The sequence below is a fragment of the Rhinoraja longicauda genome, chromosome 1 (assembly GCF_053455715.1).
Source record: "Rhinoraja longicauda isolate Sanriku21f chromosome 1, sRhiLon1.1, whole genome shotgun sequence".
NCBI lineage: Eukaryota > Metazoa > Chordata > Chondrichthyes > Rajiformes > Arhynchobatidae > Rhinoraja > Rhinoraja longicauda.
In genome coordinates, this window is record NC_135953.1 from 141,827,544 (window position 1) to 141,898,746 (window position 71,203).

General features: G+C 52.4%; 2 protein-coding genes across 4 annotated transcripts in view; one reads left to right on the forward strand and one right to left on the reverse strand.

Annotated features, from left to right (window-relative positions):
• LOC144593964 (RUN and FYVE domain-containing protein 2-like) overlaps window positions 1-11,529 on the forward strand; it is an 87,073-nt gene extending 75,544 nt beyond the window's left edge. The window contains exons 11-16 of the mRNA XM_078400138.1: window positions 864-1,027; window positions 2,697-2,799; window positions 4,172-4,257; window positions 4,844-4,871; window positions 6,415-6,498; window positions 8,925-11,529. Of these exons, the coding sequence (XP_078256264.1) occupies window positions 864-1,027; window positions 2,697-2,799; window positions 4,172-4,257; window positions 4,844-4,871; window positions 6,415-6,498; window positions 8,925-9,065 (606 nt within the window). The 3' untranslated portion in view covers window positions 9,066-11,529. The remainder of the gene's footprint in view (window positions 1-863; window positions 1,028-2,696; window positions 2,800-4,171; window positions 4,258-4,843; window positions 4,872-6,414; window positions 6,499-8,924) is intronic.
• A 10,170-nt stretch (window positions 11,530-21,699) lies between these two features.
• LOC144601070 (G-rich sequence factor 1-like) lies at window positions 21,700-55,594 on the reverse strand. 3 transcript variants are annotated; one of them, XM_078413004.1, is made up of 10 exons: window positions 55,344-55,594; window positions 45,713-45,863; window positions 42,759-42,914; window positions 40,279-40,422; window positions 36,399-36,537; window positions 33,520-33,692; window positions 32,792-32,904; window positions 29,777-29,912; window positions 26,001-26,084; window positions 21,700-21,978 (listed from the first exon to the last, which is right to left on the reverse strand). In XM_078413004.1, exons 1-10 carry the CDS (start codon window positions 55,545-55,547, stop codon window positions 21,962-21,964), a joined length of 1,317 nt encoding a protein of 438 aa, XP_078269130.1. In that variant the 5' UTR covers window positions 55,548-55,594; the 3' UTR covers window positions 21,700-21,961. The 3 variants fall into 3 exon arrangements, with proteins under 3 accessions (XP_078269130.1, XP_078269136.1, XP_078269131.1); XM_078413010.1 differs by lacking the exon at window positions 55,344-55,594 and adding an exon at window positions 54,484-54,508; XM_078413005.1 differs by lacking the exon at window positions 40,279-40,422.
• Window positions 55,595-71,203: the final 15,609 nt, after the last annotated feature.

Consider the following 71,203-nt stretch of genomic DNA (forward strand, 5'->3'; position numbering starts at 1 on the left):
CCTCTGGCTTCCCACTAATCGTTGCAATGCTATGTGCCTTCTCTTGTAGTTTTACACTGTCCTTGATTTTTCCTGTCAGCCACGGTCGCCTCTTTCTCCCCCTAGAATCTTTCTTCCTCTTTGGAATGAAAAGATCCTGCATCTTCCAGATTATTCCCAGAAATCCCTGCCATTGCTGTTCCAGTTTCAGCGCTGGTTCCCTCCCGTGACCCTGTGTTTGCCAGTCCCCCCGTGACCCCCTGTTTGTCATTCCCCCCCCCCGTGACCCCATGTTTGTCCCCCCCATGACCCCCTGTTTGTCAGCCCCCCCGTGACCCTATGTTTGCCCCCCGTGAGCCCGTTTATGCTGGTGACCATGTGTTTGGCCCTCCTGTTACCCCTGTGTTTGCCCCCCCCCCGTGACCCCGTGTTTGCCCCTCCTGTGACCCCCTTGTTTGACCCTTGACCCGGTGTTTGCCCCCATGACACGGTTTGCCCCGTGACCCCGTGTTTGCCCCCATGACCCGGTGTTAGCCGGTTCCCCCGTGACCCCGTGTTTGTCCTGTGACCCCGTGTTTGCCACCATGACCCGCTGTTTTCCTGTGACCCCGTGTTCCCCCCGTGACCCCGTGTTTGCCCCCTCGTGACCCCTTGTGTGCGGGTTCCCTGTGTGTGCCCCGTGTTTGCCCCCCCCGTGACCCCGTGTGTGCCCCGTGACCCGGTGTTTGCCACCATGACCCGCTGTTTTCCTGTGACCCCGTGTTCCTCCCGTGACCCCGTGTATGCCCCGTGACCCCGTGTGTGCCCCCCCCGTGACCCCGTGTGTGCCCCGTGACCCCGTGTTTGCCCCCCCCCCCCCGTGACCCGCTGTTCCCCCCGTGACCCGGTGTGTGCGGGTTTCACCCCCCCGTCTGACCCCCACCCTCAGGCTGCGCCGGGAGCTGGAGGGCCGGCGTTTGGCCGAGGTGGACAACAGGCTCCTCAAGCACGACTTTGGGGAGAAGATCATCGGCCTGGAGCACGAGGTGGACCTCCTGACAAGGCAGCGGTGGGTCAGGCCGGGGAGGGGGGGCAGGTGGTGGGGTGTGGGGCAGATGGGTGGGGGGGGCGGCGCGGGTGGGTGAGAGGGATGGTGGGTGGGTTACAGGGGGGTGGGGGGGGGAGGGGTAGGGGGGCAGGTGGGTGGGGGGGGAGTTTGGTGTGGAGGGGAGCGCAGGCTCAGACCCCAGGAACAGCTCACTCCTCTCTGCTACACATATCTCAACAGTCCTTTCACTAGAGTCGTAGAGTGATACAGTGTGGAAACAGGCCCTTCAGCCCAACTTGCCCACATGTCCCAGCTACACTAGAGTCATAGAGTGATACAGTGTGGAAACAGGCCCTTCAGCCCAACTTGCCCACACCGGCCAACATGTCCCAGCTACACTAGTCCCACTTGCCTGCGCTTGGTCCATATCCCTCCAAACCTGTCCTATCCATGTACCTGTCTACCTGTTTCTTAAACGATGGGATGATGGTGTGGCAAATTGGATTAGTAAATATGCAGATGATACTAAGATAGGTGGAGTAGTTAATAATGAAGTAGAGTTTCAAAGTCTACAGAGAGACTTGGGCCTTTTGGAAGGGTGGCTGAAAGATGGCAGATGGAGTTTAATGCTGATAAGTGTGAGGTGCTGCATTTTGGTAGGACAAATCAAAATAGGACGTACAGGGTAAATGGTAGGGAATTGAGGAATGCTGTGGAACAGAGGGATCTGGGAATAACTGTGCATTGTTCCCTGAAGGTGGAATCTCATGTGGATAGGGTGGTGAAGAAGGCGTTTGGTATGCTTGCCTTTATAAATCAGAGCATCGAATATAGAAGTTGGGATGTAATGTTAAAATTGTACAGGGCATTGGTGAGGCCGAATCTGGAGTATGGTGTGCAGTTCTGGTCGCCAAATTATAGGAAGGATGTCGACAAAATGGAGAGGGTACAGAGGAGATTTACTAGAATGTTGCCTGGGTTTCAGCACTTAAGCTACAGAGAGAGGTTGAACAGGTTGGGTCTTTATTCTTTGGAGCGTAGAAGGTTGAGGGGGGACTTGATAGAGGTTTTTAAAATTTTAAGAGGGACGGACAGAGTTGACGTGGGTAAGCTTTTCCCTTTGAGAGTGGGGAAGATTCCAACAAGGGGACATAGCTTCAGAATTGAGGGACAATAGTTTAGGGGTAACATGAGGGGGAACTTCTTTACTCAGAGGGTGGTGGCTGTATGGAATGGGCTTCCGGTGGAAGTGGTGGAGGCAGGCTCGATTTTATTATTTAAGAGTAAATTGGATAGGTATATGGATAAGAGGGGATTGGAGGGTTATGGTCTGAGAGCAGGTAGATGAGACTAGGTCAGAGAAAGTGGTCGGCGTGGACTGGTAGGGCCGAACGGGCCTGTTTCCGTGCTGTAGTTGTTATATGGTTATATGGGATAGTCCCAGCCTCGACTACCCCCTCTGGCAGCTTGTTCCATACACCCACCACCCTCTGTGTGAAAAAGTTACCCCTGGGATTCCTATTAAATCTTTTCCCCTTCACCTTGAACCTATGTCCTCTGGTTCTCGATTCCCCTACTCTGGGTCCACGGTGCTCTGTTCCTCTCATGGTGTTTTGCACGCGTGCTGCGTGTGGGTGGGTAGCGTGTGCGTGCGTGGGCTGGGTCTGACCCTCTCTCCCTCTCTCCCCAGTGCCGTGTTGCAGACGTGTTTAAAGGAGCAGAGTGTGGCTGGGCAGCTAGGCTCAGAGACAGGAGTGGGGGGCAGGCTGCCGGAGACCACCGACATCCGGAGGGTGAGTCTGGCCGGGGAACCGGGGAACCTCGAGGTTTACTCGGCAAGAGTCAGGAGAGTTTTATTGTCGTGTGTCCCAGATAGAACAGTGAGATTCTTACTTGCAGCAGCACAACACAACATGTAAACGTAGTGCACTGGAAACACTATGATAAACGAGAGAGAAAGCTCAGATTATATATATATATATATATATATATATATATTCACCGGAGTTTAGAAGGATGAGAGGGGATCTTATAGAAACGTATAAAATTATAAAAGGACTAGACAAGCTAGATGCAGGAAAAACATTCCCAATGTTGTGGGAGTCCAGAACCAGGGGCCACAGTCTAAGAATAAAGGGGAGGCCATTTAAAACTGAGGTGAGAAAAAAACATTTTCACCTGGAGAGTTGTGAATTTGTGGAATTCTCTGCCACAGAAGGCAGTGGAGGCCAATTCTCTGGATGAAATTAAAAGAGAGTTAGATAGAGCTCTAGGGGCTAGTGGAATCAAGGGGTATGGGGAGAAGGCAGGCACGGGTTACTGATTGTGGATGATCAGCCATGATCACAATGAATGGCGGTGCTGGCTCGAAGGGCCAAACAGCCTCCTCCTGCACCTATTTTCAATGTTTCTATGTCTATGTTTCTATATATATATATATATATATATACACACACACACACACACATACACATAAAAAACAAACAATAATAGTGCATTAATAGTCTATTGTAGTTCAGAGCTTATTGATGTTCAAGAGCCTGATGGTTGCTGGGAAGAAGCTGTTCCTGAACCTGGAGGTCACGGTTTTCAGGCTCCTGGACCTTCTTCCCCATGGTAGCAGCGAGATGGGAGCGTGGCCAGGGTGGTGTGGGTCAGTGAGAGTGTGGGTCAGTGTGTGGGTCAGTGAGAGTGTGGCCAGGGTGGTGTGGGTCAGTGAGAGTGTGGCCAGGGTGGTGTGGGTCAGTGAGAATGTGGCCAGGGTGGTGTGGGTCAGTGAGAGTGTGGCCAGGGTGGTGTGGGTCAGTGAGAGTGTGGCCAGGGTGGTGTGGGTCAGTGAGAGTGTGGCCAGGGTGGTGTGGGTCTCTGATGATGCTGGCTGCCTTTTTGAGGCAGTGACTCCAGTAGATCCCTTCGATGGTGGGGAGGTCAGTCCATGATGGGCCTTCGATGGTGGGGAGGTCAGTCCATGATGGGCCTTCGATGGTGGGGGGGGGGTCAGTGTGTGATGGGCCTTTGATGGTGGAGGGGTCAGTGTGTGATGGGCCTTTGATGGTGGGGGGGGTCAGTACAGTGATGGAGCAGGCAGTGTCCACCACACTCTGCAGTCTCCTTCGCTCCTGGGCGTTCGAGTTGCTGACCGGAGACTTTGTGATAACGTTACAGGAACTGGAGGAGCTTCGGAAAGAGAACCAGCAGCTCTGGCAGGCCAAGGAGGGCCGAGTTGCCAATGGCTCCCATGTCGTGCGCAGGTAGGCTAGTCTTCATCCCCAACTCTCAGATTGATGAGCAAAACCACGAGCTAATCTGAGGAAGGACATCCTTGCTATTGAGGCAGTGCAGCGGAGGTTCACCAGGTTAATCCCCAGGATGGTGGGACTGTCATATGAGGAAAGATTGGAAAGACTGGGCTTGTATTCACTGGAGTTTAGAAGGATGAGAGGGGATCTTATAGAGACGTATAAAATTATAAAAGGACTGGACAAGCTAGATGCAGGAAAAATGTTCCCAATGTTGGGGGAGTCCAGAACCAGGGGCCACAGTCTAAGAATAAATGGGAGGCTGTTTAAAATTAGGTGAAAAGAAACTTTTTCACCCAGAGAGTTGTGAATTTGTGGAATTCTCTGCCACAGAGGGCAGTGGAGGCCAATTCATTGGATGAATTTAAGAGAGAGTTAGATAGAGCTCTAGGGGCTAGTGGAATCAAGGGATATGGGGAGAAGGCAGGCACAGGTTACTGATTGTGGATGATCAGCCATGATCACAATGAATGGCTCGTAGGGCCAAATGGCCTCCTCCTGCACCTGTTTAAAGTATTTCCTTTTTGCATATTCTCAGGTCAAATTCAGGAACAGAGGCAGAAACTGTAAGTAGATTATATGATACTTTCAATAATCTCACACACACAGGAGGGGTATCAAGAGGACATAGGTTTAAGGTGAGGGGGCAAAAGATTTACTAGGAGCCGGAGGGGCAACTTTTTCCACACAGAGGGTGGTGGGTGTATGGAACGAGCTGCCGGAGGAGGAGGAGGTGGTTGAGGCTGGGACTGCCACAGCAGTTAAAAGACATTTAGACAGGTACATGGACAGGGCTTTGGAGGGACATGGGCCAAGCGCAGGCAGGTGGGAGCATTGGATTGGTCGGCACCCTTCTTCAGACCGGCTCTGAGGTGAAACGTCACCTGTCCACTCCCTCCACAGATGCTGCCTGTCCCGCTGAGCTCCTCCAACACATCTAAAAGATACTTACACGACCTGTGGACCCAGAGTCCAAACCTCTCCTGCACTGATAAACTTCTGAACACAATGTTATTTACCCCCAAAAGTGCTCAGCAAGATCCGAGGGTCGAGGGTCGAGGGTCACCGCCGCCAGGCTCGGCAACGCCCCCCCCCCAAAACAGCACACGCACACACAGTTACTGGGCCCCGCAACCCTCCCCCCCAACAGCACACGCACATGGATACCGGGCCCCGCACCCCTCCCCCAACTGCACACGCACACATGGATACCAGGCCCCGCAAACCCCCCCCCCTCCCCTAACTGCACACACACACGGATACAGGGCCCCGCAACCCTCCCCCAACTGCACACGCACACACACGGATACCGGGCACGGCAACCATCCCCCAACTGATGATCCGTGGACCTGTTCCCAGATGGGGAGGTATCCCCTGGGGCTGGAGGCGGGCGAAGGGGGACAGGAAAGGGGAGAGGGAGCCTCTCACCCCGGGCCCCAGGCAGCCATCGCGGCGACCAGCAGCAGGAGAGCGGACGCAAGGCGCCGTCGCATGTTCGTCCTGCCGGCGGCCATCTTCTTTGACCTTCTCCCTGACGCCGCGCTGCACCATGGGAGGAAGGTCCGCGCTGCACCATGGGAGGAAGGTCAGGCGCGGGGCATGCTGGGACGTGCGCCGGTCCTCCCCGGCAACGCTCGCACAACCGCGCACACGCGGATCCGGCGGAGATGTTTACTTTATGAGGGATGTGTCCAAAATACAGCCAAAACCGTACACGACAGCGCACCAATTTGAACGACACTTGAAACTGCACACCGCAGGCGAATGGGGAGTAAGGTGGGCCTGAAATTGTTGTGCTATCGTGCACCGTTTTGGCTGTATTTCGGGTACATACATACAAGATGAGACTTTTAGTTATATAGATAGATTTGTACAGATACTTGGATAGGAATGGCACAGAGGGATTTGGGCCAAATGCAGGCAGGTTGGACTGGCGTAGATGGGGCAGTTGGGTTGGCATGTGTGAGTTGGGCTGAAGGGCCTGTTTCCACACCGTGTGGCTACAGCACTGCCTGACTTGGTTGACGGGGAGTTGGGCTGACCATGATTGTGCTGTCTGGCTCTCTGACCATGAGCTGGAGGGTCTAACACTTGCACTGCTTCTCACAGGAGTCTGGCGACTTGGTGCGGCCGAGGGAAGAGAACGTGATTTGCAAACTGTGTCAGGAGGCAGCCTCGCTAACCAAACCCAAGGTACCGCAGTGATCTGCCGGGAGCTCACTTTGTGTTGTTTATCTTGGCGGCACGGTGGCGCAGCGGTAGAGTTGCTGCCTTACGGCGAATGCAGCGCCGGAGACCCGGGTTCCATCCCGACTACGGGCGCCGTCTGTACGGAGTTTGTACGTTCTCCCCGTGACCTGCGTGGGTTTTCTCTGGGTGCTTCGGTTTCCTCCCACACTCCAAAGACGTGCAGGTTTGTAGGTTAATTGGTTTGCGTAAATGGCCCCGAGTGTCCAGGACAGTGCTGGTGTATGCGGGGATCGCTGGTCAGTGTGGAATCAGTGGGCCGAAGGGCCTGTTACCGCACTGTATCTCTAAACTAAACTAAACTGTGACCACTGTCCTCACTGGCCCTGTCCACAATCTGCTGAGGAAGGGGTTATTTTAATAAAAACTTGTCTTTGGAAGTCGTGTGGCAGCGTGTTAGCCTGGGGAACGGTCCCAACCCGAAATGTCTCCTATTCATGCTCCTGACCGGATTATTTACTCCAGCACTTTGCGTGTTTTCACATTGTAGACCAGCATCTGCAGTTCCTTTTTTCTGCAGCTGTTTAGGACTGTGGTCGGGCTGCATGTGGAGTACTGCGTGCAGTTCCAGTCGCCCCCATTACAGGAATGTGTGGGGGCTTTGGAGAGGGGGCAGAGGGGGTTTACCTGGATTAGAGGGTTCCAGCTACAGGGAGAGGGTGGACTGACTGGGAATGTTTTCTCTGGAACACGGGAGATAGTGGAACCTGAATGAGGTTCATAAAAATGTATATCAGCCAAAACATTATGACCTGATGAGCCAAAACATTACAACCACCTGCCTGATATGACCTCCCAACTGAGTGTACTGTCGAACATCTGTTTGCCATCACTCCTTGAGTGCGTTTGGTTACAGTGGCAGTGAGCAACGGTAATCACCAAACTCAACTCCCGAGCATGTTTTTTTCCACGATGTAAACCCTTTTAGAGATACAGCGCGGAAACAGGCCCTTCGGCCCACCAGGTCCGCGCCGCCCAGCGATCCCCGCACATTAACACTATCCTACACCCACTAGGGACAATTTTTACATTTACCCAGCCAATTAATCTACAAACCTACACGTCTTTGGAGTGTGGGAGGAAACCGAAGATCTCGGAGAAAACCCACACAGGTCACGGGGAGAACGTACAAACTCCGTACAGACAGCACCCGTAGTCAGGATGGAACCCGGGTCTCCGGCGCTGCATTCGCTGTAAGGCCGCAACTCTACCGCTGCACCACCGTGACCGCCCTGATGGGATGGGACATGTTGGTTGGTGTGGGCAAGTTCACAAGTGATGGGAGCAGAATTAGGCCAATTAGTAATTGAGGCATGTACTATAACAACATTCAAAAGGCATTTGGACAGGTACATGGATAAGAAAGTTGTAGAGGGATAAGGGCCAAACATGGACAGGTGGGACTGGTATAGATGGGACATGTTAGTTGGCACGGGCAAGTTGGGCCGAAGGGCCTATTTCCGTGCTGTGTGACTGACTATTTAATAGGAACTTGAGGGGCAACTTTTTCACACAGAGGGTGGTGGGTGTATGGAACGATCTGCCAGAGGAGGTAGTTGAGGCTGGGACTACAACAACATTTAAGAGAAACTTGGGCAGGGACATGGATAGGAAAGGATAATAATTAATTGTTAAAGGGATTGGACACGTTAGAGGCAGGAAACATGTTCCCAATGTTGGGGGAGTCCAGAACCAGGGGCTACAGTTTAAGAATAAGGGGTAGGCCACTTAGAACGGAGAAGAGGAAAAAATCTTTTCACTCAGAGTTGTGAATCTGTGGAATTCTGCCGCAGAAGGCAGTGGAGGCCAATTCTCTGAATGCATTCAAGAGAGAGTTAGCTCTTAAGGATAGCGGAGTCAGGGGGTATGGGGAGAAGGCAGGAACGGGGTACTGATTGTGAATGATCAGCCATGATCACAGTGAATGGCGGTGCTGGCTCGAAGGGCCACCTCCTGCACCTATTGTTTGGAGAGATATGGGTCAGACGTGGGCAGGTGGGACAGGTGTAGATGTGTACGGGTTAGACGTGGGCAGGTGGGACTGGTGTACTGGGGCGTGGGTCAAACGTGGGCAGGTGGGACAGGTGTATATGTGTACGGGTCAGACGTGGGCAGGTGGGACTGGTGTACTGGGGCGTGGGTCAAACGTGGGCAGGTGGGACAGGTGTATATGTGTACGGGTCAGACGTGGGCAGGTGGGACTGATGTACTGGGGCGTGGGTCAAACGTGGGCAGGTGGGACAGGTGTATGTGTACGGGTCAGACGTGGGCAGGTGGGACTGATGTACTGGGGCGTGTTGGTGGGTGGGTGTGGGTGAGTTGATTCTGTGCTGTGTGGCAGTGAGTATAAACTGTTGTCCTTTCCATTGCAGAAGCTGTGCAGCAACTGTGGGGGCATGTTCTGTGGCGGGTGTGCTGCCAACACGCTACCCCTGCCCTCCTCCCTGCAGCCCGTGTGCGTGTGCGACACCTGCCATGCGGCACTGCTGGCACAGTACGCACCACCACCCTGAGGGTGCCCGCCCGTGCCCGCTGACAACCGCTGCTACCTCCGCAGTGCCGGGCAGCCAGGGCCTGCTGCTCACTCCCACCTCTTCTCACAACCTCTCCTGGAAACATGGTTGGGAGGCGTGCACCCTCGTTCATCGTCTCCGTGACTCTTCAGGACCACCGTCCGTCCACTGGGACATCCGTCGTTCGGGACGTTCATCGTCCAGCCCAGTCCACGTCAGATCTGGGGGGCTGGAGACCACCTCTGTGTGGTCGGTCAAAGTCCGACACCCTGTCTTTGAACTCTGGCAACGCGGTTTAAACCAGTGCCAGACGAGACAGGATTTCCCAATGGGGTTGTATGGTGAGTGACCGAGCCAACCTCCAAAATGATACCCACACAGAGAGTGCTGGAGTCACTCAGCGGGTCAAGCAGCTTCTCTGGAGGACATGCGCAGGTGACGTTACGGGTTGAGTCTGAAGAAGGGTCTCGCTCGCCCCGACTTGTCGCCCATCCTTGCTCTCCAGAATCACAGATGCTGCCTGTCCCGCTGAGTTACCCCAGCAACTTGTGTGTGCATCTGCTGTTCGATGTTCCTGCATCTCAGCGGATACAATAGGTTCTCCAGCCCACCCACATCCCTCCCTCCCTCCCCCCGCCCTCAGAGGGCCACGGAGAGACCAGCATTCATCTTGCACAGTCCTGATCCTGGTCCCTGGTTCTTTGCCCGAATGTGATTGTTTGATTGTGCAGACTGTATGTAACAACCTAGACTGTAACAGGCTGGACTGAGCCCCAAGACGGCTGGATCGCTCACCGTTCCATCCCATTATCTTGCTCTCGTGTCAGTGAATACTTTCTTCTGTGCAAACTTTGTAAACCAGCGTGCTTTTGAAAAGGGAACAGGCAGCATTGCTGGTGAGGTGATGAGCTGCCTGTCTGGAGGATTTCCACACTCTTGGCTTCTGGCTTTCAGCGTCGAATGTTTTTCAGCAAGAGTACTGATCAGACAGGACCCCTCTTGTGGGCACTGTGATGTACACCGACCGACCGCTGCATTCACAACTGGTGTCACCATGTCAACGCAGTTTAAATTAAATCAAGGACAGGTATTTTCTTAACAAGCTCCTCTCTTTAATGGGACTTGAATGATTAAATGTGTGCAAATCATTGATTAATGACCAAATATATCTTGTTAATTGTTATTAGGAGAAAAACGGCAGATGCTGGTCTAAATCGAAGGTAGACACAAAATGCTGGAGTAACTCAGCGGGTCAGGCAGCATCTCTGGAGAACATGGACACAGAGTGCTGGAGTAACTCAGCGGGTCAGGCAGCATCTCTGGAGAACATGGACACAGAGTGCTGGAGTAACTCAGTGGGTCAGGCAGCATCTCTGGAGAACATGGACACAGAGTGCTGGAGTAACTCAGCGGGTCAGGCAGCATCTCTGGAGAACATGGACACAGAGTGCTGGAGTAACTCAGTGGGTCAGGCAGCATCTCTGGAGGACATGGACACAGAGTGCTGGAGTAACTCAGTGGGTCAGGCAGCATCTCTGGAGAACATGGACACAGAGTGCTGGAGTAACTCAGTGGGTCAGGCAGCATCTCTGGAGGACATGGACACAGAGTGCTGGAGTGACTCAGTGGGTCAGGCAGCATCTCTGGAGAGAGGGAGACAAAGGGCCTCGCTCGACCCGCTGAGTCACGCATTCCTTCTCTCCTGAGAATTTGCCTGACCCGCTGAGTCGCTCACTCCAGCATTTTGTGTCCACCTTCTTTGATATTGTTCGAGTTGGCTGTTTTTCTTGAGTGTACTAAACATCAATATTGGTATTTGTCGACTCATGCCCTCTACATAAAACTGGACAACTGTTCTGAGGAATTTTGCACTGCATTTGGGGATGAGAACTAGAATATCGTTGTGTGGAGGAGTATTATATGTTGCTTGTCCTCCAACTCTCTGGGTTCAACTGGAAGTCTTGATGTTTGCTGTTTGTTGAATGAATAAACGTCCGCTTTGTGCATTGAACTGCTGAGAGCTGTGGTTTCTGTCCGGGTCATTCAGCACGGAGACAGGCCCTTCGGCCCGACTCAGCCATGCCCCACCTACACTAGCCCCGTTTGGCCCATAACTCTTTCCTGTCCATGTACCTCTCCAAATGTGTTTTATATGTTGTGTTAGAACCTGCCTCAACTTCCTCCTTTAGATTTGGCTTTAGAGGCACAGCCTGGAAACGGGCCCTTCCATGAGTGCGTGCCAACTCCAGACAAAATTACAAGAGCGCACTTGAAATCCCCCGTGGAAGTCCGCCTGGAAATACGGTGCCTGGACCGGGTCAGGCGGCCGATCACCACCTCATTGGGACTTCCGCGCCGACTGGCGGGGCGAGTAGCGCCCTCTGCGGGCGGGGCTCTGGAACCCCGGCCCGGCAGATCCGTGTCCGAGGCCGACTTTGTGGGCCGGTATCTCGGCCCCTCCCTCGGTGGCCGAGGCGGAACGTTCCGGTACGGTCGGACTGCTCTCGCAGGCCGCAGCCTCTTGGCCCGACAACACGGATAATCCGGCGAGGCTCTGGAACCACTGGTGCCGGAAAATCAGCCGTGAACCCGGGGTGGGACAAGATTCGGAATTCCATTGCCACCATTGTGGGGGTTGGGGCTGGGCACAGCAGAGATGTGTTGGGTGGTGACTCCAGTGGATTGTCACCTTGTGGTGGTGGAGAAGCTCGTGTGGTCCTGAGAGCGATGCCGTCTGGAGCCACGCTCCTGGTAGGGTCACCCATGGCAGTAAGGTTGAGGGGGAGGTCCCTGACAAAGAGCAATCCAACCAAGACCTCAACGGTGGAACAGGCGGAGGGAGGAGGATGGCGGCTGACTTTAGTGGAGCGTCACAACGGCTGGGAAGGCGGATGGATGAAGGCTGCGGCAGAAAAGGGTCCCCGGTCGTCTTGGACCACGCCACTGGATCCTGACCCAGATCTGTCAAGGACCGTGTGGTGGCTGTCTGTGCACCAGTCTCCCCACGTTAAACAAAGTCACGCACAGGCGTCCGACCCTATGGAGAGGACAGTCACACTCGCTTCCAGTGACTGCCGATGGTGATGACTCCAGACATTGATCAATGCCCTTGGGAATCACATTACTCTGTGCTACAGTTTGCAAAAACAGAATGAGTTATTAAATGGAGCAAGAAAGTCTCTGTGCTGGTCCCAATATAACTGCACTGCCTTTTAAGTGTTTTCCACCCATAAATCTATTATTGGGAACTGTCTACACTGCACAACAATATTCATTCTTTCCCTTGGCTTTATTCAATGATACTTTATCAGGATGTGTCAGAAGGAACTGCAGATGCTGGTTTACACCGAAGATAGACACAAAATGCTGGAGTAACTCAGCGGGACAGGCAGCATCTCTGGAGAAAAGGAATGGGTGACATTTCAGGTGGAGACCCGAAACTTCAGACTGAAGAAGCATCTCGACCCAAAACGTCACCCGTTCCTTCTCTCCAGAGATGCTGCCTGAGCCGCTGAGTTACTCCAGCACTCTGTGTCCATGTTCTCCAGAGATGCTGCCTGACCCGCTGAGTTACTCCAGCACTCTGTGTCCATGTTCTCCAGAGATGCTGCCTGACCCGCTGAGTTACTCCAGCACTCTGTGTCCATGTTCTCCAGAGATGCTGCCTGACCCGCTGAGTTACTCCAGCACTCTGTGTCTCTACATTATTGTCACATATACCGAGGTACAGTGAAATGCTTTGTTTTGCACACAACCTAGTAAAATCATACAGCACACCTCATTTAGACAGTACACAAGAGTATCCACATGTTTAGTTTAGAGATACAGCGCTGAAACAGGCCCTTCGGCCCACCGGGTCCGCGCCAACCAGCGATCCCCGTACATTAACACTATCCTACACCCACTAGGGACAATGTTTACATTTACCAAGCCAATTAACCTACAAACCTGCACGTCTTTGGAGTGTGGGAGGAAACCGAAGATCTCGGAGAAAACCCACGCAGGTCACGGGGAGAACGTACAAACTCCGTACAGACAGCGCCCGTAGTCGGGATGGAACCCGGGTCTCTGGCGCTGCATTCGCTGTAAGGCAGCAACTCTACCGCTGCGGCACCGTGTCTGGTGCTGACTAAGTTACAAGTCTGCCTATTGTAGTCAAGTCAAGTCAAGTCAAATTTATTTGTCACATACACATACTCGATGTGCAGTGAAATGAAAGTGGCAATGCCTGCGGGTTGTGCACAAAAAGAATTACAGTTACAGCATATAAATAAAGTTAATAAGTTACTAAACATAGCACAAAAAGTGTCGACAAAAATTTAGTCTCTGGGGTTATAATAGTTAACAGTCCTGATGGCCTGTGGGAAGAAGCTCCGTCTCATCCTCTCCGTTTTCACAGCGTGACAGCGGAGGCGTTTGCCTGATCGTAGCATCTGGAACAGTCCGTTACTGGGGTGGCAGGGGTCCCTCATGATCTTGTTTGCTCTGGATCTGCACCTCCTGATGTATAGGTCCTGCAGGGGGGCGAGTGTAGTTCCCATGGTGCGTTCTGCCGAACGCACTACTCTCTGCAGGGCCATCCTGTCCTGGGCAGAGCTGTTCCCAAACCAGACTGTAATGTTGCCGGACAGGATGCTCTCTACAGCCCCAGAGTAGAAGCAATGAAGGATCCTCAGAGACACTCTGAATTTCCTCAGTTGTCAGGTGGTAAAGGCGCTGCTTTGCCTTACCCACCAGTGCGGCAATGTGCGTTGCCCACGTCAGATCCTCTGCGATGCGGACTCCCAAGTATTTGAAACTGCTCACCCTATCCACAATAGACCCATTTATCTCCAGTGGCGTGTACGTCCTTGGATGTTTAGCCCTTCTGAAGTCCACAATCAGCTCCTTCGTTTTAGTGACATTCAAGAGGAGGCTATTGTCCTGACACCAGAGTGCCAGATCAGCCACCTCTTCCCGGTAGGCCTTCTCATCGTTGTTGGAGATCCGGCCCACCACCACAGTGTCATCAGCAAACTTGATGATGGAGTTTGAGCTGAACCTGGCCCCACAGTCATGTGTGTACAGGGAGTACAGTAGGGGGCTAAGGACGCAGCCCTGGGGGGATCCTATGTTCAGGGTGAGGGAGCTAGATGTGTGTTCCCCCATCCTGACCACTTGGGGCCTGGCAGTGAGAAAGTCCAGGACCCAGACACACAGAGGGGTGCTAAGCCCCAGTTCCAGCAGCTTCTCAAACAGTCTGCTGGGGACTATTGTGTTGAATGCTAAACTAAAGTCAATGAACAGCATCCTCACATAGCCCCCCTGGCTGTCCAGATGAGAGAGCAGTGTGTAGAACCTGGGAGACCGCATCATCCATGGATCTGTTCGGACGGTATGCGAACTGTAGTGGGTCCATGTTGCGAGGAAGGAGGGCACAGATGTGCTTCTTGATTAGCCTCTCAAAGTATTTCATGACAACCGAGGTGAGGGCCACCGGTCAGTAGTCATTTAAACACGCTGGAGAGGCATTCTTTGGCACCGGTACAATGATGGATCTTTTGAAGCATGCAGGGACCACGGACTTGGTCAAGGAGAGGTTGAATATTGTGGTGAGCACTGGAGCAAGCTGAGTAGCACAAGACTTTAGTACTCGCCCAGATATACCATCTGGGCCTCCAGCTTTCCTCGTGTTCACACGCGTCAGAGCCCACCTCACCTCATGCTCGGACACCGAGAATGTGTGCACATCCCCGGCGGTGGATCCCCCTCCAGCCTCGCTAGCCAGCGCCCCTTCGGTGCTGTTTTTAGACGGCGAGCTGGTGGTGTTACCCGTCTCAAACCGTGCGTAAAAAGAATTCAGGTCATCAGCTAAGGAGGAGCCGGCACTTCCGGTTGAGGGGGTGCTGGACCTGTAGCTAGTTATAGTCCGTAGCCCCTGCCAAAGGCGCCTGGTGTCCTGCTGCTCCATCTGTGACTCCATCTTGTCCCGGTACCTCTTTTTTGCATCCTTCACTGCCCTTCGCAGTCGGTAGGACTCTCCCTTGTAGTCGTTCATGTTGCCGGGTGCCAGGCCGGAGTTGTAAGCAGCGGTGCGAGCATTCAAGGCCACGCGAATAGACCTGTCCACCCAGGGTTTCTGGTTAGGGAAGATACTGACCCTTACCGTGAGGACGATGTTATCGGCTATTGTGGCAATGAAGTCCATAACCACTTCCGCAAACTCACTGACGTCTCTGGAACTTGCTTGGAACATATTCCAGTCGACTTCGCTCAGTGCATCCTGCAGCATGGCCTCTGAATGGTCAGACCACCGCTTTACGTCCCTCGTCACTGTCGCTTCCCGTACTATCCGTTGTTTATACTCCGGCAGCAGGAAAATGGCAGCGTGGTCAGATTTCCCAAAAGGAGGGAGAGAAACGGCCTTGTAGCCTTTCCTGAACGGCGTGTAGCAGTGGTCCAAAGTTCTTTCCCCCCTGGTGACACACGTGATGTGTTGATAGAAGTTGGGCATGACCTTTTTGAGATTTCCCCTATTGAAATCTCCAGCCACCAGCACAGCTGCATCAGGGTTCTTGTTTTGGTGTTGACACAACACATCGTGTAGGGTCGACAGTGCCACGTCGGTGTCCACATGCGGTGGGATATAGACGGCTGTGATGATCACCGAGCTGAACTCCCGGGGTACTTTAGTTTGACTTGATTGTATTGAAGTATTTGATTTGATAGTATGCAAAAAAAACTTTTCACAGTGGCACAGCAGGCAGAACTGCCGCCTCACAGCCCCCGACCCAGGTTAGATCCTGACTTTACCTGCTGTCTGTTTGGAGTTTGCAAACGGCCCCCTGTGACCGCGTGGGTTTCCTCCACACTCCCAAGAAGTATGGGTTTGCAGGTTAACTGTAAATCGCCCCTCGTGGATGAGAAAGTGGGACAACATTGAACTGCAGGTGCTCCTTGACTCTCCATGGGGCTACGTTCCGACAAGTCCATCGTAAATCCAAAATATTGTAAGTCGAAAATGCATATCGCTAGCCCGGTGAAAAGAGCAAAATTCAAGTACAGTTCCTACTGAACGTGTATTGTTTTTGCATCATTGTAAAGTCAAAATATCGTAGGTCAAAGCATCGAAGGTCGAGGATCATCTGTGGTGTGAATGGGTGATCGCTGAGCGTGGACTCAGTGGGCCGAAGGGCCTGTCCCTATGCTGGATCTATCTAAAGCTTAGTTTATTGTCACATGCACCAGAGTACAGTGCAAAGCTGTTTTATTGTGTGCTGTCAGCTGCCCACAGTGTACAGATACAGGACAAATGGAGATTAAGGAGAGCTTAGTTAGAGTGAGAAACGCTGCTGTTGGTGTGGAGGTTTAAAAGAGTGGAGCGCTGGTAATGAGTGATGACAGATCCTCTCCTGGGTTGGGCGCACTTAGGGGTTACCAACTATCTCACTCCCAAATACGGGACAAGGTGACGTCATCGCCCCACGTGACCTTGCCCAGGCCGTTAGGCGGCCTCCGGAGTTACACTGTCCGGGCCTACACTATCCAGAGCTACACTGTCCGGGCCTACACTGTCCGGAGCTACACTGTCCGGGCCTACACTGTCCAGAGCTACACTGTCCGGGCCTACACTGTCCGGGCCTACACTATCCAGAGCTACACTGTCCGGGCCTACACTGTCCGGAGCTCCACTGTCCGGGCCTACACTATCCAGAGCTACACTGTCTGGGCCTACACTGTCCGGAGCTACACTGTCCGGGCCTACACTGTCCGGGCCTACACTGTCCGGAGCTATACTGTCCGGAGCTACACTGTCCGGGCCTACACTATCCAGAGCTACACTGTCCGGGCCTACACTGTCCGGAGCTACACTGTCCGGGCCTACACTGTCCGGAGCTATACTGTCCGGAGCTACACTGTCCGGGCCTACACTGTCCAGAGCTACACTGTCCAGAGCTACACTATCCAGAGCTACACTGTCCGGGCCTACACTGTCCGGAGCTACACTGTCCGGAACCGGCCTATAGACTGTCCGGGCCTACACTGTCCAGAGCTAAAATGTCAGAAACCTAGAGTCTCAGGACCTTCAGCTTCCGGGCCTACAAGCACAGCACCCCCAACACCCCCCCCCCCCCCAGGCCTAATACGGGACAAGGGTGGTCCAGTACGGGACAAACCAATTTAGCCCAAAATACAGGAAGTCCCGGCTAATACGGGCCAGTTGGCAAACCAAGGCGCACTAGCCTGTAACATTCCAGTGCAAGTGCTTTTTGTTAGGTTTGGTTTTATAAAATTTGAGTTGCTATAAGATGTCCTGAGGATTTTATATTGGCTGCAGAGATCTGAGGAGCCGGGGTTGATAGGAAGCTGCATGAACAGCACATGAAACAGGCCCTTCAGACCACAATGCCCACACCAGCCACAGCATTCATCCAAACATCTCCTCTGCCTGAACATCTCCTGTGTCTATCTCAGAGACCCTTGAATGCCACTGTCTTGTCTGCCTCCACCACCACCCCTGGCAGCACGTTCCAGGCACACACCACCCTGCGTTTAGAAGAAACTTGTCCCGCACGTCTGCTTGAAAGTTTGCCCCTCTCACCTATTCACAGACTACAGCTCTGCCTTCAACACCATTATACCATCCATGCTCATCACCAAATCCAGCTTCTGGGCGATGCACTGCAGACCAGGGGATGCACAGAAGAGAGGAAGCTTCTGCGGGATTTCAAACGCTGAGGTAGCAAAGGGTGGTCTTTCATCCTCTGAGGCGTTCTTTTTGACTGGCTACAACTCCTCTGATTCCAGGGGGTGCAATGCCAGAGAGTAGGTAGATGTTGTCAGTCTGGGTAGGTTTCATGCATCCACCGATGTAGCGACAGCTTGTGTTTAGCACAGGATCAATCTTCCTTGCATGAGCTGAGCGCTCCCACACTGTGCAGGCATAGTCGGCAGTGGAGAAGCAAAGAGCCAGAGCTGTTGATCGAGCGGCAAGAGAGACTAGAGAAATCTCTGGAGGACACTCGCATGCCAATCGACCCCTCTGAGAAACTCCTGCCAGCTTCTGACCAACCGTGGATAACCTGGCGCCGTCTCAACAGACTGCATGACAGGCATGACAATAGACAATAGGTGCAGGAGTAGGCCATTCGGCCCTTCGAGCCAGCACCGCCATTCAATGTGTAAGAAAATAACTGCAGATGCTGGTACAAATGGAGGTATTTATTCACAGAATGGTGGAGTAACTCAGCAGGTCAGGCAGCATCTCAGGAGAGAAGGAATGGGTGACGTTTTGGGTCGAAACCCTTCTTCAGTCTGAAGAAACGTCACCCATTCCTTCTCTCCTGAGACGCTGCCTGACCTGCTGAGTTACTCCAGCATTTTGTGAATAAATACCTCCATTCAATATGATCATGGCTGATCATTCTCAATCAGTACCCCGTTCCTGCCTTCTCCCCATACCCCCTGACTCCGCTATCCTTAAGAGCTCTATCTAGCTCTCTCTTGAATGCATTCAGAGAATTGGCCTCCACTGCCTTCTGACGTAGAGAATTCCAGATTCACAACTCTGTTGGGGAGGAGCAAATGGAACGTGCTGAAGTGGGGATGTACTGAAGATGTGGCAGACTGCGAGTCCAGACTGTGGAACACCTCCTGAGCTGTGACATGCTGCAGGACGCATGCACTGTAAAGGATCTTGCAGAGAGAGGCCAACGATGTGGCACTAAAATCTGCTCGCTATTGACAAACAGCTGTGTGATGTCACGAATTAAAAAAACCCCACGGGACTTGGTGTCAGCACTCACCTCTGCAACTGGATCCTTGACTTCCTGACCAACAGACCCCTACCAGTGAGGATTGGTGACAAATCATTCTCCAGGATAATCCTCATCACTGGTGTGCCACAACGATGCGTTCTCAGCCACCTTTGCCCCTTGTCCACCCACGACTGTGCAGCAACGTACAAATCCAATTCAATTTACAAACCCGCAGCCGACACCACCATTGTGGGCCGGACATCAAACAACGATGAGACACAGCACAGGAGATGGAGAACCTCGTGTCCTGGTTTCGACACAACAAACTTTCTCTCAATGTCAGGACAAATCAAAATTTTGGTAGGACAAATCAAAATAGGACGTACAGGGTAAATGGTAGGGAATTGAGGAATGCAGTGGAACAGAGGGATCTGGGAATAACTGTGCATTGTTCCCTGAAGGTGGAATCTCATGTGGATAGGGTGGTGAAGAAGGCGTTTGGTATGCTTGCCTTTATAAATCAGAGCATCGAGTATAGAAGTTGGGATGTAATGTTGAAATTGTACAGGGCATTGGTGAGGCCGAATCTGGAGTATGGTGTGCAGTTCTGGTCGCCAAATTATAGGAAGGATGTCGACAAAATGGAGAGGGTACAGAGGAGATTTACTAGAATGTTGCCTGGGTTTCAGCACGTAGGCTACAGAGAGAGGTTGAATAGGTTGGGTCTTTATTCTTTGGAGCGTAGAAGGTTGAGGGGGGACTTGATAGAGGTTTTTAAAATTTTGAGAGGGACGGACAGAGTTGACGTGGGTAGGCTTTTCCCTTTGAGAGTGGGGAAGATTCCAACAAGGGGACATAGCTTCAGAATTGAGGGACAAAGGTTTAGGGGTAACATGAGGGGGAACTTCTTTACTCAGAGGGTTGTGGCTGTATGGAATGGGCTTCCGGTGGAAGTGGTGGAGGCTGGCTCGATTTTATTATTTAAGAGTAAATTGGATAGGTATATGGATAAGAGGGGATTGGAGGGTTATGGTCTGAGTGCAGGTAGATGAGACTAGGTCAGGGAGAATGGTCGGCGTGGACTGGTAGGGCCGGACAGGCCTGTTTCCATGCTGTAGTTGTTATATGTTATATATGTTATATGTCAGCAAGACAAAGGAGATAGTGATGGACTTCAGGAAGTGAAGCAGTACACATTCCCCAGTTTACATTGACGGCAACAAAGTAAGATGGTTGAAAACTTCAAATTCTGGGGAATAAATATCACCAACAACTTCTCCTGGACCACCCATATTGAAGCAACGACCAAGATAGCACACCAACGCCTCTACTTCCTTAGAAGGCGTCAGAGGTTCGGCATGTCCCCTACATCTCTCACCAACCTCTACAGATGCACCATTGAGAGCATTTTATCAGGATGCACCACAGCCTGGTTTGGGAACAGCTCCATCCAAGGCCGCAAGAAATTGCAGAGTTGTGGACGCAGCCCAGACCATCACACAAACCAACCTCCCTTCCATTGACTCCATCTACACCTCACGCTGCCTCGGCAAGGCCAGCAGCACAATCAAGGACCAGTCTCACCCCGGCCACTCCCTCTTCTCCCCTCTCCCATCGGGCAAGAGGTACAGAAGTGTGGAAACGCACACCTCCAGATTCAGGGACAGTTTCTTCCAAGCTGATATCAGGCAACTGAACCGTCCTATCACCAACTAGAGAGCAGTGCTGAACTACTATCTACCTCATTGGAGACCCTCGGACTTCACTGGCTTTATCTTGCACTAAACATTATTCATGTTTATCATGCATCGGTGGATGGCTCGATTGTCATCATATGATTGGTTAGCACACAAAAGCTTTTCAATGTACCTCGGTACACATGACAATAAACTAAAATGAACTGAACTGAACACACGACCAAAAGCTATATGCCCCGTAGTCTTTGACATGGAGAAAGGGCAGGAGAATGGGGCTGAGAGGGAACGATAGATCAGCCATGATTTAATGGTGGAGTGGACTCAATGGACTAATCCTGCTCCTATGACACAAAACGCTGGAGTAACTCACTGTGTCAGGCAGCAGCTCTGGAGAAAAAGCCTATGGGAACCTTAAAGGTTCCGACTTGAAACATCAGCTATTTTTCTCCAGAGATGCTGCCTGACCTGCTGAGTTACTCCGGCACTTTTAGTTTAGTTTAGTTTAGAGATACAGCGCGGAAACAGGCCCTTTCGGCCCACGCCGACCAGTGATCCCCGCACATTAACACCATCCTACACCCACTAGGGACAATTTTTACATTTACCAAGCCAATTAACCTACAAACCTGCACGTCTTTGGAGTGTGGGAGGAAACCGAAGATCTCGGAGAAAACCCATGCAGGTCACGGGGAGAACGTACAAACTCCGCACAGACAGCGCCCCTAGTCAGGATGGAACCCGGGTCTCCGGCGCTGCATTCGCTGTAAGGCAGCAACTCTACCGCTGCGCCACCGTGCTGCCCTGTCTACAGTATAGACCAGGACCTGTAGTTCCTCCCCACTCATTCCCTTCAGAATGCCCAGGCTTTGATTGTTCCTGTAGATTATTTCCCTGAGGGGTTTTAGCAAAGTAATACACAAAATCCATTATTATTATTGTCTGTGTTTAGTGCTGTGATCCTTTGGTCAATAGACAATAGGTGCAGGTGGCTAGTCGACCCTGCGAGCCAGCCATTCAATGTGATCATGGCTGATCATGGTCGTTGACATGTCTATCCTGGGGGAAGAAGATTCTGACTGTCTACCCTATCTATGCCTCATCAATTTATAAACTTCTATCAGTACATGTAGTAGGTTTGCAGTGATATGTAGAGCAGAGTTTTAAAACATTGCCACGTAATGTAAACTTGTTAAAAGGCCTAGGTTTATTTTATCAAGTAGTGTAACATTAAAACGTGTTACAAGAGGCATAATTCACAGTACAGGCTGCTTGGAATAGCAAAAAAACCCTCATCAATCTCTCCTCCATTGATGATATCACCCCGTGTTTCACAGTTGATCCAACAGGTCGCACCCATCTTCAAGCACCTGTAGTATTGGTTGCTTTGGCCAGTGTTTAGGTATTCTGCACAAACAGACATCTTCACTTCCAAAGCCAGAGTAGTCTCCAAATGAGTTACTGTTTACCTCTCGTCAGAACCTGAAAGAGAAGAAACAATCAGGCAGTGAATCAGGTGGTGCAGCGGTAGAGTTGCTGCCTCACAGCAACATCACAGCACAGCAACAGAGACCCGGGTTCCATCCTGACCGCGGGTGCTGTCTGCACGAGGCTGGTACGTTCTCCCTGTTACCGTGTGGGTTGTCCGGGTGCTCCGGATTCCTCCCACACGTGGGCAGCGGTAGAGTTGCTGCCTCACAGCAACAGAGACCCGGGTTCCATCCTGACCGCGGGTGCTGTCTGCACGAGGCTGCTACGTTCTCCCTGTTACCGTGTGGGGTTTCTCCGGGTGCTCCGGATTCCTCCCACACGTGGACAGTGGTAGAGTTGCTGCCTCACAGCGCCGGAGACCCGGGTTCCATCCTGACCGCGGGTGCTGTCTGCACGAGGCTGGTACGTTCTCCCTGTTACCGTGTGGGTTGTCTCCGGGTGCCCCGGATTCCTCCCACACTCTAAAGACGTGTAATAAAAGGATGTCCCTTTAGAAAGGAGATGAGGAGGAATTTCTTTAGCCAGAGGGTGGTGAATCTGTGGGATTCATTGCCACAGATGGCTGTGGAGGCCAAGTCATTGGGTATTTTTAAAACGGAGATTGATAGATTTTTGATTAGTACTTGATTTGTAAGGGAGTCACGGGTTATGAGGAGAAGGCAGGAGAAGCGGGTTGAGTGGGGAAAAATAGATCAGCCGTGACTGAATGGCAGAGCAGACTCGATGGGCTGAACGGCCTAATTCTGCTCCGATGTCTTCATGGGTCTGTAGGTTAAATTGGCCTGTGTAAATTGCCCTTAGTGTGTAGGGAGTGGATGAGAAAGCGGGATAGCATAGAACCAGTGTGAGCGGGTGATTGCTGGTCGGCGTGGACAGTGGGCCGAAGGGCCTATTTCCACGCTGCATCTCTATACAACAGGCACACACAGAAACAGTCAAGACTGCAGTGCTGGATTAAATAACCACTACTACTGAAAGGTTCTGGCTCTGTGCACTTCAAACAATGGCAAACCAAATGCCATTCAGTGGGTCCAGGCTGGTCGTTCACCCAGCATCATATTCCTGCAAAATACAAGCAACAGCAGATGCCCGAACCTTGCTTAGAGCACATAGTGCTGGAGTAACCCAGCAGGTCAGGCAGCAGCTTTCAGTCCGGAAACAGGCCCTTCGGCCCACCGGGTCCACACCGACCAGCAATCACCCCGTACATTAACACTATCCTACACACACGAGGGACAGTTTACAATTTACAAAAGCCAATTAACCTACAAACCTGCACGTCTGTGGGATGTAGGAGGGAACTGGAGCACCCAGAGAAAGTCCAGCCTCTGGTGGAGAACTGCAGGTCATGCTTTTCAAAAAACACACAAATGTGCTGGAGTGACTCAGGATCTCTGGAGAACAGGGATAGGTGATGTTTCTCCAGAGATGCTGCCTGAGCCGCTGAGTTACTCCAGCACTCTGTGTCCATGTTCTCCAGAGATGCTGCCTGACCCGCTGAGTTACTCCAGCACTCTGTGTCCATGTTCTCCAGAGATGCTGCCTGACCCGCTGAGTTACTCTAGCATCTTTTGGTATCATGTTCCTGCGCTCAAACCGTATCCTTTCATGTGTAGGGGAAAAAAACTGTAGATGCTGGTCCAAATTTTGGTCTTAGCAGGGTCTCGACACGAAATGTCACCCATTCAATAGACAATAGGTGCAGGAGGAGGCCATTTGGCCCTTCGAGCCAGCACCGCCATTCAATGTGATCATGGCTGATCATTCTCAATCAGTACCCCGTTCCTGCCTTCTCCCCATACCCCCTGACTCCGCTATCCTTAAGAGCTCTATCTAGCTCTCTCTTGAATGCATTCAGAGAATTGGCCTCCACTGCCCTCTGAGGCAAAGAATTCCACAGATTCACAACTCTGAGTGAAATAGTTTTTCCTCATCTCCGTTCTAAATGGCCTACCCCTTATTCTTAAACTGTGGCCCCTGGTTCTGGACTCCACCAACATTGGGAACATGTTTCCTGCCTCCAGCGTGTCCAATCCCTTAATAATCTTATATGTTTCAAGAAGATTCCCTCTCATCCTTCCAAATCCCAGTGTATACAAGCCCAGTCGCTCCAGTCTTTCAACATATGACAGACCCACCATTCCGGGAATTAACCTCGTGAACCTACGCTGCACGCCCTCAATAGCAAGAATGTCCTTCCTCAAATTTGGAGACCAAAACTGCACACAGTACTCCAGGTGTGGTCTCACCAGGGCCCTGCACAACTGCAGAAGGACCTCTTTGCTCCTATACTCAACTCCTCTTGTCATAAAGGCCAACATGCCATTGGCTTTCCTCATTGCCTGCTGTACCTGCATGCTAACTTTAAGTGACTGATGAACAAGGACACCCAGATCTCTTTGTACTTCCCCTTTTCCTAACTTGACACCATTCAGATAATAATCTGCCTTCCTGTTCTTACCACCAAAGTGGATAACCTCACACTTATCCACATTAAACTGCATCTGCCCACTCACACAACCTGTCCAAGTCACCCTGCATCCTCATAGCATCTTCCTCACAGTTCACACTGCCACCTAGCTTTGTGTCATTGTTCCTTCTCTTCTGCTGAGTTACTCCAGCATTTTGTGTCTACCTCCGTATCCATTGATACTTTCTTTGTTGGATATTAAATCAATCTGTGACTGAGAGCGAAGCTTAAATAATTTACAAACCAACTGTGCAGAAATGCTGCTGGTACATCTGGCTGACCAAGTAACGTTTGATGCACTCTGTATAAAAATACCGGATTCACTTGGAACTTACAACAGCTAAAAAAGTCAATTAAAACCGGAGCATTTGTGTCATTTTTTAATCTAGATTCTTACGATACGATAAACATTATACATGCTCGGAGGGAAATTGGTCTGCCGACAGTCACAACACACGACAAGGTACACGAAGACTTGAAATTAAAAGTGAAACCAAACATGAGAGAAAGCAAGGAAAGAGACAAGCGACTGTTGGCTGGCTGCCGTGTGCACAGCGCCTTAACCAGAACGAAGAACAAACAACACAGGCTTCTCCCCCTGGCACAGCATTCTAAACTAGAGTGCCCCCCCCCCCCCCACACCCACACCGGCTCCCTCTTTGTTTCTCCCCACACCCGGTCCCCTTTACTCCCTCACACTCACTGACCGCTGATCACGGGCTGAGGCCTCACCACCACCCCACAGGGAGAACGTACAAACTCCGCACAGACAGCGCCCGTAGTCAGGATTGACAGCGGGAGGCAGCAACTCACCTTCTACTAATTTTACTGAGGCTTAGGAAGTTCGGCATGCACCCAACAACCCTCACCAACTTCTACAGATGCACACTTGACAGCATTTTATTGGAATGCATGGTTTGGTAAACAGCTCCATCCAAGCCAACGAGATATTGCAGAGAATTGTGATCGTTACCCAGACCAACCTCCCTTCCACTGACTCCATCTACACCTCACACTGCCTCGGCAAGGCCAGCAGCTTCATCAAGGACCAGTCTCACCCCGGTCACTCCCTCTTCTCCCCTCTCCCATCAGGCAAGAGGTACAGAAGTGTGGAAACGCAGTTTAATGCTGATTATTTGCCTTGATTTCATTACCCCTAATACCCTTACTCACCCGAGTAGAAAATCACAGGTAGGAAAATGTGGACTTGTTTTTTTAAAAAAAACATACACATTTTGGGTGACAAAGTGGCGCAGGGGTAGATTTGCCGCCCAACAGCGCCGGAGACCCGGGTTTGATCCTGACTTCGGGTGCTGCCTGTGTGGAGTTTGTACGTTCTCCCTGTGACTGCGTGGGTTTTCTCCGGGCGCTCCTGTTTCCTCCCACATCCCAAAGACGTGCAGGTCTGTAGGTTCATTGGCGTCTGTAAATTGCCAATGTAGGAGTGTAAGGGGCGATCGCTGGTTCGCACGGACTCAGCCGGCCCCAGGCTTTGTTTCCGCGCGGTATCGCTAAAGTACAAAGTAAGAAAGTAATTCCTTACCTTTCTCCTGATTTCCTGGACCGTTGTGTGTGGCAGTGATTCCTGAGCACAGTGAATTCAGGTAGAGCTCTATGTAGCGATGTTCTGTATTAGAGAAAATGAGAGGTCAGCCGATGTGGCTCATGACCCTATAGTGACTGAGCCTTGTGCATGGCCCACAATCATAGCAACATAGACAACAAGTGCAGGAGGAGGCCATTCGGCCCTTCCAGCCAGCGCCACCATTCACTGTGGTCATAGCTGATCATTCACAATCAGTAACCCGTGCCTGCCTTCTCCCCATATCCCCTTGATTCCGCTAGCCCCTAGAGCTCTATCTAACTATCTTTTAAATTCATCCAGTAAATTGGCCTCCACTGCCCTCTGTGGCAGAGAATTCCACAAATTCACAACTCTCTGGGTGAAAGAGTTTCTTCTCACCAGTTTTAAATGACCTCCCCTTTATTCTTAGACTGTGGCCCCTGGTTCTGGACTCCCCCAACACTGGGAACATTTTTTCCTGCATCTTACTAGTCCAGTCCTTTCATAATGCTATATGTCTCTATAAGATCCCCTCTCATCCTTCTAAACTCCAGTGAATACAAGCCCAGTCGTTCCAATCTTTCCTCATGACAGTCCCGCCATCCTGGGGATTAACTTCGTGAACCTACGCTGCACTGCCTTAATAGCAAGGGTGTCTTCCTCAAATTAGGAGACCAAAACTGCACACAGGTGCAGTCTCACCAGGGCCCTGCACAACTGCAGAAGGACCTCTTTACTCCTATACTCAAATCCTCTCATTATCATATCATATCATATATATACAGCCGGAAACAGGCCTTTTTGGCCCACCATGTCCGTGCCGCCCAACGATCCCCGTACATTAACACTATCCTACACCCACTAGGGACAATTTTTACATTTACCCAGCCAATTAACCTACATACCTGAAGGCCAACATGCCATTATGAATCAACATGACTCATGTATGAAATCTGCTTCTTGCCTCTAATATTACCCGGAACTCTTGACAGAACACTCCCTCTCTCGCCAACCCTTACTCCCATCACTCACAAATATAAACCCAACACAGCAGAAACAAATCTATGACTCTTTCAGCCACCACAATGCTAAATAGAGAAAATAATCATTAAAGATATTTTGATTCAAAGATACAGCATGGACACTTGCCCTTCAGCCCACACCAACCATCCATCACCCGTTCACACTAGGTCTATGTTATCCCACTTTGTCAACCACTCCCTGCACACTAGGGGCAATTTACCTATAGACCTGCACGTCTTTGAGATGTGGGAGGAAACCGGAGCACCCGGAGGAAACCCACACGGTCACAGGGAGAACGTGCAAACTCCGCACACAGACAGCACCCGAGGTCAGTATCGAACCCGGGTGTCTGGCGCTGTGAGGCAGCTGCACCACTGTGCCGTGCCGTGTATTAACTTGCTAAAACCCCCAAGAGGGACAGGGACAATTCAAGCCTCGCCACCCGACGGGAAGTTTAGAAGCTCTTGTAATATGTAAAACTACTATACAGCAACAGATGGCGCAGCGGTAGACTTGCCGCCTTACAGCGAATGCAGCTCCGGAGACCCGGGTTCCATCCCGACTACGGGTGCTGTCTGTACGGAGTTTGTACGTTCTCCCCGTGACCTGCATGGGTTTTCTCCGAGATCTTCGGTTTCCTCCCACACTCCAAAGACGTGCAGGTTTGTAGGTTAATTGGCTTGGTAAATGTAAACATTGTCCCTAGTGGGTGTAGGATAGTTTTAATATGCGGGGATCGCTGGGCGATCGCTGGTGGGCCGAAAGTGCTTGTTTCCGCACTATATCTCTGAACAAAAAATAACTAAAGACTAGAGGACATGGCTTTAAGGTGCGAGGGTCAAATGTTAAAGGAGATGTGCGGGGAGAAAATAGTTGGAAAAGTCTCTTAAACACCATTAATGTATGCCTTCAAAACCAGCCCTGGCAGCATGTTCCAGGCCTCACCACTGTGTAAAATAAACATGCCCAGCAAATCTCATCTGAGCTTTCCCTCTCTGACCTTACAGCTGTGCGCTAGAGACATTGACTTCCCACCCTGGGACAGAGCTTCGCAATATCTACCACATTTATGCCTCTCACAGGGTGGTGGCACAGCGCCAGACACCCGGGTTCCATCCCGACTACGGGTGCTGTCTGCACAGAGTTTGTATGTTCTGCCTGTGACCACGTGGGTTTTCTCTGGGTGCTCCGGTTTCCTCCCACATTCCAAAGACGTGCAGGATTGTAGGCTAATTGGCTTGGTAGAGTTGTAAATTGTCCCTGCCCAGGGTTATGAGAGACGCCAAGTCAGGTGACATTTTTAAACGACAGATGAAAACATCTATACACTAAAACTCTCGTTTGTTTGTTTGTTTGTTCCTGAACTACAGCCAAAACGGTACAGGATAGCACAACAATTCTAGGCCCACCTTACTCACCGTCGTCCCATTGGTGCTAATGGAAGAAGTTTCATTGAAATCGGTGTTATATTTATAAAGTTATTCACACTTTAAAGTTTAAATTTATCTCCTAGGGAGGGAGGGGGGAAGGACGGAGGGGGTGGAGGGAGGGGGAGGAGGGAGGATAAGGGGGATGGAGTGGGGGAGGGGAACGGGGTAAGGGGGAGGGATGGGAGGGGGTAGGGGGGAGGAGAGGGTGCTGCACCAATACAGGAGAGGTTTGGGCCCACTTGGTCTAGTATCTTTCAAATCTAGCTTTTAACTGATTTTACTGTGTGTCGTTTTACACTCTCAATTTTATATTTAAAATTTTTATGTAAATCTGTGCTTTGTATGCTATTAACAGCCTATGTCGTTACTGTTTTAAATTGTATCTTTGTTTAGACATGTGTTTGTTTTTATGGAAAGCACTGGGCTGCATTCATTGCATGAAAAGTGCAAGATAAATAAAGTTATTATTATTATTATTATTATAGTGTTAGTGTGCGGGGATCGCTGGTCGGCATGGACTCGGTGGGCCGAAGGGCCTGTTTCCGCACTGCTTCTCGAAACGAAACTAATTTGATAGACTTCCATCAGGGCTCCCCACAACCTCCGACGCTCCAGAATAACCAATCTAAGTTTGCCTCACCTCACTTAATAGCTAATCTCTGGTCTTTGACATTCCAGCAACGCGCTGCCAGCATGGACGGTCAAAGTAGATTCAACATTAACTTCTGAAGTAGTCATATTCTTGCTGTGTAAATATCACCTTTAGGATTATTATTGTCACGTTTAGAGATACAGCGCGGAAACAGGCCTTTCGGCCCACCGGGTCCGCGCCGACCAGCGATCCCCGCACACTAACACTATCCTACACCAACTAGGGACAATTTTTACATTTACCAAGCCAATTAACCTACGAACCTGCACGTCTTTGGAGTGTGGGAGGAAACCGAAGATCTCGGAGAAAACCCACTCAGGTCACGGGCAGAACGTGCAAACTCCATACAGACAGCACCCGTAGTCGGGATGGAACCCGGGTTTCCGGCGTTGCATTCGCTGCGCTCAAACCTAGCAAACCTAGGCATTGATGGCAAGGCAAGGCATTAAAGACAAGGTATTGGAGGCAAGGCGAGGAAAGGCAAGGCATTAAAGGCAAGTCAAAGCAAGGCATTGGCATTGAGGGCAAGTAAACGCAAGTCAAGAGTAGTGTTAGTGTGTGGGGATCGCTGGTCGGCGCGGACTCGGTGGGCCAAAGGGCCTGTTTCCGCGCTGTATCTCTAAACTAAACTAGACTATAAGAGTGCTTACGCATGTGTGATTTATCCTTGGTCATGGCAGCAACAGCATCTTCGTGTGTGGCAAAATGCACGTCAGCCTCTCCAGTGGCCTTCCCGTCAGGCCCGTACTCCACTATAATCCTCACTGTCTTCAGGGGCTGAAAAAACTGCAGCAGACACACGTCAATCACAGCAACTCCTCCCCACAGGGCCTGTCAGTATCAGGCCTCACACACACAAACGCCAACTTTCAGATTATCATGCACATTATGCAGCACACAGAACTTTGACACAGCTGTGACCTGCATGGGGACACCAAGTCAGCAGCTGCTGCCCAGTGTTTCTGACCTGATATGGTACATTGTACGCGGTCTTATTGTGGAGTCATACGGCACAGAAACAGGCCCTTCGGCCCAACCTGTCCATGCCCACCAAGATCCCCATCTTTGCTGGTCCCATTTGCCTGCTTTTGCCCCGAATCCCTCTCAACCTTACAAGAGTCAAGAGTATTTTAGTTGGCATATGTCCCAGACTGTCATATGAGGAAAGATTGGAAAGAGTGGGCTTGTATTCACTGGAGTTTAGAAGGATGAGAGGGGATCTTATGGAGTCGTATAAAATTATAAAAGGACAGATGCAGATGCAGAAAAAATGTTCCCAATGTTGGGGGAGTCCAGAACCAGGGGCCACAGTCTAAGAATAAAGGGGAGGCCATTTAAAACTGAGGTGAGATTAAACTTTTTCACCCAGAGAGTTGTGAATTTGTGGAATTCTCTGCCACAGAAGGCAGTGGAGGCCAATTCACTGGATGGATTTAAAAGAGAGTTAGAGCTCTAGGGGCTAGTGGAATCAAGGGATATGGGGAGAAGGCAGGCACGGGTTACTGATTGTGGATGATCAGCCATGATCACAATGAATGGCGGTGCTGGCTCGAAGGGCCGAATGGCCTCCTCCTGCACCTATTTTCTATTTCTATAGAACAATGACATTTTTACTTGCAGCAGCACAACAGAATATGTAAACAATATAATAAACGAGAGAGAGAGAGAGAGAGAGAGAGAGAGAAAAAACCCTTATCCGTCCACATGTCCAAATGTCTTTTAAATGTTATTATTGTACGGGCGTCACGGTGGCACAGCGGTAGAGCTGCTGCCTCACAGCGCCAGACTCGGGTTTGATCCTGACTACAGGTGCTGCCTGTATGGTGTTTGTCCGTTCTCCCCGTGACCTGCGTGGGTTTTCTCTGGGCGCTCCGGTTTCCTCCCGCACTCCAAAGGCGTGCAGGCTAATTGGCTTCTATAAATTTGTAAACTGTCCCTAGTGTGTGTAGGATAGTGCTAGTGTACGGGGTGATCGCTGGTCGGTCCACATTCTGTGGACCGAAGGGCCTGTTTCCACACTGTGTCACTGTTGTCTTTCAGCGAAAAGATGGTCATGATTACAATGGAGCCATCACCAACCAGAGAGCGGTCCTGAACTCCCAGCTACCTCATTGGAGACCCTCGCACTATCTCTAATTGGACTTTATCATGCACTACTAAACGTTATTCCCTTCATTCTGTATCTGTACCCAGTAGACGCCTTGATTGTAATCATGTATTGTATTTCCACTGACTGGATAGCACGCAACAAAAAAGCTTGACTTAAACAGCCAAGGCAGACGCATGAAGCAGCAGCAGCAGCAGCAGCCTGGGATAAATGTGGATCATACAAAGACTGGATCATCGCATGAGTCGTTTCCTACGTTAATCAGACATAACCGTCTGTCGCCTGAACCCAAACGCACACTGCTGAAGAGAAGATTGACAAGGATGTTGCCAGGACACGAGGGCCTGAGCTATAGGGAGAGGTTGAGCAGGCCGGGACTCTATTCCTAGCAGTGCAGGAGGATGAGTGAGGGGTGATCTTGTAGAGGTGTGCAAAATCATGAGGGGTTTAGATTGGGTAGATGCACAGAGTTTGTTACCCAGAGTAGAGGAATCAAGAACCAGAGGACATAGGTTTAAGGTGAGGGGTTCAGTCACATGTACCAAGGTACATGGAATTCTATTTTTTATAATTCAGTGCAAGTATTATTATACATAAGCACTCCAAAGACGTGCAGGTTTGTAGATTAATTGGCTTGGTAAATGTAAACAGTGTCCCCAGTGGGTGTGGGATAGTGTTAATGTGCGGGGATTGCTGGTCGGCGCGGACCCGGTGGGCTGAAGGGCCTGTTTCCGCGCTGTATTTCTAAACTAAACTAGATAAATCTTAGATAAGCATCTCAGATACAGTACATGAGTATAGTAGTAGCATACAGACACACAAGGTTAAGGTGGGGGGGGGGGGGGATTTAATAGGAACCTAAGGGGTAACTCTTTTACAGAGGGTGATGGGTGTATGGAACGAGCTGCCGGAGGAGTTAGTTGAGGGAGGTACTATCAATAGACAACAGACAATAGGTGCAGGAGGAGGCCATTCGGCCCTTCGAGCCAGCACCACCATTCAATGTGATCATGGCTGATCATTCACAATCAGTACCCCGTTCCTGCCTTCTCCCCATACCCCCTGACTCCGCTATCCTTAAGAGCTCTATCTAGCTCTCTCTTGAAAGCATCCAGAGAATTGGCCTCCACTGCCATCTGAGGCAGAGAATTCCACAGATTCACAACTCTCTGACTGAAAAAGTTTTTCCTCATCTCCGTTATAAATGGCCTACCCCTTATTCTTAAACTGTGGCCCCCGGTTCTGGACTCCCCCAACATTGGAACATGTTTCCTGCCGCTAACCTGTCCAATCCCTTAATAATCTTATACGTTTCAATTGTTATCACATTGTTAGTGAAACATTTGGACAGGTACATGGATAGGACATGTTTCGGGAGGATATGGGGCAAACTCAAGCAGGTGGGACCAGTGTAGCTGGGGCATGTTGGCCGGTGTGAGCAAGTTGGGCCGAGGGGCCTGTTGCTGTGCTGTTCGGCTCTGTGACTCCCTGTCAAATCAAACAGCAGCGATGGGGCGAGTGTCACAGTTAATCAAGCAGAGAACACGCAGACACTTACTTTAACAACGTCCTGTCCATTAACTCGAAATGGGAGCCCCCTCATATGGACGTTATGCACATCCGACCGCTGAATGCAGTGATTAGATTCCACATCGTCTTTAGACAGCTGCACTGTTGACAAAACACAAAACACAAAACTTTGAGAGCAAACAGTACAAGTTGGTGCAAGCCTTTTTTTTAAAAAACAAGCACCTGCTGCTCCTTGTGACTAGGAAAAAACGCAGATGCTGGTTAAAATCCAAGATATGCTAGAGTAACTCAGCGGCTCAGGCAGCATCTCGGGAGAGGAGGAGTGGGTGACATTTCGGGAGAGGAGGAGTGGGTGACATTTCGGGTCGAGACCCTTCTTCAAACTGTGCGGAAACAGGCCCTTTCGGCCCCCTTTGAGCCGACCAGCGATCCCCGCACATTAACACTATCCTACACCCACTAGGGACAATTTCTACATTTACCAAGCCAATTAACCCACAAACCTGCACGTCTTTGGAGTGTGGGAGGAAACCGAAGATCTTGGAGAAAACCCACGCAGGTCACGGGGAGAACGTACAAACTCCGTACAGACAGCGCCCGTAGTGGGGATGGAACCCGGGTCTCTGGCGCTGCATTCGTTGCAAGGCGGCAACTCTACCGCTGCGCCACCGTGACCGGCCTTTGCCATCTGTGCGCCAGCGGCTCTACCCCCCCCCCCCTAATCGTTCATTCACCGTAGTCCGTAACATGTCTTACCGCTCTGGACGTCTCCATTGCTCTCCATCATGTGGCCATTGTCACTGTTTGCCATGTTGCAGCTTTCGTTGTCTGTGACCGCATCCTGAGAGGTGACTGAACGAGACATTTTCTTCGAGGGGCCGGCGTACGGACGAAGATCGCTCTTGGTGCTCCGAAATATTTCAATGTATCTAACCAGAGAAAAACAAACACACTTAAGACCCATCCTTTTTCTCCAGAGATGCTGCCTGGCCCGCCGAGTATCTCCAGCACTTTGTTTAGAGATACAGCGCGGAAACAGGCCCTTCGGCCCACACCGACCAGCGATCCCTGCACATTAACACTATCCTACACCCATTAGGGACAATTTTTACATTTACCAAGCCAATTAACCTACAAACCTGCACGTCTTTGGAGTGTGGAAGAAAACTGAAGATCTCAGAGAAAACCCAAGCAGGTCACGGGGAGAACGTACTAACTCCGTACAGACAGCGCCCGTAATCGGGATGGAACCCGGGTCTCCGGCGCTGCATTCGCTGAAAGGCAGCAACTCTACCGTTGCGCCACCGTGCCACCCTATGCTCTGCATTCATATGTTCTTACTCTCTCTCCGCAACCTACCATTTCTTTTTATGTCCTCCTGAAATGTTGAGCAAGTTAGTCTTCACCATCTCCTGTATTAAAGTGTTCTACAGCTTGTAATCCTGAAGCATAGTCGTACAGCACAGAAACAGGCCCTTCAGTCCAACTCGTCCATGATGCCCCATGTAAGCTAGACCCCTTTGCCTGTCCTTGGCCCAAATCCTTCCAAACCTTTCCTATCTAAGATCCAAAATCCTTGAAAGCTACAGAGGGTGGTTGGACAGACTTGGATTGTTTTCTCTGAAACGCCAGAGGTTGAGGGGAGACCTGATAGACGTGTGTAAAATTATAAGAGGCGGTAGACAGTCAGAACATTTTCCCCCGGAGTGTTAACGTCAAATACCAGAGGGCATAAGATGAGAGGGGCAATGTTTGAAAGAAATATGTGGAGCAAGTTTTTTTATTTACACAGAGGGTGGTGAGTGCCGTATTGATCACCTTGTGTCCTTTTGCCAAAACCTGATCCTCTCATATAATCCACTCATTGATCCATGCATGCCCCGACAATTCAGAAACAGATCCATCCAAGACTGTAGCAAATTGCAGAGAGTTGTGGACGCAGCCCAGACCATCACACACACAAACCAACCTCCCTCCACTGACTACATCTACACCTCACGCTGCCTCAGCCAGGCCAGTAGCATAATCAAGAACCAGTCTCACCCCCGGTCACGCCCACTTCTCCCCTCTCCCATCAGGCAAGAGGTACAAAGGTTTGAAAACACACACCTCCAGATTCAGGGACAGTTTCTTCCCGGCTGTTATCAGGCAACCGAACCATCCTACCACCAACTAGAGAGCGGTCCTGACCTCCCATCTACCTCATTGGAGACCCTTGGACTATCTTTAATCGGACTTTACTGGACTAAACGCTATTTTCACTATCCTGTGTCTATACATTGTGGACGGCTTAATTGTAATCACGTATAGTCTTTCCACCGACTGGATCATAAGTGGGAGGGGATCTTATAGAGACGTATAAAATTATAAAAGGACTGGACAAACTAGATGCAGGAAAAATGTTCCTAATGTTGGGGGAGTCCAGAACCAGGGGCCACAGTCTAAGAATAAAGGGGAGGCCATTTAAAACTGAGGTGAGAAGGAACTTTTTCACCCAGAGACTTGTGAATTTGTGGAATTCTCTGCCACAGAAGGCGGTGGAGGCCAATTCACTGGATGAATTTAAAAGAGTTAGATAGAGCTCTAGGGGCTAGTGGAATCAAGGGATATGGGGAGAAGGCAGGCACGGGTTACTGATTGTGGATGATCAGCCGTGATCACAATGAATGGCAGTGCTGGCTGGAAGGGCCAAATGGCCTTCTCCTGCACCTATTTTCTATGTTTCTATGTTAAGTCATAGGTCATAAGTAATAGGAGCAGAATTAGGTCATTTGGCCCATCTAGTCTACTCTGCCATTCAATCATGGCTGATCTTTCCCTCTCAACCCCATTCTCATATTTATATTTTATTTCATATTTCAGATACAGCGTGGAAACAGGCCTTTTCGGCCCACCAAGTCCGCGCCGCCCAGCGATCCCCGCACACTAACACTATCCTACACACACTAGGGACAATTTTTTACATTTACCCAGTCAATTAACCTACATACCTGTACGTCTTTGGAGTGTGGGAGGAAACCGAAGATCTCGGAGAAAACCCACGCAGGTCACGGGGAGAACGTACAAACTCCTTACAGACGGCGCCCGTAGTCGGGATGGAACCCGGGTCTCCGGCGCTGCATTCGCTGTAAGGCAGCAACTCTACCGCTGCGCCACCGTGCCTTCTTCCCATAACCCCTGACATTCTAAGAACTTTTTCAGTCAGAGAGTTGTGAATCTGTGGAATTCACTGCCTCAGAAGGCAGTGGAGGCCAATTCTCTGAATGCATTCAAGAGAGAGCTGGATGGAGCTCTTAAGGATAGCGGAGTCAGGGGGTATGGGGAGAAGGCAGGAATGGGGTACTGATTGAGAATGATAAGCCATGATCACATTGAATGGCGGTGCTGGCTCGAAGGGCCGAATGGCCTCCTCCTGCACCTATTGTCTATTGTCTACTCATACTAATTAAGAATCTATCTTTCTCTGCCTTAAAAATATCAATTGACTTGGCCTGTACAGCCTTCTGCGGCCATGAATTGCACGCAATAGCACCTCCAATAACGGACAATAACAGACGAAGCTCATCAGAGTACTTGCCCCCATGTGCCGCTTCCTGAGCCGACCTTAGCACTCGTATTGTTGATCCGTTACGTACCTGGATCCGATTATCTCTCGGTCCTTTGCCAGGGCTCGCTCTGCCATCTCCGGAGATGTAAACTGAACGATGGCATCGCCAGTGTTCCTGCCGCGGTGATCTTTGTTCATGATCACACCGTCTTCTACAATCGCCAAACCTGTAGTGAAGTGAACGTTCACAAAGGGGAGTAAGTTCAGAGAACCCGGGGGCGGTGCTGTGGTCACTGGCTCACAGTGTTCACCGATCCAGTGCCCCAACCCTCGCCCCTCGCGGCCTGCAGAAAGGAGCAGGAACGAGGGCAAAGCAGATTCAGCAGGATGTTGCCTGGACCCGAGGGCCTGAGCTATCGGGAGAGGTCGGGCAGGCTAGGTCTTTAGTTTAGTTTAGTTCAGTTTAGAGATCCATCACGGAAACAGTCCCTTCAGCCCACCGAGTCCGTGCCGACCATCGATCACCCATTCGCACTAGTTTTACCCTACACACACTAGGGGCCACTTAGAGAAGCCAATTCATCTATAAACCTGCACGTCTTGGGAATGGGAAAGGAAACTGGAGCACCCGGAGAAATTCCACGATCACAGGAAGAACGTACAAACCCCACACAGAGAGCACCCATGGTCAGGATCGAACCTGGGCTTCTGGGTCTGTAAGGCAGCAATTCTAAGGCGCCAAGTTGGGCTGAAGGACCCGTTTCCACGCTGTAGGACTCTGTAAATCATAATCTGGACTGCCAATGGAGAATGTTTAGCTTCGTTTAGTTTATTGTCACGTGTACCCGAGGTAGAATGAAATGCCTTTTTGTTGCGTTCTATCCAGTCAGCGAAAAGACTATACACGATGCTGTATCCAGCATCATGCAGGAAAGATGTTCCCAATGTTGGGGGAGTCCAGAACCAGGGGCCACAGTCTAAGAATAAAGGGGAGGCCATTTAAAACTGAGGTGAGAAAAAACTTTTTCACCCAGAGTTGTGAATTTGTGGAATTCTCTGCCACAGAGGGCAGTGGAGGCCAATTCACTGGATGGATTTAAAAGAGTTAGATAGAGCTCTAAGGGCTAGCGGAATCAAGGGATATGGGGAGAAGGCAGGCACGGGTTACTGATTGTGGATGATCAGCCATGATCACAATGAATGGCGGTGCTGGCTGGAAGGGCCAAATGGCCTCCTCCTGCACCTATTGTCTATGTAATTCTATAATTACAATCAAGCCTTCCACAGTGGGCAGATACAGGATAAAGGGTGAAACGTAGTAATGAGGATCCCTCCACTCTGCCAGCTGCACGTGGAGTGATTCTGAACACACACGCTTCAGTTCCTGCTGGAATCACAAATGACGGGCTCTCTGGAATTCAGCAAATGCAAGATAGAGCAGAAGCTACTTTACACCAGTCTGAAGGAGGGGGTCGGGACACAAATCTACCGCCTGGGGACAATAGACAATAGGTGTATACCAGTGTATACAGGCCTATACAGGAGCATCACCCATCCATGTTCTCCAGGTATCCAGAACTCCAGGCAGTCGGCACTGTCCAGCGAGGTGTGCTCTCACAGAGTACGTATGTCAGGTTGCAGCGTGCATACTGTGGAGCTGCACTGAGCCTATGGCTCACCCTGCTAAAGGCACAGCGGTAGAGCTGATGGCTTACAGCGCCAGCGAACCCGGTTCCATCCTGCGCTTTCTCCGGGTGCTCCTGTTTCATAGAAACATAGAAAACAGGTGCAGGAGGCCATTTGGCCCTTCGAGCCAGCACTGCCATTCATTGTGATCATGGCTGATCATCCACAATCAGTAACCCGTGCCTGCCTTCTCCCCATACCCCTTGATTCCGCTAGCCTCTAGAGCTCTATCTAACTCTCTCTTAGGTAGTTTCCCCCCACATTCCAAAAATGTGCATGTTTGTAGGTTAATTGGCTCCTGTAAATTGTCGCTAATGTGCAGGATAGAGCTAGTGTACGAGTGCTTAAAGGGAGGAGAAAGGTCTTGACCTGAAACGTCACCCATTCCTTCTCGAGAGAGATGCTGCCTGAGCCGCTGAGTTACTCCAGCACTCTGTGTCCATGTTCTCCAGAGATGCTGCCTGACCCGCTGAGTTACTCCAGCACTGTGTCCATGTTCTCCAGAGATGCTGCCTGAGCCGCTGAGTTACTCCAGCACTCTGTGTCCATGTTCTCCAGAGATGCTGCCTGACCCGCTGAGTTACTCCAGCACTCTGTGTCCATATTCTCCAGAGATGCTGCCTGACCCGCTGAGTTACTCCAGCATTCTGTGTCTACCTTGGTGTAGGAGTGCTCACTAGCCGGCACGGACTCAGTGGGCCAAAGGGTCCATTTCTATGCTGTATCTCTAAACTAGTCTAAACTAAAGGCAGCATTGATGGTGCTTCACACTATCTGAAGTGCAATTAGATACTGGTTGTCATCCACAGCAGATGTGGGAACCCGCACTCCACGAGAAGAAGCAACGTCAAGAAGGAACAGCGAGACAATTGGCACGTCACTGTTTAGTGAAGCAGTTTTAAAATGGCGGTCACGGTGGCGCAGCGGTAGAGTTGCTGCCTTACAGCGAATGCAGCGCCGGAGACCCAGGTTCCATCCCGACTACGGGTGCTGTCTGTACGGAGTTTGTACGTTCTCCCAGTGACCTGCGTGGGTTTTCTCCGAGATCTTCGGTTTCCTCCCACACTCCAAAGACGTGCAGGTTTGTAGGTTAATTGGCTTGGTAAATGTAAACATTGTCCCTAGTGGGTGTAGGATAGTGTTAGTGTGCTGGGATCACTGGTCGGTGCGGACCCAGTGGGCCGAAGGGCCTGTTTCCGTGCTGTATCTCTATACTAAACTAAACTAAACCATCATTAATAACCATGGTAACTCGGGTCTTTCTTCCATTCCTTCTGACAAGGAAAACGTCAAATTTCTGATCAAAAGCTCAAACCATTTTTCCTCCGCCTTTCATCTTTTCAGACAACAAAGGTATTGTTTGCTGGGAAACCCAGTGGGATGAGCAGCATCTGTGGGTATAGTTTCTCAACAAAGCTGTATGGATATTTCAGTCATACTGCACAGAAATAGGTCCTTCAGCCCAACTCACCCCTGCCAACCAAGAAGCCTGATCTGTGTCCCATTTGTCTGTGTTTGGCCCATGTCACTATAAACCTATATAAACCACTATATCCATCTACCTGACCAGGTTCAATTGAGATACAGCGTGGAAACAGGCTCTTTGGCCCACCAAAACCACGCCGATCAACGATCACCCCGTACACTAACGCTATCCTACACACTTGGGCCAATTAACCTACAAACCTGCATGTCTTGAATGTGGGAGAAAACCAAAGTGCCCAGAGAAAACGCACGCGGTCACGGGGAGAACGCACAAACTCCGCATAGACAGCACCCGTAGTCAGGATTGAACCCTGGTCTCTTGCACTGTGAAGCAGCAACTCTACCGCTGCGCCACCGTGCTGCCCTAAAGGTGGTTTCTTAGGTCTGGCTTCCTCCCACATTTTAAGCGGCACGGTGGTGCAGCGGTAGAGTTGCCGCCTTACAGCGAATGCAGCGCCGGAGACCCGGGTTCCATCCCGACTACGGGTGCTGTCTGTACGGAGTTTGTACGTTCTCCCCGTGACCTGCGTGGGTTTTCTCCGAGATCTTCGGTTTCCTCCCACACTCCAAAGACGTGCAGGTTTGTAGGTTAATTGGCTTGTTAAATGTAAAAATTGTCCCTAGTGGGTGTTGGATGGTGTTAATGTGCGGGGATCGCTGGTCGGCGCGGACCCGGTGGGCCGAAGGGCCTGTTTCCGTGCTGTATCACTAAACTGATCCAAACATCCCAAAGATGTGCGGGCGTGTACCAATGTTTCTAACAAGGGGACAAGAGTGAGTAGAGAGGATCAACTAACCGGCAAAGAAGAGAGCGATGTCCTCGGTGCTGCAGCTAAACGGGAGCCCCCTCAGGCGGACAACACAGCCGTCCGGCATCTCCTTGCCACCCGAGTGGAGGCGCTTCAGAAGGAAGTCCACATCACTGCTGCTTAGCTCAAAAACTAAGGGCAGAGAGAGAAACGGTGGCTCAAAGGTTTCAAAGGTCTTTTATGGTCACATGTACCACAAGGTACAGTGACATGCGAATCACCATATAGCCAGACGGAAAAAAGCCACAAGACACACAACTGCAGAAAAGTTAACATAAACATCCACCACAGCGGATTGCCCACGTTCCTCACGGTGATGGAAGGCAATAAATGTCCAGCCCTCTTCCTCTTTATTCTCCCGCAGTCGGGGCAGTTGAACCATCCATCGAAGCTCCTGTGTCGGGGCGGCTGAAGCCCCTGCAGCCGGCAGAGGAAGCCTCCGCCTCGGGATGATCGAAACTCCCACTTCGGGGCGATCGAAACTCCCGCCTCGAGGTGATCGAAACTCCCGCCTCGGGGCGATCGAAACTCCCGCGTCGGGGCGATCGAAATTCCTGGGGCTGGAGTTCCCGATGTCAGTCTCTGACCAGAGACCGCGGGCTCCGTGATGTTGTCCGCAAGCACCCACGGTTGGAGCTCCGAGGTCGATCCCTGGCAAAGGGATGGTGGGCTACGAGACGTTAAAGTCCCTTAGGCTCCCCGCGGTGGAGCTCTCAAACCCGGTCTCCAGCAAGAGGCCGCCAACTCCTCGATGTTAGGCCGCAGTGCGGACGGAGATACAATAAAGGAAACAAAATCGCATCTCCGTCAAAGTAAGAGACGAGAAAGTTTCCACCAACTCCCCCCCCCCCCCCCCACATAAAACAAGCTAAAGAACACTAAAAACATACACTATCCATGTCCCTGCCCAAGTTTCTCTTAAATGTTGTTGTAGTCCCAGCCTCAACTACCTCCTCTGGCAGATCGTTCCATACACCCACCACCCTCTGTGTGAAAAAGTTGCCCCTCAAGTTCCTATTAAATAGTCAGTCACACAGCACGGAAATAGGCCCTTCGGCCCAACTTGCCCGTGCCAACTAACATGTCCCATCTATACCAGTCTCACCTGTCCATGTTTGGCCCTTATCCCTCTACAACTTTCCTATCCATGTACCTGTCCAAATGCCTTTTGAATGTTGTTATAGTACATGCCTCAATTACTAATTGGCCTAATTCTGCTCCCATCACTTGTGAACTTGCCCACACCAACCAACATGTCCCATCTACTCTACCACTGCGCCACCGTGACCGCCTATAGTTTGTAGGGTGGGGTGGTGGTTGGTTAGTGATCTAATATTGAAGAATTTAACATTCATAGCGTTGGGTTGAGAGGCACTCCAGGGGAATATGAGGTGCTGTACCTCCAATGTGCACATCATTCAGCTTGGATGGGTCTCACCTCCACAGTATGAACAATAAATTATTCTGCTCACTTCTCCCAGCTTTCCATCCCCTGTTACAACTTGAAGAGTCCCGTGCCTCTCCGTTCATATTCCTTGATCCTTTTACTCATTTGTTCTTTGTACCTGGACGGAAGGTGATACTGATTGTGGATGATCAGCCATGATCACAGTCGAAGGGCCGAATGGCCTACTCCTATTGTCTATTGTCTCTAAAAGGTTATGATAGTACCTGCCTCAACTACCTCCTCCGGCAGCTCGTTCCACACACCCACCACCCTTTGTGTAAAGAAGTTACCCTTCAGGTTCCTATTACATCTTTTCCCCCCCTCGCCTTAAACCTATGTCCTCATCCTCGATTCCGCTACTCTGGGCAAAAGACTGTGCATTGACCTGATTTGTTCCCCTCTTTTTTTCAATCTCTTACCTTGCGGGAGATGCGATTGTTTTGCGGATCGTATCTCCGGTCGCTCTGCGGCCTAACATCGTAGAGCTGGCGGCCTTGCTCGAGACTGACTTTGAGCCCCACGTGGACTTACCATCGGAGCCTGCGATCTCGTGCCTGGGATCAACGCTCCAACCGCGGCCTGTGGACTTCAACACCGAGGAGCTCGCAGTCTCGGGTGGAGACCGATGTCGGGAAGCTCCAGGCCGCACGAGGTTCGACCAGCCCCGACCCAGGGGTAGATCGCCCGGTGCGGGGGAGCTGAGATCCCCCCCGATGCAGGAGTTTGATCGCCCCGACATGAGGGCCCGACCGCCGGCTACGGGAGTCAAGATCGTCCCGTCAACGGAAGGCTCGAGGCCCCCGACCGCGGGAGGACAAAGAAGGGAAGAGATTGAACTGTTTTTCACCTTCCATCACAGTGAGGAATGTGGAGGAGTCACTGTGGTGGATGTTCATGTTCAAATGTATTTTGTGTGTCCTGTTGCTTTTTATTGGTATGACTGTGTGGGAAATGACGTTCCTCGTATGTTGCAAAGCACACTTGGCTAATAAAGTATGATTATGATCACGTTTCAGCCTACCTTCAATGTAGCGCTGCCCCAGGTACTTTCTGTGCTTCTCCAGAGCCTTGCGGACATCCTCTGCCGACTGCAGTTCAATAATCGCTTCCCCACTGGGCTTGCCGGCTCGGTTACAAAGGAAGTGCACGCCCCCGACACCACTCACCACTCCACAATCTGCAACGGGGGACACAGGGAAATCAAACTCCATCCGCAGTCCAACCTTCAGCACCACACCCCGCCCTGGGACAGACAGACAGACAGACAGACATCCACACCAGTCCAACCTTCAGCACCACACCCCGCCCTGGGACAGACAGACAGACAGACATCCACACAGAACAGAACCCACTCACCAGTGCACAATCTGCAACGGGGGGACAGGGAAATCAAACCCCATCCGCAGTCCAACCTTCAGCACCACACCCCGCCCTGGGACACAGACAGACAGACAGACATCCACACCAGTCCAACACAGCAGAACAGAACCCACTCACCAGTGCACAATCATGACAATAGACAATAGGTGCAGGAGGCCCTTCGAGCCAGCACCGCCATTCACTGTGATCATGGCTGATCATCCACAATCAGTACCCTGTTCCTGCCTTCTCCCCATATCATTAAGAGCTCTATCTAGCTCTCTCTTGAAAGCATCCAGAGAATTGGCCTCCTCTGTCTTCTGAGGCAGAGAATTCCACCGATTCACAACTCATGAGGGCAGGCAAGTGGGTGAATGCACAATCTTCTACCCAGAGTAGTCTAGTTTCGAGATGCAGCACAGAAACAGGCCCTCCACGCCGACCAAGCGATCCCCGCACATTAACACTACCCCACACACGCTAGTGACCAATATTTACATTTATACCAAGCCAATTAACCAACAAACCTGCACGTCTTTGGAGTGTGGGAGGAAACTGAAGATCTTGGAGAAAACCCACGCAGGTCACGGGGAGAACGTACAAACTCCGTACAGACAGTACCCGTAGTCGGGGAATCAGGAACCAGAGCACATAGGCTTAAGGTAAAGAGTGCAGAGATAATTTACCAGCATATTGTCAGGACTCGAGGAAGAGGTTTGGTAGGCTATGACTTGGAGCACAGGAGGCTGAGTGGTGATTGTATAGAGGTGTATAAAATCATGAGGGGAAATGCACAATTAAGTAAGAGAATCAAGAACTAGAGGACATAGGTTTAAGGTGAGAGGGGAAATATATAACAGGTACCTGAGGGGCAACTTTTTCACACAGAGTGGTGGTTGTATGGAACAAGCTACTGGAGGAGGCAGTTGAGGCAGGTACTATAACAACATTTAAAAACAATTTGACGTTCAGGTTTAGAGGGATATGGGCTAAGCAGGGGCAGGTGGGACGAGTATAGTTAGGTGACCTTGGACGGCATGGATGAGTTGGGCCGAAGGGCCTGTTTCCTTGCAGTATGACTGTGTGTAGGCACTCAAAATGCATTGAAGGCAGAACATTGACCATCTGGACGAGACAATGGTGCAGCGGGTAGAGCCGCTGCCTCTCAGGGCCAGAGACCCGGGATCCATCCTGACCTTGGGTGCTGTCTATGTGACAGTCCCGCCATCCCGGGAATTAACCTTGTGAACCTACGCTGCACTGCCTCAATAGCAAGGACGTCCTTCCTCAAATTTGGTGCTCCGGTTTCCTCCCATGCCCCAAAGACCTGGGCCCTGTTTCCATACTGTATCTCTAAACTAATTCTTAGAAATACACAGCAGGTCAGGAATGGGCAGTGGGGAGAGAGACCGGGGCAGTGGGGGAGAGACCGGGGCAGTGGGGGGGAGACCGGGGCAGTGGGGAGAGGGACCGGGGCAGTGGGGAGAGAGACCGGGGCAGTGGGGAGAGAGACCGGGGCAGTGGGGGAGAGACCGGGGCAGTGGGGGGGGAGACCGGGGCAGTGGGGAGAGAGACCGGGGCAGTGGCTGGGGAGACCGGGGCAGTGGGGAGAGAGACCGGGGCAGTGTGGGGGGGGGGAGACCGGGGCAGTGGTGGGAGGGGGAGACCGGGGCAGTGGGGGGGGAGACCAGGGCAGTGGGGGGAGAGACCGGGGCAGGGGGGGGGGGGGGGGGGGGGAAGACCGGGGCGGGGGGGGGGGGGGGAAGACCGGGGCAGGGGGGGGGGGGGGGAAGACCGGGGCGGGGGGGGGGGGGGGACCGGGGCAATGGGGAGACCAGGGCAGTGGGGAGACCAGGGCAGTGGGGAGAGAGACCGGGGCAGTGGGGAGACCAGGGTGTGCACTCACCAGACTGGTGAGCTTTGGCTCGTACACAAGGGCTTGCTGGGGATAATTTGATGCTGGTCAGCCCATGAGGCGAGATTACATTCAGTTGCAGCTTTAACGACAACTGATTAGCTGCCTGATTGAATTTAGAGTAGGAAGGAACTGCAGATGCTGGGGGCTTAAACCGAAGATAGACACAAAAAACGTCACCCATTCCTTCTCTCCAGAGGTGTTGCCTGCCCCGCGGAGTTACTCCAGCTTCTTGTGTCTATCTTTGATTGAATTTAGACTTTACTTTTGCCTTTAGAGGTACAGCGCGGAAACAGGCCCTTCGGTCCACCGAGTCCCTGCCGACCAGTGCACTAGCACCATCCTAAATGCCAGGGACAATTTACAATTTGACCAAAGCCAATTAACCTACAAACCTGTACTTCATTGTAGTGTGGGAGGAAACTGGAGCACCTGAAGAAAACCCACGCAGGTCACGGGGAGAAGGTACAAACTGTGTACAGGCGGCACCCGTAGTCGGGATGGAACCCGGGTCTCCGGCGCTGAGAGTTAGCAGCTCTACCGCTGCGCCACCGTGCCGCCCATCTCGTTTGGCACATTGTGGGCCCGTGCTGTACCGTTCTATGTTAATTCTGACACGAGGATATATTTTAGGGACACCTTTAAACGGCTGCTGTCAGGAAGAAATAAAAGAGCATGCGTAGTTGAAGTAAATTGCTTACCCGAGAAAAACTCCATCACGTCGTCCACAGAGCACGACCAGGGCAGGCCGCGAGCCTTCACCACAAACACACTCTGCTCCATCTCCAACAGCCTGGGCTCATAGTCAGGTAGTGGCGGGTATTCGTCCACCTGGAAAGGCTGCCGCCGCTCCTGGGGGCCAGGAACAAAAACAAGGCACCAAGTTACACAGGCCATCATTTCACCAACTACACCTGACCTCATTGGAAAACCTTCAACTACCTTTAATCATACTTTACTGGACTTTATCCTGCACTAACCGTTATTCCCTTTATCCTGAAGAAGGGTCTCGACCCGAAATGTCACCCATTCCTTCTGTGGTCTAACCAGTGCTTTGTACAGTTGCAACATAACATCCTAACTTGTAATATTGGCAGCTTTGACCCATTAAGGCAAACATGCCACACGCCTTCGTCACCACCCTGAACATCTGTGTTGTCACTTTTAGGAAACTACTACTACTATGGACTTTGGGAGGAGGAGGGGGAGTTCAACGAGATCTGGGTGTCCTAGTGCATCAGTCAATGAAAGGAAGCATGCAGGTTCAGCAGGCAGTGAAGAAAGCCAATGGAATGTTGGCCTTCGTAACAAGAGGAGTTGAGTATAGGAGCAAAGAGGTCCTTCTACAGTTGTACCGGGCCCTGGTGAGACCGCACCTGGAGTACTGTGTGCAGTTTTGGTCTCCAAATTTGAGGAAGGATATTCTTGCTATGGAGGGCGTGCAGCGTAGGTTCACTAGATTAATTCCCGGAATGGCGGGACTGTCGTATGTTGAAAGGCTGGAGCGATTGGGCTTGTATACACTGGAATTTAGAAGGATGAGGGGGGATCTTATTGAAACATATAAGATAATTAGGGGATTGGACACATTAGAGGCAGATAACATGTTCCCAATGTTGGGGGAGTCCAGAACAAGGGGCCACAGTTTGAGAATAAGGGGTAGGCCATTTAGAACGGAGATGAGGAAGAACTTTTTCAGTCAGAGGGTGGTGAAGGTGTGGAATTCTCTGCCTCAGAAGGCAGTGGAGGCCAGTTCGTTGGATGCTTTCAAGAGAGAGCTGGATAGAGCTCTTAAGGATAGCGGAGTGAGGGGGTATGGGGAGAAGGCAGGAACGGGGTACTGATTGATAGTGATCAGCCATGATCGCATTGAATGGCGGTGCTGGCTCGAAGGGCTGAATGGCCTACTCCTGCACCTATTGTCTATTGTCTATTGTCTATTGTCTAAAACAGGGGTCCCATTGCTTGTCGAAGGCCAGAGGATGGAGCCGGCGGTGACGGGCGAGGAGTGAGGCCGGTGGGAGAGGAGAGGGAACCAGGGTCTGGCCTCCCGCACCCCCCCAGGCCGGCTGTGGGAGGAACCCCGGGGAACAAAGGTGGTCGGGCGAGGAGAGGGACGCCCAAAAGGTTGCAGCCTTCAACAACTTTCCTCACTGTCCACAGCATCACTAGCATTAACATCCACAACATTATTAATCACACCTCCTACATCCACTCACTGTCTAGTTTTACTTTACATGTTATTTGCCCAAAGTAAAGGGTGCTGGAGGAACTAGTTCCTTGGAGCGCAGGAGGACGAGGGGCGATCTTATAGTGGTGCACAAGTCCATGAGAGGAATAGATAGGGTGAATGTAGAGTCTGACCCAGCGTGAAGAAATCGAGAACCAGAGGACATAGTTTAAAGGTGAGGGTGGAAAGATTTAATAGGTACCTTAGAGGTAACCTATTACCACGAAAGGGTGGTGGGTATTTGGAAGGGTCTACCATAGGAGGTAGTTTTGGCATGTACTATAACGTCTATCACAAAGTTTAAAAAGACATTTGGACAGGTTCCTGGATAGGACAAGAGGGATATGGGCCAAATGCGGGCAGGTGCGACTAGTGTAGATGGGGCATGTTGGTCTGTGGGGCAAGTTGGGCTGAAGGGCCTGTTTCCACACTGTGTCACTCTATGACTCTGTAAGAAAGTAACTGCAGATGCTGGTACAAATCGAAGGTATTTATTTCACAAAATGCTGGAGTAACTCAGCGGGTCAGGCAGCATCTCAGGAGAGAAGGAATGGGTGACATTTCGGGTCGAGATCCTTCTTCAGACTTCACTCTATGACTCTATTGTAGTTGGGACATGTTGGCCGGTGTGGGTGAGTACCATACTGTATCACTCTATGACTCTAGTGTAGCTGGGACATGTTGGCCGGTGTGGGCGAGTTGGGCTGAAGGGCCTGTTTCCACACTGTATCACTCTATGACTCTAGTGTAGCTGGGACATGTTGGCCGGTGTGGGTGAGTTGGGCTGAAGGGCCTGTTTCCACACTGTATCACTCTATGACGCTAGTGTAGCTGGGACATGTTGGCCGGTGTGGGTGAGTACCATACTGTATCACTCTATGACTCTAGTGTAGCTGGGACATGTTGGCCAGTGTGGGTGAGGACCATACTGTATCACTCTATGACTCTAGTGTAGCTGGGACATGTTGGCCGGTGTGGGTGAGTACCATACTGTATCACTCTATGACTCTAGTGTAGCTGGGACATGTTGGCCAGTGTGGGTGAGTACCATACTGTATCACTCTATGACTCTAGTGTAGCTGGGACATGTTGGCCAGTGTGGGTGAGGACCATACTGTATCACTCTATGACTCTAGTGTAGCTGGGACATGTTGGCCGGTGTGGGTGAGTACCATACTGTATCACTCTATGACTCTAGTGTAGCTGGGACATGTTGGCCAGTGTGGGTGAGGACCATACTGTATCACTCTATGACTCTAGTGTAGCTGGGACATGTTGGCCAGTGTGGGTGAGTACCATACTGTATCACTCCATGACTCTAGTGCAGCTGGGACATGTTGGCCAGTGTGGGTGAGGACCATACTGTATCACTCTATGACTCTAGTGTAGCTGGGACATGTTGGCCAGTGTGGGTGAGTACCATACTGTATCACTCTATGACTCTAGTGTAGCTGGGACATGTTGGCCAGTGTGGGTGAGGACCATACTGTATCACTCTATGACTCTAGTGTAGCTGGGACATGTTGGCCGGTGTGGGTGAGTACCATACTGTATCACTCTATGACTCTAGTGTAGCTGGGACATGTTGGCCAGTGTGGGTGAGGACCATACTGTATCACTCTATGACTCTAGTGTAGCTGGGACATGTTGGCCAGTGTGGGTGAGTACCATACTGTATCACTCTATGACTCTAGTGTAGCTGGGACATGTTGGCCAGTGTGGGTGAGGACCATACTGTATCACTCTATGACTCTAGTGTAGCTGGGACATGTTGGCCAGTGTGGGTGAGGACCATACTGTATCACTCTATGACTCTAGTGTAGCTGGGACATGTTAGCCAGTGTGGGTGAGGACCATACTGTATCACTCTATGACGCTAGTGTAGCTGGGACATGTTGGCCAGTGTGGGTGAGGGCCATACTGTATCACTCTATGACTCTAGTGTAGCTGGGACATGTTGGCCAGTGTGGGTGAGGACCATACTGTATCACTCTATGACTCTAGTGTAGCTGGGACATGTTGGCCAGTGTGGGTGAGTACTGTACTGTACACTCTATGAATCTATATGGGCGTGGACTGCAGCACAGACCTGTCCCCCCCCCTTTGGTGTGACAGAGTCCAGGCCTGCAGCTGCTCAGTAACAGAGGCCAGACCATTCACACAACCACTAAGGGAGGGGGTGACAAAGCACTAACTGATCCCATACTCCAGCAAAACACTGCCGTCTACTGCCCTACCACTGTGCATTGTCAGAGTATCCACCCTCAAATAATCCTTCAGCACCATCTCATCTTTCAATATTTGAGGAAGGGCGTCCTTGCTAGTGAGGCAGTGCAGCGTGGGTTCACCCAAGATGGCAGTACTGTCATACGAGAAAAGATTGGAAAGACTGGGCTTGTATTCACTGGAATTTAGAAGGATCAGGTTGCATCTTATAGAAACGTATAAAATTATGAAAGGGCTGGACAAGCAAGATGCAGGAAAAATGTTCCCAATGTTGGGGGAGTCCAGAACCAGGGGCCACACAGTCTAAGAATAAAGGGGAGGCCATTTAAAACTGAGGTGAGAAAAAACTTTTTCACCCAGAGTTGTGAATTTGTGGAATTCTCTGCCACAGAGGGCAGTGGAGGCCAATTCACTGGATGAATTAAAAAGAGTTGGATAGAGCTCTAGGGGCTAGTGGAATCAAGGGGTGGGGGGAGAAGGCAGGCACGGGTTACTGATTGTGGATGATCAGCCATGTCCCCTCCCCCCCCCCATCTCACAGCGTCAGGTCCCTTCTACACACTCGGTCAGCCTCAGTGAAGTCTTAGTTTGGAGAAGGATGTTCTACAGGAACATGATCCTACACAAAGGAGGGTGGTCACGGTGGCGCAGCGGTAGAGTTGCTGCCTTACAGCGAATGCAGCGCCGGAGACCCGGGTTCCATCCCGACTACAGGTGCTGTCTGTACGGAGTTTGTACGTTCTCCCCGTGACCTGCGTGGGTTTTCTCCGAGATCTTCGGTTTCCTCCCACACTCCAAAGACGTGCGGGTTTGTAGGTTAATTGTAACAATTGTCCCTAGTGGGTGTAGGATTGTGTTAATGTGCGGGGATCGCTGGGTGGCGCGGACCTGGTGGGCCGATAGGGCCTGTTTCCGCGCTTTATCTCTAAACTAAACGTATCCATGTTCTCCAGAGATGCTGCCTGACCCGCTGAGTTACTCCAACACTCTGTGTCCATGTTGTCCGGAGATGCTGCCTGACCCGCTGAGTTACACCAGCACTCTGTGTCCATGTTCTCCAGAGATGCTGCCTGACCCGCTGAGTTACTCCAGCACTCTGTGTCCATGTTCTCCAGAGATGCTGCCTGACCCGCTGAGTTACTCCAGCACTCTGTGTCCATGTTCTCCAGAGATGCTGCCTGACCCGCTGAGTTACTCCAGCACTCTGTGCCTATCTGAGTTGGAAGAGGAGTCCTGACCCAAACCATTGTCTGTCCATTCCCTCCACAAATGCTGCCTGAGCGCAGTTTAGGCATTGTCATAAAGTCATACTGCGTGGAAACAGGTCCTTCGGCTCAACTTGCCCACACCGACCAACGTGTCCCAGCTACACTAGTCCCACCTGCTACACTGGCCCAGATCCCAAAACCTGTCCTATCCATGTGCCTGCCCAAATGTTTCTTAAATGTTGTGATAGTCCCTGCCTCAACTACCTCCTCTGGCAGCTCGCTCCACAGCCACCACCCTAAGCGTGAAAAAGTTGCCCCTCAGGTTCCTATTAAATCTTTCTCCTCTTACCTTAAACCGATGTCCTCTGGCTTCCGATTCCCTTACTCTGGGCAAAAAACTCTGTGTTTACCCGATCTATTCCTCTCATGATTTTACACACCTCTATGAGATCACCCCTCATCCTCCTGCGCTCAAAGGAATAGAATCCCAGCCTGCTCAACCTCTCCCTCCAGCTCACACCCTTAACAACATCTTTCCTAAAACATGGTGACCAATATGTGGTCTCACCAATGTCTTATACAACTGCACAATGACCACCCAACATCTATACTCAATACTCCTTTTTTTAGTTTAGAGATACAGTTTGGAAACAGGCCCTTCGGCCCACCGAGTCCGCACCGACCAGCGATCCCTGCATATTAACACTATCCTAAACACACACCAGGGACAATTTTTACACATACACCAAGCCAATTAACCTACATATCTGTACGTCTTTCGAGTGTGGGAGGAAACTGAAGATAGAGTCACACATTGTGGAAACAGGCCCATTGGCCCAACCTGCCCACACCGGCCAACGTCCCAGCTACAATAGTCCCACCTGCCCACATTTGGTCCTCATGCCTTCAAAGCTGTCCTATCCATGTACCTGTCTAATTGCTTCTTAAATCGTGGCGTAGTCCCTGTCGCAACTACCTTGTGGAGAAAACCCTCGCAGACATGGGGGGAATGTACAAACTCCGTACAGGCAGCATCCGTGGTCAGGGTGGAACCCGGGTCTCTGGCGCTGCGAGCTCTGTTGGGCAGCAACTCTACCGCTGCGCCACCATGGCCACTTTGGCCGACGCGAGCCTTTTGACCACCCTATCTACCTTTGACGTCACTTTCAAGGAACTATGTACCTGCATTCCTCAATCCCTCTGCTCTCCAACACTCCCCAGAGCCCTACCAGTCACTGTGTAGGTGCTGCACATGTTACACTTCCAAAAATGCAACACCTCACATTTCTCCGTGTTAAATTCCAACAACCATTCCTCCGCCCACCTGCCCAACCGATCCAGATCCTGCTGCAATTCTTGACAACCATCTTCACCATCTACAAAGCCACCGACCTTAGCGTCGTCTGCAAACTTGCTAACCACACCTTGTACGTTCTCATCCAAATCATTGATATAGATGACAAACAGCAATGGGAAATGTGAGGTGTTGCATTTTGGGGGCACTAACATGGGCAGAACATACACATTCAACAGTAGGGCTCTGGGGCGTGTTGTAGAACAGAGCGATCTAGGGGTACAGGTACATAGTTAGTTGAAAGTGGCATCACATGCAGATAGGGTGGTCACAAAGGTTTTTGGCACATTGGCCTTCATCAGTCAGAGCATTGAGTGTAGAAGTTGGGAGGTCATGGTGCAGTTATATGGAAGGTATCACAAAATGCTAGAGTAACTCAGCGGGTCAGGCAGTTATATAAAACGTTGGTGAGGCCGCATTAGATCAGGTTGACGCACAGAGTCCCTTGCCCAGCGTAGAGGAATCGAGAACCAGAGAACATAGGTTTAAGGTGAGGGGGGAAAGATTTATTAGGAATCCGAGGGGTAACTTTTTCACGTGGTGTATGGAACGAGCTGCCGGTAGTTAAGCTAGGTACTATCACAACATTTAAGAAACAATTAAGACAGGTACATGGATAGGACAGGCTTAGAGGGATATATGTGCCACATGCAGGCAGAGCGGACTCATGTAGATTGGGCATGTCAGTTGGTGTGGGCACGTTAGGCTGAAGGGCGTGTTGTACGCTGTAAGACTCTAGATTTAGTGAGGACACATCTAGGCTTTAAAAGACATTTGATAGGACAGATTTAGATGGATATGGGCCAAATACAGGCAGGTGTTTAATACCTGGGATGGCAGGACCGTCATATGAGGAAAGATTGGAAAGACTGGGCTGGTATTCACTGGAATTCAGATGGATGAGAGGGGATCTTATTGAAACGTATAAAAATTTAAAAGGACTGGACAAGCTCGGTGCAGGAAAAATGTTCCCAATGTTGGGGGAGTCCAGAACCAAGGGCCACAGTCTAAGAATAAAGGGGAGGCCATTTAAAACTGAGGTGAGAAGGAACTTTTTCACCCAGAGTGTTGTGAATTTGTGGGATTCCCTGCCACAGAGGGCAGTGGAGGCCAAATCACTGGATGAATTTAAAAGAGAGTTAGATAGAGCTCTAGGGGCTAGTGGAGTCAAGGGATATGGGGAGAAGGCAGGCACGGGTTACTGATTGAGAATGATCAGCCATGATCACAATGAATGGCGGTGCTGCTCGAAGGGCCAAATGGCCTCCTTCTGCACCTATTTTCTATGTCTCTATTGTAGATGGGGCATGTTGGTTGGTGTGGACAAGTAGCAACTGTTTCTGTGCTGGTGAGAAGCTGGAGCACTGGGTCAAATTATTTATGCTGGTAGGAGGAAATGGTCTGAGGGTGATGTAGCAAGCCCCCCCCCTTCATACCAGAGCTCTGCGACAACCCCTTACCCCCACTTTTCATTCCCCACCCTAGGGGGACCACTCCCCCACCCCTAAAATCTCCCATCCCCTCTCACCTCCGGGACCTTCCATTCCTGCCTCTGTCCCTCATCCCTGGGACCTTCCCTCCCTCCGCCCCCCATGGGAAGCCCCCACCCGAGAGGCCATGCACACCCAGATCGCCCAAACTTCCACCCTCCAGCCATGTGAAGCCCCCAGAAATTGACAACCCCAACTCTCCCTCTCCCCCCCCTCGCCTTCCCCCACTCTCTCCCCTCTCTATTCCCTCCCCTCACCACTCTCTCCCCCTCCCTTCCCCCGCTCTGTCCTCGCTTCCCACCTCCCATTCCCCTCTCTCCCCCCTCCTCCTCATCAGTGAGATCTCTCTCCAATTTGCCGCCGCCGGTGTTCGTTTTCTTTCTTTCTTTCTTTCTTTCTTTCTTTCTTTCTTTCTTTCTTTCTTTCTCTCTCTCGTTTTCTCTCTCTCTGTCGTTTTTTCTCTCTCTCCCTCCTTCCCCCCATTTCTCTCCCCCCCCCCTCCCCTCCTTCCTCTCTCCCCCCCCCTCCCCTCCTTCCTCTCTCCCCCCATTCCCTCCCTCTCCCTCTCACACTCTCTATCTTTCTCCACACCAGTGATATCTCTCTCCGTGTTGCCGACCTCCACCCCATCTCTCTCTCCCCCCTTCCTCCCTCTCCACCCCTTCTCTCCTCACTCTCCCTCCCCGCCTCCCCTCCCTCTCGCCCCTGTATCCCTGTTCCCCCTCCCTCCCCCACTTCTTCCCTCTCCTCCTCTCCCCGTGTTCTCCCCTCTCTCCCTCCTCCCTCTTCCTCCCTCTCCTCCCTCCCCCCCTTTCCCCCCCCCCTCTCACCACCTGTGAGATGTCTCCCCGTGTAGTGGTGGTAGTAGCCGCTGTCCTTTCCCCTCCTTCCGCTTTCCCCTCCCCTCTCTCCCCTCCCCCTCCCTCTCCCCCCCTCCCTCTCCCCCCCCCCCCCACCCGATCACCACCAGTGAGATGTCTCCCCGTGTAGTGGTGCCTCTCCCCCTCTCCCCCCGCTCACCACCAGTGAGATGTCTCCCCGTGTACTGGTGCCTCTCCCCCCCCTCCCTCTCTCCACCCCCCCCTCTCTCCCCTCCCCCTCTCCTCCTCCTCCCCCCTCTCCCCCTCCCTCTCCCCCCGCTCACCACCAGTGAGATGTCTCCCCGTGTAGTGGTGCCTCTCCACCCTCTCCCCCCCCCCCTCTCCCCTCTTCTCCCCCCCTCCCCTCCCCCCCTCCCCTCTCTCCCCCCCTCCCCCCTCCCCTCCCCTCCCCCCCCCCCTCCCCTCCCCCCCCCCTCCCCTCCCCCCCCTCTCACCACCAGTGAGATGTCTCCCCGTGTAGTGGTGCCTCTCCACCCTCTCCCCTCCCCCCCTCTCCCCCCCTCTCCCTCCCCTCCCCTCCCCCCCTCTCCCTCCCCTCCCCTCCCCCCCCCCTCTCACCACCAGTGAGATGTCTCCCCGTGTAGTGGTGCCTCTCCACCCTCTCCTCTCCCCCCCTCTCCCCCCCTCTCCCTCCCCCCCTGCCCCCTCCCCCCTCTCCCCCCTCTCCCCCTCCCCCCCCCCTCACCACCAGTGAGATGTCTCCCCGTGTAGTGGTGCCTCTCCCCCCTCTCCCCTCCTCTCCCCCCCCCCTGCCCCCCTCCCCCCCTCCCCCCCTCCCCTCCCCTCCCCCTCTCCCCCCTCCCCTCCCCTCCCCCTCTCACCCCCCCCTGCCCCCCTCCCCCTCTCCCCCCTCTCCCCTCCTCTCCCCCCCCCTGCCCCCCTCCCCCCCTCCCCCCCTCCCCCCCTCCCCCTCTCCCCCCCTCCCCTCCCCTCCCCCTCTCACCACCAGTGAGATGTCTCCCCGTGTAGTGGTGGTAGTAGCCGCTGTCCTCCGGCCCTCCAGTAGCGGCGGTGTCCGGGCTGTCACTGTGGGGGAGCACGTCCACCCCGACACCGAGTGAGCGGCGGCCCGGGACGCGGCGCCGACACGGACACGGAGACTGAGGTTGAGCAGAGCGCCGAGCGTCCTGCAGCCGCCGCCGGCCATGGGATCCGGTTCACCCGCTGCAGCCGCCCACCGACCGCCCCCTCGCACCGCCCGGCAACGCAGGCCCTCCCGCCCGCCGCAGCGCCCCCTCAGGCGGGGAGGAGCAGGTCCTCCCGCCCGCTGCAGGCGCCTCCTCAGGCGGGGAGGAGCAGGTCCTCCCGCCCGCTGCAGGCCTCCTCAGCCGGGGAGGAGCAGGTCCTCCCGCCCGCTGCAGCGCCTCCTCAGGCGGGGAGGAGCAGGTCCGCCCGCCCGCCGCCTGCAGCGCCCCCTCAGCCGGGGAGGAGCAAGACGCCTCGCGCCAGAGCGCTGCCTCAGGCGGGGAGGGGAAGGATGGGGAATGCCGGCAGCGCCCCCTCAGGCGAGGAGGAGCAGCGACGCATCCCGCCGCAGCGCTCCTTCAGGCGGGGAGGGGAAGGGAGGGGAAGGATGGGGAGTGCCAGCAGCGCCTCCTCAGGCGGGGAGGGCAAAGACGGGGTATGATCAAAGACACTAGAGGAGCAAGATGGACCACCCTGTCGATATCGCCTGTACTGAAGTGTAAGAAAATAACTGCAGATGCTGGTACAAATCGAAGGTATTTATTCACAAAGTGCTGGAGTAACTCAGCGGGTCAGGCAGCATCTCAGGAGAGAAGGAATGGGTGACGTTTCAGGTCGAGACCCTTCTTCAGACTGAAGAACTGACTTCAGCTCAGCCACCGGGAGATCAGGTTGGTTAAGGCGGACTGAGCGAAGGTGTTGAGCGAAACGATCGCCGAGCCTGCGTTTGGTTTCGCTGATGGAGAGAAGTTGACATCTAGAGCAGCGGATACAATAGATGAGGTTGGAGGAGGTGCAGGTGAACCTCTGTCTCACCTGGAAAGACTGTTTGGGTCCTTGGATGGAGTTGAGGGGGGAGGTAAAGGGACAGGTGTTGCATCTCCTGCGGTTGCTGGGGAAAGTGCCCAGGGATGGGGTGGTTTGGGTAGGAAGGGATGAGTGGACCAGGGAGATCTCAATAGATCTCAAAGTTCCTTCTCATGGATCAGAAGCAACTTTGAGATCCTCCTCAGCGGCAGCGCCTCCCTCAGGCGGGGAGGGGGAGTGACGCCTCTAGCCGCAGCGCCTCCCTCAGGCGGGGAGGGGGAGTGAAGCCTCTAGCCGCAGCGCCTCCCTCAGGCGGGGAGGGGGAGTGACGCTTCTAGCCGCAGCGCCTCCCTCAGGCGGGGAGGGGGAGTGACGCCTCTAGCCGCAGCGCCTCCCTCAGGCGGGGAGGGGGAGTGACGCCTCTAGCCGCAGCGCCTCCCTCAGGCGGGGAGGGGGAGTGAAGCCTCTAGCCGCAGTGCCTCCCTCTTAAGCCTTCTAAGGAAGTAGAGGCGTTGGTGTGCTATCTTGGTCGTTGCTTCAATATGGGCGGTCCAGGAGAAGTTGTTGGTGATATTTATTCCCAGTAATTTGTTGCCGTCAATGTAAACTGGGGAATGTGTACTGCTTCACTTCCTGAAGTCCCTCACTATCTCCTTTGTTTTGCTCCCTCCTGTGCTGCGTCTCATCGTTGTTTGATGTCCGGCCCACAATGGTGGTGTCGGCTGCAGGTTTGTAAATTGAATTGGATTTGTACGTGGCTGCACAGTCGTGGGTGGACAAGGGGCAAAGGTGGCTGAGAACGCATCCTTGTGGAGCACCAGTGATGACAGTGATGTAACATTTGAAACATGGATGATGGACACGGAAGAAGAAGCGGAAGAAGAAGCGGAAGAACCCGTGTGTTGAAGGGATAAATGAACAACATCCCCAACCCCACTGATTCTTGTTATAGCTTTCTCGGTTTCAACAAAACAGGAAGTACACATGAACAAAATTAACACTTGTTTCTCACATCACAAGTAACTGAAAGGCTTAATGCCGAGATTCATTTTACTGTGTTGATTTTCTGAATTATTGCAGGAGGGTCTTTCATACGAGAAGACGATTATTGTCATGTTTTGTATGAAAATGTTGAAGGAAGATTCAGAAACCAGAGAGACCTGCCGACGTTGGAAATATGCAACAGAAAATAATCATAATCGCAATAATACTTTATTAGCTAATAATCACAATAATACTTTATTAGCAACATATGCGGAACTTTATTTGCCACACAGTCATACCAATAAAAAGCAACAGGACACACAAAATACATTTTAACATGAACATCCACCACAGCGACTCCTCCACATTCCTCACATGCAGGAGCTTGATCGCCCCGACGCGAGGACCCGACCGCCGGCTACGTTGGGAAGACCACGATACAGCAAGCACAGGGAGTCTGGCATTGAGTGTGGAATGGGGGCTGTTTTCCCTATGTGGGAACGCTGCCAACCTCTTCCTCCTTCTGCCTCCTAGGTCTGCATGAAGAGGCTTCAGGAGAGGGGGCGCGAGTGAGAGAAGGCCATTGGGGCAGCACGGTGGCGCAGCGGTAGAGTTGCTGCCTTACAGCGATTGCAGCGCCGGAGACCCGGATTCCATCCCGACTACGGGCGCTGTCTGTATGGAGTTTGTACGTTCTCCCCGTGACCTGCGTGGGTTTCCTCCGAGATCTTCGGTTTCCTCCCACACTCCAAAGACGTGCAGGTTTGTAGGTTAATTGGCTTGGTAAATGTAAAAATTGTCCCTAGTGGGTGTAGGATAGTGTTAATGTGTGGGGATCGCTGGTCGGCGCGGACCCGGTGGGCCGAAGGGCCTTTTCCGCGCTGTATCTCTAAACTAAACTAAAACTGTTGCCATGGAGAACCTGGACAAACCTCACTCCAAGTATGAGGTCTGGCTTAGTTTAGTTTAGTTTAGTTTAGAGATACAGCGCGGAAACAGGCCCTTCGGCCCACAGGGTCCGCGCCGACCAGCGATCCCCACACACTAACACTATCCTACACCCACTAGGGACAATTTACAATTTATACCAAACCAATTAACCTACAAACCTGCACGTCTATGGAGTGTGGGAGGAAACTGGAGATCTACAGAAGTTCTCTGACGACTCTGCCATCGTCGGCCTCATCACGGGCGATGAGGACAGGGCGTACAGAGAACTGATCAAGGAGTTTGTGGACTGGTGCCAGCGGAACTGCCTCCGGATCAACGCGGGGAAAACCAGGGAGATGGTGGTAGATTTCCGCAGGTGCAGCCAGGTCCCCCCGACACCGGTGAACATCCAGGGAATGGACATCGAGAGGGTGGATTCTTATAAGTACCTGGGCGTTTACCTCAACAATAAACTGGACTGAAAACACCGATGCATTATACAGAAAGGGCCAGAGCAGACTTTATCTGCTGAGGAGACTCAGGTCCTTTGGAGTGCAGGGGGGAAACTCCTAAGGACCTTCTGCAACACGGTGGTTGCATCGGCCATCTTCTATGTAGTGGTCTGCTGGAGCAGCAGCATCTCAGCGGAAGACGGGAAGAGACTCGACAAGCTGGTCAGGAAGGCCAGCTCTGTCCTGGGTTGCCCCCTCGCCTCAGTGCAGGTGGTGGGAGAGAGGAGGATGATGGCAAAGCTAACATCGCTGCTGGACAACGACTCCCACCCCATGCAGGGCACTGTCACTGCACTGAGTAGCTCCTTCAGTGACACACTCCTTCACCCCAAGTGCGTTAAGGAGAGATATAGGATGTCCTTCCTTCCCGCTGCTGTGAGACTGCACAACCAGCACTGCTCCCAGCAGACGAGTCAACAATAACAGCTAAGAACACACAGAAAACATTATTTATAATGAATGATCTCTTGCTATCCACTTTGCTGCTGTAACACTGTGAATTTCCCCGGTGTGGGACGAATAAAGGAACATATTATTATTATTATTATTATCTCAATATCAATATACAAAATCATGAGAGGAATAGATCGGGTAGATGCACAGAGTCTTTTACCCGGAGTAGGGGAATCGAGGACCAGAGGACATAGCTTCAAGGTGAAGGGGAAAAGATTTAATAGGAATCCGAGGGGTAACTTTTTCACACAGAGGGTGGTGGGTGTATGGAACAAGCTGCCAGAGGAGGCAGTTGAGGCTGGGACTATCCCATCGTTTAAGAAACAGTTGGACAGGTTCATGTATAGGACAGGTTTGGAGGGTTATGGACCAAGCGCAGGCAAGTGGGACTAGAGTAGCTGGGACATGTTGGCCGGTGTGGGTGAGTTGGGCTGAAGGGCCTGTTTTCACACTGTATCACTCTATGACTCTATCTTGGAGAAAACCCACGCAGGTCACGGGGAGAACGTACAAACTCCGTACAGACGGCGCCCATAGTCGGGTTTGAACCTGGGTCTCTGGCGCTGTGAGGTAGTAGCTCTACCACTGCGCCACTGTGCCAGAGGGGGATGATACAGTCAGTCCACCTCCTGCCTTCTCCCAGTTTCACTCAGTATGGGAATGACTCTACCTCGGTACAGGTGACAATCAACGAACCTAAACTAAACTACACTGATCAGCCAAAACATTATGACCTGATGAGCCAAAACATTATGCCCACCTGCCTTAAATGCTGTTGGTCCTCCGTGTGCAGCCCCATACGCAGCAGGGTGCGATGCACTATGTATTGTGACACATTCCTCCCGTGACCACCATTAACATTTTCTGTGACTTGTGCCACAGTCGACCTTCTGTCGGTTCGGACCAGACGGGATAGCCTTCGTTGTCCTCGCGCATCGATGAGCCTTGGGCGCCCAGCACCCTGTCTGTCGCCGGTTTGTGGTTTGTCCCTCCTCGGACCACTGTCGGTAGGTACTCACCACTGCTGACCGGGAGCACCCCACAAGCCTTGCCGTTTCACAGATGCTCTGACCCAGTCGTCTGGCCAGAACAATTTGGCCCTTGTCAAAGTCGCTCAGGTCTTTACTCCTGCCCATTTCTCCTGCATCCAACACATCAACTTCAAGAACTGACTGTTCACTTGCTGCCTCGTACAGTGCATTCAGAAAGTATTCCGACCCCTTCACTTTTTCCACATTTTTGTTACGTTACAGCCTTATTTTAAAATGGATTCATTGTTTTCATCATCAATCTACACACAATACCCCATAATAAAAAAGTGAAAACAGGTGTTTAGAAATGTTTGCAAAGTAATTAAAAATAAATAACTGAGATATCACATTTACATAAGTATTCAGACCCATTACTCAGTACTTTGTTGAGGCACCTTTGGCAGCAATTACAGCCTCAAGTCTTCTTGGGTATGACACTACAAGCTTGGCACACCTGTATTTGGGTCATTTCTCCCATTCTTCTCTGCATGCCCTCTCAAGCTTTGTCAGGTTGGATGGGGAGAGTCGATGCACAGCTATTTTCAGGTCCCTCCAGAGATGTTCGATCAGGTTCAAGTCCGGGCTCTGGCTGGGCCACTCAAGGACATTCACAGACTTGTCACGAAGCCACTCCTGCGTTGTCTTGGCTGTGTGCTTAGGGTCGTTGTCCTGTTGGAAGGTGAACCTCCGCCCCAGTCTGAGGACCAGAACACTCTGGAGCAGGTTTTCATCAAGGATCTCTCTGTACTTTGCTCCGTTCATCTTTCCCTCGATCCTGACTGGTCTCCCAGTTCCTGCCGCTGAAAAACATCCCCACAGCATGATGCTGCCACCACCATGCTTCACCGTAGGTATGGTATTGGCCAGGTGATGAGTGGTGCCGCTTGGCATTCAGGCCAAAAAATTCAATCTTGGCTTCATCAGACCAGAGAATCTTGGTTCCCATGGTCTGAGAGACCTTTAGGTGCCTTTTGGCAAACTCCAAGTGGGCTGTCATGTGCCTTTTACTGAGGACTGGCTTCCATCTGGCCACTCTACCATAAAGGCCTGATTGGTGGAGTGCTGCAGATATAGTTGTCCTTCTGGAAGGTTCTCCCATCTTCACAGAGGAACTCTGGAGCTCTGTCAGAGTGACCATCGGGTTCTTGGTCACTTCCCTGACCAAGGCCCTTCTCCCCCGATTGCTCAGTTTGGCTGGGCAGCCAGCTCTATGAAGAGTCCTGGTGGTTCCAAAGTGATTCCATTTGAGAATGACGGAGGCCACTGTGCTCTTCGGGACCTGCAATGCTGCAGAAATTGTTTTATACCCTTCCCCAGATCTGTGTCCCCACACAATCCTGTCTCGGAGGTCTACGGACAATTCCTGTCGATGTACCTCGGTACACATCACAATAATAAACCTAAACTCCCTGTTGGAAACTCAAATAGGAGTCAGGGAGCAGAGGGACAGCACAGGTGGATGGAATGGTCAAGAGGCCCTATGGTGTGCTTGCCTTCACACGTCAGGGCATAGGATTAAGGGTGCGGTGACACAGCGGTAGAGTTGCTGCCTCACAGCGCCGGAGACCCGGGTTCCATCCCGACTACGGGTGCTGTCTGTACGGAGTTTGTACGTTCGCCCCGTGACCTGCGTGGGTTTTCTCCGAGTGCTCCGGTTTCCTCCCACACTCCAAAAACGTGCAGGTTTGGAGGTGAATTAGCTTCTGTAAACTGTAAATTGCCCCTCGTGTGTGGGATGTGCTAGTGTACGGGGTGAGCGCTGGGAGATGGACAATAGGGTGACAGTGCCTGTTTTCACACTGTATAGAAACTGAACTCAACTCAACTCAACTAAACTAAACTAAACTAAACTGAACGGAACCGAACCAAACTGATCTGAACTGATGTGAACGAACCTAATCTGAACTGAACTGCACTAATGCCCTTTCCCTGCACGGACGCTGACTGACCTTGATCTCATCTCGTGGGGCCACTGTCGTGCTGCTGAGCCCCGCGGGGCACCAGTGGATCCGGGCAGCTACCGAGCCGGACCAGCCCATCCCCGAGGACTGGAGAACCAGAGAGGAGGGTGGAGAGAGGCCGGTGTTGGCGGCAGACGCTGGACAAAGGGCCGGTGAGATGAGCCAGCGTCTTACCTCAAGCCCGCGGTCTCTGGTGAGAAGAGGCCGACTTGGGAGCTCCATGCCGCGGAGAGAGTTTCAACCGTCCAGACGCGGGGAGTTTCGATCATCCCGACGCGAGGGTCTCGGACAGTTGGCAGCGGCGACTGTGGACGGTTCAACAGCCCCGACCGCGGGTGAACAAAGAGGAAGCTGATTGAACTTTATTACCTTCCATCACAGTGAGGAATGTGGAATCCGCTGTGGTGGGTGTTTATGTTAAATTTTATTTTATGTGGCTGTGTGTCTTGTATGGCTGTACGGGAACTCAAATTTCACTGTACCTTAATTGGTACATGTGACAATAAACTGATCTTGAAATATTGAATCGACCTCCCACCCCCTGAGAGTTGGCTAAGAGAGGTAGCCCCTGGAACACTCCAAAGACGTACAGGTGTGTAGGTAAATTGGCTGGGTAAAATGTAAAAAAAATTGTCCCTAGTGTGTAGGATAGTGTTAATAGTGTTAGTGTGCGGGGATCGCTGGGCGGCGCGGACTTGGTGGGCCGAAAAGGCCTGTTTCCACGCTGTATATATATGATATGATATGATAACACGAAGGCTGAAGAGAGCCGAGCGAGGAGAGGAGCGAAGGTTCCTAACAGCTGCGACTGTAAAATTACCCAAAAAACCTGGCAACTCTTGCATATGGACTCAGTGCGGAAACCGGCCCTTTCGGCCCACCGGGTCCGCGCCGACCAGCGATCCCCGCACATTAACACTATCCTACACCCACTAGGGACAATTTTTACATTTACCAAGCCAATTAACCTACAAACCTGCACGTCTTTGGAGTGTGGGAGGAAACCGAAGATCTCGGAGAAAGCCCATGCAGGTCACGGGGAGAACGTACAAACTCCGTACAGACAGCACCCGTAGTCGGGATGGAACCCGGGTCTCCGGCGCTGCATTCGCTGTAAAGCAGCAACTCTACCGCTGCGCCACCGTGACCGCCCTTGAAGCTGTTGAAGGTTTGAAGCTGTTCCCTGCCCCATGGTGGCTCGGCAAGATCAAGTGTGGAACAACCCCTCCCATTCCACTTGGGCCAAGGCCTCCTGATACGATACACCTCATAAACCAACAGCCCAGACACTCTAACCTTTCCCCATCAATAAAGTTCTCCAGATCTGGCAGCGCCCTTCATATCTCCTACGCACTATCACACTATCACACCCCTCCTGTAATGCCTTGTGATTACGGCTCATTCTAGCTGTTAAACATTCATTAATCTTTGACATTTACAGGCAACCTGACAAAATCACAGCTAACCACAAAGTGCTGGAGTAACTCAGCGGGTCAGGCAGCATCTGTGGAGAACATGGACACAGAGTGCTGGAGTAACTCAGCGGGTCAGGCAGCATCTCTGGAGAACATGGACACAGAGTGCTGGAGTAACTCAGCGGGTCAGGCAGCATCTCTGGAGAACATAGACACAGAGTGCTGGAGTAACTCAGCGGGTCAGGCAGCATCTGTGGAGGAAATGGACGGGCAAGGTTTCTGGTTGGGACCCTTGTTTAGACTGATTGAGCAGCGGGGGGAGGAGCTGGGAAAGGGAGGTTGGGGTTAGACAAAGCCTGGCAAGTGACAAGTCTGAAGAAGAGTCTCGACCTGAAACGTCATCTATCCATGTTCTCCAAAGATGCTGCCTGACCCGCTGAGTTACTCCAGCACTCTGTGTCCATGTTCTCCAAAGATGCTGCCTGACCCGCTGAGTTACTCCAGCACTCTGTGTCCATGTTCTCCAGAGATGCTGCCTGACCCGCTGAGTTACTCCAGCACTCTGTGTCCATGTTCTCCAGAGATGCTGCCTGACCCGCTGAGTTACTCCAGCACTCTGTGTCCATGTTCTCCAGAGATGCTGCCTGACCCGCTGAGTTACTCCAGCACTCTGTGTCCATGTTCTCCAGAGATGCTGCCTGACCCGCTGAGTTACTCCAGCACTCTGTGTCCATGTTCTCCAGAGATGCTGCCTGACCCGCTGAGTTACTCCAGCACTCTGTGTCCGTGTTCATCCAGCAGATGGTGTTTTACACACAGCAGTAGAGGGCACTGCAGTCTCAGTGTTTAGCTGTGTGGAATAGCTGGCTTCCAACTGGTGCTTGTGAAATTCTGAACGCACATCTTTAGTTTCGTTTAGTTTAGAGATGCAGCACGGAAACAGGCCCTTCAGCCCACCGAGTCTGTGCCGCCCAGCAATTCCCCGTACACAATTCTACGTTATCCCACTTTCTCATCCACTCGCTGCACACTGACACACTGGGCCAATTAACCCACACACCTGCACGTCTTTGGAGTGTGGGAGGAAACCGAAGATCTCGGAGAAAACCCACGCAGGTCACGGGGAGAACGTACAAACTCCGTACAGACAGCACCCGTAGTCAGGATGGAACCCGGGTCTCCGGCGCTGCATTCGCTGTAAGGCAGCAACTCTACCGCTGCGCCACTCTTGGCCACGTGACTGCCCGCTCTCCCCCTGACATTTCTTCCCAGGACTGGGCAGTCACGGTGGTGCAGCGGCAGAGTTGCTGCCTTACAGCGAATGCAGCGCAGGAGACCCGGGTTCCATCCCGACTACGGGCGCTGTCTGTGCGGAGTTTGTACGTTCTCCCCGTGACCTGCGTGGGTTTTCTCCAGGTTCTCCAGTTTCTTCACACACTCCAAAGAAGTGCGGGTTTGTAGGTTAATTGGCTTCTGTAAATTGTATTGCCCCTAGTGTGTAGGATCGTGCTAGTGTACAGTAGGATTTCCAACTATCTCACTTCCAAATAAGGGACAAGGTGACGTCACCGCCCTGCGCCCCACGTGACCTCACCCAGCCAGCGGTCACGTGCTCCCGCTCCACCAATGGCGGCCGCCCGGGCCTCCGGGCCTACCCCAGTGCAGAATGCCAATGGCATGTTGGCCTTCATAACAAATGGTGTTGAGTATAGGAGCAAAGAGGTCCTTCTGCAGTTGTACAGGGCCCTAGTGAGACCGCACCTGGAGTACTGTGTGCAGTTTTGGTCTCCAAACCTGTGGAAGGAAATTCTTGCTATTGAGGGCATGCAGCGTAGGTTCACGAGGTTAATTCCCGGAATGGCGGGACTGTCATATATTGAAAGACTGGAGCGACTGGGCTTGTATACACTGGATTTTAGAAGGATGAGAGGGGATCTTATCGAAACGTATAAGATTATTAAGGGGTTGGACACGCTAGAGGCAGGAAGCATGTTCCCAACTTTGGGGTAGTCCAGAACCGAGGCCACAGTTTAAGAATAAGGGGTAGGCCATTTAGAACAGAGATGAGGAAAAACCTTTTCATTCAGAGAGTTGTAAATCTGTGGAATTCTCGGCCTCAGAAGGCAGTGGAGACCAATTCTCTGGATGCTTTCAAGAGAGAGCTAGATAGAGCTCTTAATGATAGCGGAGTCAGGGGGTATGGGGCAGGAACTGGGTACTGATTGAACATGATCAGCCATGATTACGGTGAATGTCGGTGCTGGCTCAAAGGGCCGAATGGCCTACTCCTGCACCTATTCCTACACTGTCCGGACCTACAGCATCCGGGCCTACAATGTCCGGGCCTACAGTGTCCGGGCCTACAGTGTCCGGGCCTACAGTGTCGGGGCCTACAGTGAACGGGCCTACACTGTCCGGGCCTACAGCATTCGGGCCTACACTGTCCGGGCCTACAGCGTCCGGGCCTACGCTCTCTGGGCCTACGGTGTCCGGGCCTACAGTGTCCGGGCCTACAGTGTCCGGGCCTACAGTGTCGGGGCCCAGGAGCGTAGGAGGCTGGTACAGTGTCGGGGCCTACAGTGTCGGGGCCTACAGTGTCGGGGCCTACAGTGTCCGTGCCTACAGTGTCCGGGCCTACAGTATCGGGGCCTACAGTGTCGGGGCCTACAGCGTCCGGGCCTACAGCGTCCGGGCCTACAGTGTCCGGGCCTACAGTGTCTGGGCCTACAGTGTCGGGGCCTACAGTGTCGGGGCCTACAGCGTCCGGGCCTACAGCGTCCGGGCCTACAGTGTCCGGGCCTGCAGTGTCCGGGCCTACAGTGCCCCCCGGGCCTAATACGGGACTAAGACGGTCCCGTACGGGATAAAGCACTTTAGCTCAATATACGGGATGTCCCGGCTAATGCGGGACAGTGGGCATCCCGAGTGTACGAGGCGATCGCTGGTCAGCGAGGTCTATTTCCGCACTCTATCTCTAAAGTAATCGAAGCAGGTTATCGGGAGAGGTTGGATTGTTTTCCCAGGAACGTAGGAGGCTGGTAAATGTCGATCAAATTGTCCCCACAATGCCTGTGCCAAACTGATGCCAAATAAAATGTATCTCCTCTGCCCACACGTGACCCATATCCCTCATTTCCTGCATATCCATGTCCCAGATGCCTCCTAAACACCACTACCTGCCTCCACCACCTCCCCTGGCAACGTCTCCCTGCGTGGTCCACACTTTGGAGTGTGGGAGGAAACCGGAGCACCCAGAGAAAACCCACGCAGGTCACGGGGAGAATGTGCAAACTCCGTACAGACAGCACCTGTAGTCGGGATGAGACCTGGGTCTCCGGCGCTGTGAGGCAGCAGCTCCACCCGCTGCGCCACCGTGCCGCCCTCCGAGAGACGGGAGACTCCCGCGGCAGCTGGCACCGCGGACAAGGGTAGAGGACGGAGACAGAGCTGGGAGACAGACACGGGTCATTGGCAAGAACCTGCAGAATCGCCAGCCAGCACCAGGGAGGGCTGGTCCTCCACATCCCCCACCCTCTCCCCGACTCTGCTCACCCCCCTTCCAATAACAGCACGGTACGGCCCAGGAACAGGCCCTTCGGCCCACCACGTCTGTGCTCAACATGATGACATTGCTTGGAGCACCCGGGGAAAACCCACGCCGTCACGGGGAGAACGTACAAACAACGTTTAAAAGTCACTTGGACCGGGACATGGATAGGACACGTTTAGAGGGAGACTCGACCAAGTGGACCCATTGGGCCCAAACCTCTCCTGCATTGGTGCAGCACCCTCTCCTCCTCCCCTTCCCCCCTCCACTCCCCCCTCCCCTTCCCCCCTCCAATCCCCCCTCCCTTCCCCCTCCACTCCCCCCTCCCTTCCCCCTCCCTTCCCCCTCCCTTCCCCCTCCCTCCATCCTCCCTCCGTCCTCCCCTTCCCCTCCCCCACTCCATTCCCCTCAACCCCCCCTATCCTCCATCCACCTCCCTCCCCTCACCCTCCCCCTCCCCCTCCCCTCCCCCCCACTCCATCCCCCTCAACCCCCTCCTCCCTGCCTCCCTCCCTCCCCCCTCCCTCCCGAGGAGATAGATTTAAACTTTAAAATGTGAATAATGTTATAAATATAACACCGATTTCAATGAAACTTCTTCCATTAGCACCAAAGGGACGATGGTAAGTCAGGTGGGCCTAGAATTGTCGCGCTATCGTGCACCGTTTTGGTTGTAGTTCAGGAACAAACAAACGAGAGTTTGAGTTTCTAGATGGGCCAGTAGTGGGCGGGTGGGACTGGTGTAGATGGGGGATGTTGTTCGGCGTGAGCACGTTGTGTTGAAGGGCCTGTTTCCGCGCGGTGAGACTGTGATTTGAAGTGGTTGCCCTGCCCTGTGGTGATGCTCGGAAGCAGTTGTGAAAGGAATTGTTCGCAACCCTTGTGAAACACAGTTAGTCAGCGTGGCAACTCCTAGTTTCATTGTGATCGCGATCTGTTGCCGCTGTTGCCCACAGTGAAGCTGCCTCTTCTGCCAGTGGGATCCCCTCTGCCAGTGGCTCTCCCTCTGCCAGTGGAATCCCCTCTGCCAGTGGAATCCTCTCTGCCAGTGGTTCTCCCTCTGCCAGTGGATCTCTCTCTGCCAGTGGAATCCCCTCTGCCAGTGGCTCCCTCTGCCAGTGGAATTCCCTCTGCCAGTGGAATCCCCTCTGCCAGTGGCTCTCCCTGTGCCAGTGGATCTCTCACTGCTAGTGGGTTTTCCTCTGTCAGTGGCTCTCCCTCTGCCAGTGGATCTTCCTCTGCTAGTGGATCTTCCTCTGCCGGTGGATCTCCCTCTGCCAGTGGATCTCCCACTGCCAGCGGGGCTTCCTCTGCTAGTGCTTCCTCTGTCAGTGGGGATCCCTGCCAGTGGACCATCTGCCAATGGATCTTCATCTGCCAGTGGGACTGGCCCTTCCTCTGCCAGTGGGACTGGCTATTCCTCTGCCAGTGCACCTTCCTCTGCCAGTGGGACTGGCTCTTCCTCTGCCACTGGGACTGGTCCTTCCTCTGCCAGTGGCTCTCCCTCTGCCAGTGGGACTGGTCCTTCCTCTGCCAATGGGACTGGCCCTTCCTCTGCCAGTGGGACTGGCTCTTCCTCTGCCAGTGCATCTTCCTCTGCCAGTGGGACTGGCTCTCCCTCTGCCAGTGCACCCGGCTCTCCCTCTGCAAGTGCATCTCCCTCTGCCAGTGGGACTGGTCCTTCCTCTGCCAATGGGACTGGCCCTTCCTCTGCCAGTGGGACTGACCCTTCCTCTGCCAGTGCATCTTCCTCTGCCAGTGGGACTGGCTCTCCCTCTGCCAGTGCACCTGGCTCTCCCTCTGCATGTGGATTTCCCTCTGCCAGTGGGACTGGCTCTTCCTCTGCCAGTGGATCCTCTGCCAGTGGGACTGGCCCTTCCTCTGCCAGTGCGACTGGCCCTTCCTCTGACAGTGCATCTCCCTCTGCCAGTGCATCTCCCTCTGCCAGTGGGACTGGCCCTTCCTCTGCCAGCTTTCTCTCAGCTCCCGACGCTGAGACCCCAGTGGGAGGCCAGGGCAGCATCTCGCGGTCCCCTGCTGCCCAGTGAGGCCGCAGGCAGTGTTTTACCCAGCTCCACACGGCCACCTTGCCCACACAACCTTTCACACCGTCCCTCTACAACCGAGAACCACACACAGTGCTGGGGTCACACTCACATTGACCCACACCACCCTGACCCACACACTCACTGACCCACACTCTCACTGACCCACACCACCCTGGCCACACTCTCACTGACCCACACCACCCTGGCCACACTCTCACTGACCCACACCACCCTGACCCACACCACCCTGACCCACACCACCCTGGCCACACTCTCACTGACCCACACCACCCTGGCCACACTCTCACTGACCCACACCACCCTGGCCACACACTCACTGACCCACACCACCCTGGCCACACTCTCACTGACCCACACCACCCTGGCCACACTCTCACTGACCCACACCACCCTGGCCACACTCTCACTGACCCACACCACCCTGGCCACACACTCACTGACCCACACCACCCTGGCCACACTCTCACTGACCCACACCACCCTGGCCACACTCTCATTTCACCCCTGCCATCGGGAATAAGGTACAGGAGCCTGAAAACTGTAACGTCCAGGTTCAGGAACAGCATCTTCCCTACAGCCAACAGCCAACACGACAACATGGTGGTACAGCGGTAGAGTTGCTGCCTCACAGCGCTGGAGACCCGGGTTCCATCCCAACTACGAGTGCCTCTGCATCAAACACCAGCACCGTCACTAAACAACTGTGAACGTACCTCACAACTTTTAGTTTAGAGATACAGCGCGGAAAAAGGCCCTTCGGCCCACCGAGTCCGCGCCGCCCAGCGATCCCCGTACATTAACACTATCCTACACCCACTAGGGACAATTTTTACATTTACCAAGCCAATTAACCCACAAACCTGCACGTCGTTGGACTGTGGGAGGAAACCGAAGATCTCGGAGAAAACCCACGCAGGTCACGGGGAGAACGTACAAACTCCGTACAGACAGCACCCGTAGTTGGGATGGAACCCGGGTCTCCGGCGCTGCATTCGCTGTAAGGCGGCAACTCTACCGCTGCACCACCGTGCCGCCTGTTGCTGACATTATTGCAGAGACGGCCACTCAGCCCATTGAACTTGTGCTGGCTCTATGATGTTCTTTTGTTCCGTCTCTTCCCCAGTCACCCTGCCAGGAACGAATGACCGGGTGGACTACAGTTGCATGCAGCAAGGGAAATATCTCCGGCTCACATAGCATGGAAACAGGCCCTTCACCCCAACCTGCTCATGCCAACCAACATGCCCCAGCTACACTAGTCCCACCTGCCCACACCGACCAACATGCCCCAGCTACACTAGTCCCACCTGCCCATGCCAACCAACATGCCCCAGCTACACTAGTCCCACCTGCCCATGCCAACCAACATGTCCCATCTACACTAGTCCCACCTGCCCACACCGACCAACATGCCCCATCTACACTAGTCCCACCTGCCCACACCGACCAACATGTCCCATCTACACTAGTCCCACCTGCCCACACCGACCAACATGCCCCATCTACACTAGTCCCACCTGCCCACACCGACCAACATGCCCCATCTACACTAGTCCCACCTGCCCACACCGACCAACATGCCCCAGCTACACTAGTCCCACCTGCCCACACCGACCAACATGTCCCATCTACACTAGTCCCACCTGCCCACACCGACCAACATGCCCCATCTACACTAGTCCCACCTGCCCACACCGACCAACATGCCCCATCTACACTAGTCCCACCTGCCCACACCGACCAACATGCCCCATCTACACTAGTCCCACCTGCCCACACCGACCAACATGTCCCATCTACACTAGTCCCACCTGCCCACACCGACCAACATGCCCCAGCTACACTAGTCCCACCTGCCCATGCCAATCAACATGCCCCAGCTACACTAGTCCCACCTGCCCACACCGAC

What these genes read in the sequence shown, in the direction of transcription:
- LOC144601070 (XM_078413004.1), bottom strand. Translation starts at nt 55,547, where the DNA reads ATGGCCGGCGGCGGCTGCAGGACGCTCGGCGCTCTGCTCAACCTCAGT. An exon ending in GGGGAGACATCTCACTGGTG is followed by an intron (nt 45,864 to 55,343) that starts GTGAGAGGGGGA and finishes CCTGGCCCCCAG; the next exon opens with GAGCGGCGGCAGCCTTTCCA. An exon ending in GGGGCAGCGCTACATTGAAG is followed by an intron (nt 40,423 to 42,758) that starts GTAGGCTGAAAC and finishes CTCTGCCCTTAG; the next exon opens with TTTTTGAGCTAAGCAGCAGT.